The sequence below is a fragment of the Haemaphysalis longicornis genome, unplaced genomic scaffold (assembly GCF_048455015.1).
Source record: "Haemaphysalis longicornis isolate Haplotype H1 unplaced genomic scaffold, Haemaphysalis longicornis Haplotype H1 scaffold_6, whole genome shotgun sequence".
NCBI classification, from domain to species: Eukaryota; Metazoa; Arthropoda; class Arachnida; order Ixodida; family Ixodidae; genus Haemaphysalis; species Haemaphysalis longicornis.
This window is the reverse complement of record NW_027526407.1, coordinates 116,633,033-116,705,121: the sequence shown is the minus strand read 5'-3', so window position 1 is coordinate 116,705,121 and position 72,089 is coordinate 116,633,033. Positions and strand designations below refer to the sequence as shown.

Here is a 72,089-nt window from a genome sequence, read left to right as displayed (position 1 = left end):
CTTATTTCACGGAGCCCCTCATTTCCCATTTTCTGATTCGCTACATGCTTAGCGAGGGCCTCTGTACTGGCAGTCTTGGTGCCAAAGGGAGCTTAAAAGGGTTCAACGCTGGTCGACCACTCTCTACATGTCGTAGACACTCGAGTCACGGCCCGGGGGTTAAAAAGAAGGTCCCCTTCACCCCGAGTAGTCCGAGTGGCGCTGGCTACTACCCCCAAGTGCTGGAAACAAAAATCATCATCATCATCATCATCACCAGCCTATCTACGCCCACTGCAGGGCAAAGGCCTCTCCCATTATTCTCCAATTGCCTCGGTCCTGTGCCAACTGTGACCAATTTATCCCCGCAAACTTCTTTATCTCATCTGCCCATCTAACTTTCTGCCGCCCCCTGCAGCGCTTGCCTTCTCTAGGGATCCACTCTGTTACCCTTAATGACCAGCGGTTATCTTGCCTTCGCATTACATGTCCTGCCCACGTCCATTTCTTCTTCTTAATGTCTACTAATATGTCTTTAACACCAGTTTGCTCCCTGACCCACTCCACTCTCTTCCTGTCCCTTAATGTTACACCTATCATTTTCCGCTCCATTGCCCGCTGAGTCGTTCTCAATTTAAGTTGAACCCTCTTAGTGAGCCTCCAAGTTTCTGCCCCGTAGGTGAGTACCGGTAAGATGCAGCTGTCATACACTTTCTTCTTCAGCGACAATGGTAGGCTGCTATTCATTATCTGAGAATGTCTGCCATATGCACCCCACCCCATTCTGATCCTTCTAATTATCTCTGCCTCATGGTTTGGATCTGGGGTCACAACTTGGCCTAAGTAGATATATTCGCTTACCACTTCCACTGCCTCGCCACCTATGTCAAACCGCTGTGCTGTCCCGAGGTTATTGATCATTACTTTAGTTTTCTGCATATTCATTTTAAGTCCCACGGTTCTACTCTGTTCGCCCAGTGCGGAAAGCATGCTTTGCAATTCGTCCCCCGAGTTACTTAGCAAGGCAACGTCATCAGCAAATCTGAGGTTACTGAGGTATTCTCCATTAACCCTTACTCCCACCTGTTCCCAATCCAACGTTCTGAATACTTCTTGTAAGCGTGCTGTGAATAACATTGGAGAGATTGTGTCTCCTTGTCTGACACCCTTTCTTATAGGTATTTTACTGCTCTCCCTATGGAGGATGATCGTAGCTGTAGACCCATTGTAGATATCCTCTAGTATTCTTACATAATGCTCATCTACCCCCTGGTTCCGTAATGCCTGAATGACTGCTAGGGTTTCGACCGAGTCAAATGCTTTCTCATAATCTATGAAGGCTATATATAGGGGTTCAGTATACTCAGCGCACTTCTCTATCACCTGATTGATCGTGTGAATATGGTCCATTGTTGAATAACCTTTACGGAACCCTGCTTGTTCTTTAGGTTGACTGAAATCTAAGGTTGCAGAAATTCGGTTAGCGATTACCTTGGTAAATACCTTGTAGACGACTGACAGTAAGCTGATCGGCCTGTAATTTTTCAAGTCCTTCATGTCGCCTTTCTTATGAATTAGGATGATGTTCGTGTTCTTCCAAGATTCCGGTACCATTGCGGTCATAGGCATTGCGTATACAGGTTTGCCAGTTTTTCAAGGACAATTTCTCCGCCATCCTTGAAGAGGTCTGCTGTTATCTGATCCTCACCAGGTGCTTTGCCCCCTTTCATTTCTTTCAAAGCCTTCCTTACTTCTTCGGTCGTTACTGGTGGGATGTCTATCTCCTGTGAACTACTGTCTCGTTCGGCATTATCCTGTATGTCCTGGCTACTGTACAGATCCCTATAGAACTCCTCGGCCACTGTGACTATCTTATCCCTATTTGTGATGACATTGCCTTGCTTATCCTTAAGTGCATACATCTGATTTTTCCCCACGCCAAGACGTCTCTTCACTGCTTTCAGGCTACCTCCGTTCTTTACAGCGTATTCGATCCTCTCCATATTATACTTCCGGATGTCAGCTGTCTTACGCTTATTGATTAGCTTGGAGAGCTCCGCTAGTTCTATTCTGTCAGCTGCGGTGGAGATTCTCATGGTTTGCCGTTTCCTGATTAGATCTTTCGTCTCCTGTGAAAGTTTACCAGTATCCTGTCTAGCCATAGTGCCCCCGACTTCTACTGCACACTCCGTAATAATGCGTGTAAGGTTGTCGCTGGCTTCCTGCGTCGTAAACTCGGCTTCCTCGTTAAGAGCGGAATATCGGTTCTGCAGCGCGATCCTGAATTCTTCTACTTTACGTCTTACTGTTAGCTCATTTATCGGCTTCTTTTGTACTAGCTTGTTGAGGTCCCTCCTCAAATCTAGCCTAATTCGGGATCTTACCATACGGTGGTCACTACACCTTACCCTTCCGAGCACTTCCACATCCTGCAGGATGCCAGGGTTATCGCATAATATGAAGTCTATTTCATTTTTGTGCTCCCCATTCGGGCTTCTCCAGGTCCACTTCCGACTCTCCCGTTTACAGAAGAAGGTATTCATTATGCGTAGGTTATTCCGTTCTGCAAACTCAACTATTAGGTCCCCCTGCTATTTCTACAGCCCAGACCATAGTTCCCAACTGCCTTGTCTCCAGCCTGATTCTTGCCTACTTTAGCATTGAAGTCCCCCATAACTACGGTATACTGTGTTTTTACTTTAGCCATTGCCGATTCCACATCTTCATAGAGGCGTTCCACTGCTTGGTCGTCGTGGCTGGATGTGGGCGCGTAGCCCTGCACCACCCTGAGCTTGTACCTCTTAGTTAGCCTAATTACAAGACCTGCTGCCCTTTCGTTAATGCTATAGTATTCGTCTATGTTGGTATTCGTCTATGGAAACAAAAATACGTTAACATAAATACCCGAGAAAGTGCTGGGGAAACAGCCCCGCCGGTAGCGTAGTGGTTATCAGACCAGACCGGTATTCTGGAGGTCGTGGATTCGGATCCCACCCGGCAGGCATTTTTTCACCACTTTCTTTTCGACTCAAAAAATTCTTCATCTCTTTCTATGACCCACCACAACCTCCCGTTTGCTTTCCGAGGTTTTCTCTACTGCCAACCCTTATTTTCTGTCCTATATATATTTATATATATATATATATATATATATATATATATATATATTGTAAGAGCGAATCTTCAACGTCCCGTCATCAGGCCATAGCTCAGTATTATGACTGGCCAATACCGCCTTCGTGTTTCGTTGTCGTCGCTGCATTGGGTGCGTCCATCATCAACTCATCGCTCGTCGTCTTTCTCGGACGCGCGATCATCGCCATCGTGGTTGATCCTGTTCTGGCCAGGGTACCGCTCGTCGAATAAACGTCGTCCTCCAAGTCTCCCAGCATTGCCTCTCAAGTGGTGGAGCGTGCGGTTTGATCCCTTGCCCTCCATCTCTGAGTGCACCCCTGGAGCTCCGTTCGGGTCGTCGCTTACCGCAAGACACCATGCCTATGACAGCGGAACCTTCCAGCGGAACCGGCAGCCGAACCGGCGGTGCGGGTTCAGCCGCCTTCCCACCTTACTTCGTAACCAGCCACCAGCGGGATCCGCTAATGTTCAATGGCCTTCCAGGTGAGGACGTCGAGGAGTGGCTTGATACCTTCGCACGCGTCAGCGCTTTTAACAGGTGGGACGACCACGCGAAGCTTCAAAACGTCTCGTGGTCCCTGGACAAAGCAGCCAAGACATGGTTTTTGAACAATGAGCGCCGTATCAGTGACTGGCCGGACTTCACGACGCAACTACGCCAGATTTTCGGCTCTTCCGCTGCTCGCTCTGAAGCCGCAAAGAAGCTGGAAAGCCGTGTCCAGCAGGCTCACGAGACTTACACCTCGTACATTCAGGATGTTCTTGCGTTGTGCCGCCGCGTTAACAGCGACATGTGGGAGGGAGACCGCGTTCGTCACATCATGAAGGGCATCAATCAATTTGCGTTCACGGCTCTCGCTCTTCAAAACCCGCCGACTGTCGCTGATGTAACCACGACCTGCCAAAGGCTGGACGAACTGCAGTCTATCCGTCTGCAGCAGGAGGTCATCACGCCGCAGTACCCCAGAGATGACAACCTGCGGGCGCTGATACGGGCTATCATCCGTGCAGAGCTCCGTGATTACCATTCTCCTTGTGCTCCTGGTGCCTATGTTCAGCCTTCTGCAACCGGCCTACGGGAAATTGTTAAAGAGGAACTTGCCGCTATTCCAGGCCTCACTCCTCCCGACCCTCCGACTCCTCTGGCGGTTCCATCTTACTCAGAGGTTGCTCGGCGACCATCCATGCCGCTGACCCCGATCCTGGCTCAACCTGCGACCAACTATGTGGCGGTCATTCCTACGGCTCTGGGTCCCCGTTCTCCCTACCAAGCATGGCGACCACCCCGACAAGACATAGCTGTGGGCCGACCGGTGTGTTATTACTGCGGTATACGTGGCCACATCTCCCGGTTTTGCCGCCGGCGTCAACAGGACGAGCGACGTGGCTACGACACCTACGAGCGCGATAACATGCGTTTTAGCTACGGCTTCCGCCAACAGCGGTATACGTCGCCGCCACGTCGTTCTCCCTCTCCACCTGGCCCCGCTGACTTTCCTCGCAACTCCCGAAACGAACGACGCCGGTCACCATCACCACACCGTCGGGCTGTGTCGCTTCTGCGACCAGTCTTGCGTTATACCAGCCACGCGCCGGAAAACTAGGTCCTGCAGTTTTGGGGGGCGAAACTGCAACACAAAGGGAAAATGTAAGACCCCCGGACCGGCCATGGAACACTTTGACTGTCATTGTTGAGGGAATTCCTGTTGACGCATTGGTAGACACGGGTGCCAGCATATCTATCTTTCATGAACGTTTGTGCTCTCGACTAAAAAAGGTGAGGACTCCTTATTCGGACCCAGCTCTGCGTAGTGCAAACGGGGATATGATTCGGCCTTCAGGATATTGTACTGCGCGCATACTCATCAATGACAGTCGTCACCACGTTCAGTTTGCAGTCCTCTCTTCGTGCGTCTATCAAGTAATTCTGGGTTGGGACTTTTTACGTTCGGCATCTGCTATCATCTCCTGTGGTCAGGCAATGATTGATATCGCAAGAACAGAGCTCGCAAGTGTCGATAGCGCGTCAGATCTACGTTTGGTGACGACCTCTGACTGTACACTTGTTCCTGGCCAAGAAGCTGTTCTTTCTGTGTCATCAGACCAAATTGGTGACGGCGACGTGTTGATTACACCAACGGGAAAATTCTTTGTTAAAGGACTGTTAATACCGCCGTGCCTTGTCTGTTTTTCTCGTGGATCTGCCTATCTCGCCGATATCAATTTGACGTCGGAGACCCTCTTGGTACCCCAACACGCCGCTATTGCTTCTGTACCCCCCGATGATGCCATAGACGTTTGTGCTCTTGAGTCTTTTGCAACAGTGGATAATTCTGCTGATCTTAAACCACCCGCTGTCCCTATTGGGGCGAATATCAATCCCGACCTTTCAACTGAGCAAACGAACTCCCTATTGACCCTACTGGAAAAGCACAAAGCTTTATTTGACACGAACTCTTCTGTTCTGGGCAGACTTCTCTGGCCACTCATCGCATCGAAACGGATGGTTCCTGTGTCGTCCGTCGGCGCCCGTACCGCGTTTCACCTAAAGAACGTAAAATTATTCAAGAAAACGTGGACGACATGTTGAAGAGAAATATTATTCGTCCCTCGGCTAGCTCCTGGTCATCACCTGTGGTGCTAGTTCAGAAGAAAGACGATTCCGTGAGGTTTTGTGTGGATTACAGGGCCCTCAACAAGATCCCTCGCAAGGATGTTTATCCGATGCCGCGCATCGACGACGCCCTCGACACCTTGCAAGGGGCAGAATTCTTTTCTAGTCTCGATCTCCAATCGGGATACTGGCAGATCCCCATGCACGAAGCTGACAAAGAGAAGACAGCTTTCGCAACACCCGATGGCCTCTACGAATTTAATGTAATGCGATTCGGGCTTTGCAATGCTCCCGCTACATTTAAAAGAATGATAGACAATGTCCTTCGTGGCTTTAAATGGAAAACGTGTCTCTGTTACCTGGACGACATTGTTATCTTTTCGTCCTCATTTGCCGAGCACCTTCAACGCCTGGACCAAGTATTAACTTGCCTGAGCGAGGCCGGTCTCCAACTCAATGCAAAAAAATGCCACTTTGCAACCACATCGATCAAAGTATTGGGGCACGTTGTGAGCAAAGATGGCATTCGCCCCGATCCGGATAAAACGAGAGCCGTAATAAATTTTCCGCGACCCCTTCGTCAGAAAGAACTTCGAAGTTTTCTTGAATTGGCTTCATACTTCCGTCGATTCATTCGGAACTTTTCTGCAATAGCTTCACCCTTAAACAAGCTCTTAGCTACTGGCACACCGTTTACCTGGTCTAACGAATGTGAATCAGCGTTCCTAGAGCTCAAAAAGGCTCTTACTTCTGCACCCGTACTTAGCCATTTTAATGACAACGCTCCGATGATACTCCACACCGACGCCAGTGGACATGGTATTGGTGCTGTGCTCCTGCAACGCAATGCAACATCTTTGGAGCAGGTGGTTGCCTACGCCAGCCGGACGTTGACGCCAGCCGAGCGGAACTACGCAATAACCGAGCAGGAGTGCCTGGCTGTAGTTTGGTTCCTTCAAAAGTTTCGACCATACTTGTATGGTCGTCACTTCACCGTTGTAACGGATCACCATGCACTCTGCTGGCTATCCTCTCTCAAGAATGTAACCGGACGCCTTGGCCGCTGGATACTTAAGCTGCAAGAGTACGATTTTGACGTGGTGTACAAATCCGGCAAAAAGCACTCGGATGCCGATGCACTTTCACGCTGTCCGCTGTTGTCAACAGAGGAAAGTTGTCAAGCGCCACCTCCGTCAGAGCCAGCTATTACTATTGCCTCCACCGAGCCCGTCAGCCCGGCGTTACCTTCTAATCTTCTCTCCTTACAACGAGCTGACACGTACTGCCGCAAATTTATCGACCTTCTAGACGGTTCAACCCAACCTCTCAACAGCCGTTCACGTCGACAACTGAACAAATTTAAACTCATGAATGGCGGCTGCCTTTACCACGTCAACTATCATCCTACTGGCGACAAATGGGTCCCTGTGGTTCCGCGTTCTCTTCGGCAAGAGATATTACGAACTTTTCACGACGATGCTACCGCTGGTCATCTTGCCTACATAAAGACATACGATCGCATAAAAAGCCGCTTCTTTTGGCCTGGACTTTCAACAAGTGTTGCCAAATACGTTTCATCCTGTGAACCGTGTCAACGCCGTAAACAACCCACCTCGAGTCCAGCTGGGACGCTACAACCCCTTCCCTGTCCTTCGACTCCATTCGAAGTTGTAGGGATCGATCTGTACGGACCCCTTCCAGCCACCCCAGCCGGTAATCGGTGGGTTGTCACCGCGGTTGACCACCTGACCCGCTATGCCGAAACAGCGGCTATTCGCACGGGTTGCGCTTCAGAGGTTGCGGAATTCTTCTTGCAAGCAATCTTCCTGCGCCATGGTCCACCTCGCGTTCTGCTTAGTGACCGCGGAAGAACGTTACTTTCTACTCTTCTTTCCGAAGTTCTTCGTGCCGCTGAAACCGTTCACAAGACTACGTCCAGTTACCACCCGCAGACAAATGGCATCACTGAGCGCTTCCACCGTACGCTTTCCGACATGATTTCCTTATACATTCGACCGGACCACACCAACTGGGACACCATCTTACCTTTTGTCACCTACGCCTACAACACCGCTGTACAACAAACCACAGGATTCTCTCCTTTCTTCCTTGTCTACGGCCGTTCCCCTTCTTCGGTACTTGACACATCGTTCCTTTCTGCACCCGGATCTTCTACTGCAAGCCTGCCCGACCAGTTTGTTTCCCGACTTGCGCACTGCCGCAGCCTTGCCCGTATGAACACAGCAGCCTGCCAAAACAGCCGCAAGTCCCGCTACGATGAGTGCCATCGTTCTGTCTCCTACCAACCTGGGGAAGAAGTCCTACTGTGCACCCCTCTTCGTGCCCCTGGGTTATGCGAGAAGTTCCTTCCCCGCTTCATTGGCCCCTACACAATCCTCGCGCAGACCTCACCAGTTAACTACCGCGTAACCCCTACTTCCGGTGTCAGTGACCGCCGGTGCCGTGGAACTGAGATCGTTCATGTTTCCCGAATCAAGCCTTTTATTCGACGGGCTTCCTCTACCTGACTGTGACGGCCAGGATGGCCGCTTCCGCGGAGGGGGGATAATATTGTAAGCGCGAATCTTAAACGTCCCGTCATCAGGCCATAGCTCAGTATTATGACTGGCCAATACCGCCTTCGTGTTTCGTCGTCATCGCTGCATTGGGTGCGTCCATCATCATCTCATCGCTCGTCGTCTTTCTCGGACGCGCGATCATCGCCATCGTGGTTGATCCTGTTCTGGCCAGGGTAGCGCTCGTCGAATAAACGTCGTCCTCCAAGTCTCCTAGCATTGCCTCTCATATATATATATATATATATATATATATATATATATATATATATATATATATATATATATATATATATATATATATATATATATATATATATAAATGTTTACAGGCTTCCGATGAACTCTTCCGGCCCTGTTTCTGCAAGGAAAGTAAAGCGTTTTTGTCCCCAGCACTGCCACGAAATGATTTCCGCTGAGTGCGATGAAGTAGGAAAGTTGTGCACTTCGACGTCGAAGTCGCACAAGTGCCTTTGAACATTGGCCCGTGGAGTAGTATATCGCAGGCAGTTGCATAAGTGGTGCCTAAGGTCCTCAGTCATAGAGCACACTAGACACAATGACGCCCATACCCAGCCGGCTCAAGAAAGAAGCTCCTGGTGTAAGCAACCTTCCCTCGCAGCCGGTAAAGCACGCCTTCAGTGCGCTTGGGCAGACCCCGTGGGTGCCGCAAATCGCACTAGTGGGCTATCACATTGAGAGGCGCGTTCCTTCTCAGAGGACCCTTCCAAGCCTACAGCAGGAGTTTGCATCCTAGGTCAAATGCAGCTCGTTCTCGTTTAGGCACACGATTACTCTTAAGCGATTGGACACTGCGAACACGAGTTTTGAATTGACGGGCTCCCTCAAGTAATCCTGGTATTAGATTTTTGCTGAATGTCAAAAATGTAGGCCATTATTCTGTAATTACTTAAGCAGAAATAATTTGCCTAGATAACTATATTCCTCAGCAATTTAAACGTTCGGTTTCCTTCTTAATGGAGGGACAGACAGGAAGACCGAAATACAGGTACAATATTATCGGCACGTTTCAGTAGCTGAAGAAAGACTATAGCCTTAAATAAAGAATTTCCTTCTCAAAAAAAGCTTTGAGGTTTGCCTCGGACAGGTGACCGTGTTGAAAATCACTGACTTTTCTGTTAAGCTGTTTGTGGGTGTCTGGGAGAAGGTTCTCACCATGGGTGAAAACAGGAGGGCCTTCTGAGTCTCACAAAAATAACGCTGAAATTATAAAACGGCAGCTCGTTGTGCCCCACACGTACAGAATATGGCCCTGTTTGAAAAAGTGGCAAAGCAATTTCTCTTTGAATTTGTGTTTGGTGCCACGGTAAAGATGCCCTGTTTTTGCGTGGGTGTTGAAAGAAGGGGTATGTCACATTTAGCGTATGGGTGGCGCTTCGGAAAACACGTTCACAGTTTGTGAAGTGCCACGTGGCTGTTTTATACATGGTAACGAACATTGCCAACGTGTCTATATCAGTCAAACTTGACGTTGTTTCATAATATGCCTGCATGAGCATGAATAAACATTCAGCACGGAGAACCTTTCATACGTTATGAGCGCATCGTCCATCCTCAGAGTGGAAACGTCTCTTCAAGGACGTTCCATTTTATGTTCCCACCGAGACCAAAATACACGTAAAATTGAAGAGGCTATCCATACTGCGCATACGAGTGACAAGTGTAACTGCTCCCTCAGCGCATCTGTGTAAAACTGTGAAGTTTGTTACCTGGACGTCACATAAATAATGGCTTGGCGCGTGTGGTGCCTGAGTCAAGCCGTACCGTATAGTTTTCTTAGTTCTCTTTTTACTTCAAGTACATTGCGCCTATGTTCGTTTAAATAAAACTTATTTTCCCTTCCAAAATACAGTAGATTGAAGGGCGAAAGTGATAAGTGCACCCAACATTCGCTGATGGTGAACCCAATCGATCGTCAAACCGTAAAATACAGTATTCGCAAAGAACCCATGCAACGATTATTCTTGCACTAACAAACGCATCTACGAACGACGTAAATTGATACCGATACGTTGTTTATGAGCTGAAGGTATACTAATGTACTCCTTCAAAAACTGACGCGTGAATTTTATTTTTCGCAATTGTAAAGTAAGAGTTTCCACTCTATGAAATCCCTGTTTCACGCGCGCTACATTTGTCTAGAGACGTTATCATAATTTTGCAGCCGACGAACTGGTCCATGGGAAAATGCATTAGGTTTTTACAGCACCCCATTGTCCCAGTAAGAAAGCTTTCGCCTATACACTTCAGTCCTACATATCTACTCATATTTGTTTTAAGTCTTTCATTCGCGCTTTTATGGATAATGGAACCCGCGGAAGCGGTGGAAAAACGAACACCGCACGGATTACGGGCGATACGTCTAGCACCTGCACAGGTCGGAATTACGACTCTAGAATCATTTCAAAAATTTTCCTTTTCATTGTTTCGCACTGCGCACTTGTACTTCACATTCACTTGGTTTCGGCTACGTGAAGGCCGAATGATGTAGCAATAAACGTCTGTTTTTGGCCGAAACGTAACATCACGTATCGTTTTCTGTTCTCTTAAATAATATTGTTGTCCAGCGAAACAAATAATTTGGCACCTTAGCTCTTAGACCTAAACTTTTATCACTCTTTACATGCGTTGGACGTACTGTATCACCCAGGGCTATTTATGGAACGGAGGTTTTAACGCAAGAACGTTTCTTGGTATTTAACTGTGCCCGACATATTGGCTTTGTGAATGAGCACCTGCCTTTCCAAAGCAAAGTGAAAATGAGTCGAAGTAATTTATATTATCACTCGGCGCAGTCGCTCCCTCCACGTATCTTCCACCACGAACCGACCTCAATTAAAACAAAAAACATCCTTCTACAGAACCATAAAACCTGCGAACCACAACCGGATGAACAGGTGTCTTTAAACGGATGTGTATAAACCGCCAGTGTGACTCTAGAATTGATAAAACACAGGACAAGATCGGGCGAAACAACTGCACACGCTGGCCGGACAGTGTACTATCAGCCGATCCACTTTGTGCGCAAGTTTGCTTCCAGCTCTGCAGCGGCTCAAAGAAAACCCGTTTGACCAACAGCTACTTAGGCTTTCACTCTGTTCTCATGACTTAAGGTGAGTATGTCGATGAAAAGTTTATTAGCGATCCATAAGGAAGGCATAACACACTGTCTCGAATACGTTTTCTACTACCAATAAAATATGGCGCTGCAAAAATTTGAATATTTTCTCTAATATTTGGAAACATGATAGTTCAGCTACCAATATATTTTATTTAGTACAGTTGCTTCTGAACTGAAAAGCATACGTTTGATTGAGGCCCAATGCTATACTTTTTGAGATGATAAGGGGGTGTGTTTATTATTGTCTCTGAATAGTTGATTAACAAAAAGGAGAACTTAGGACAAATACATCCAATTTATAAAAGATCATTGAAACTAACTGGAATGAGTAGCCTTCAAAACGTTCACATAATAGCAACTAGGTTGGAGCATAAGCGGTTGAATTTAAGCGTTGAATGCGAATTATGCGTTAGTCGGTGATATCAATTTTTTTTCTGTTGTACGCCCTGACAGGACCTTTGTCAGTAAATGCCTTGCTGCTACTGTATTTAAAACACAACAGGTCTACAAAGTACACTTGCTGGTATTACAAAAAAGAGAGACATGACGTACAACACCAACTAAATGGCTGGCGGTCCCGCGGGATCTGAGAGGAACGTGTCGTATTTGCTCAGGTTTCCTGGCCAAAGCTTCTCAGTGTAAGGTTTTGCACTCGGCTCCGCGTGTGGCAGATTTTTAGAACGCGCTTGGGGCGTCAGTTTAGTGTCGGCAGAGACACGTTTATATTGAAAGGTAAGGGTACTCACCTTGCCTACAGAGTATGCTTTGCGCGGCTCTTTTTTCTTGGGTCGCTTGCCCTTTTAAAAGAACACGTTTCATGTTTGTGTTATCCCGCGGTCATAGACAGGACACGACCACTTTCCGGCGGAAAAACAACTTGCCTTGTCATTTCATTTAACTAACAGACGGTTTTTCTTTTAAAGACAATAGTTTATTTTAAAGACAATAGAGAAGTGTCTACAAGCAGAAGCTCTCCAGGCCACAAAATTTGAAGCAACACTTCACACCTGTAAACAATATATGGCGGAAAAAAGACGTTAGTCATACTTGAGCCAAAACAGCAATACATCTGTGGTACTTGCAGCAATACTTTCATTAGAAATACAAGGCTGCTTTATTTTGCGACAGCAAAACAATGCTTTGAGCCCAAAATACCACATCTCGCACCCGTGCCTAGACCTTGGGCGGCATTCAGAGAAATCAAACGGTAACGAAAGGTTCCAATAGATTGCGGGCGAGGAGAGGGATGCGAGCAAATTGAATTTAGTTGAGCAAACCCCGCCGTCGGTATCGGTACGGGGAATGAGACGGGAAGGGAGCAGAACTAGAGATGGGCAGAAAAAGAACACCGGCAGTATATTGCAGGCAGGGAAATGAGAGGACGCCCGGGTAAAGTTTGCAGAGAAGTCAGCATGCGTGTGGACATTTTTTTTAATAGTGCAAAAAAAGGATATCGTTCTATGCATAAAAATCAATAAGGTTAACGTGACCAGGTGCTTTTTTAGGATGTTATCTCATTTATCTGATATTTCATTCTTGGATACCGTTCAGTTATGCCTTCATCCTTTGGTTAGCGGCAACTTCTCTCCGTTGGATGCGCATTTAACCTTATAACAGTAACACCCATTACGAAATATTTCTGCCTTGGCAGACGCTGTGCACGGTATAATTAGCGCCACGAATTTGGCTGCTCTGCCGCTAAGTCAGGTATAGCTTGAAAATAGTGAGGGTTTAATCAAGGTGACGGGAATTATAACTAAATATAAAAAAATTACACCCACCTCAGTGGAGCTACAGACAACATGCCGACAGTTTTGTGGTGCCATAAATTTTGACATCCGTATGCGTACCCTTAGTGGTATACGCCATGTAATGTGTACGACTGCTGACTTTCCTGGAACGATGAAAACTGAAGTGTCCCGGACTATCTGCTCCTAACAATGTGACAGATATTATTGTAGTAGAAATTGTGAGATCATCACCAGATTGCGCAAATGATTGCATTTGTATTGCAACTGCAATATCTTTCATTCCATTGTAGGGCTTCGAGAGATTGAGATATATATATATATATACATATATAATGGTAGCAAAATTGTGCTTTTGTTTCTTGGAGTTCATGGCGAAAAAGGCACGCGGCATACCATTTGAACTATACAGGACCTGTTTACGGTAGGTAAAAAGAAAGAACTGTATTTCATACCTGAGTACTACACAGAAAGCGGCTAAATAATTAAAAAAAATGTTTTTATTTCGACTGACCCATATATACTTTACCGATAGCTTACTCCCTATTCTTGTAGTTTTTTCCCGCTGCGTACCATTCGGTGACCTCGACAACTCGACCGCCTTTTCTGGTTACTTGAGACCAATATATAGTAAGTTATTGCGGGCACGTGAATAACTTTGCTGGAAATCTATGAGTTATTCCTGACTTTTGTTTGTTTTTGCCATTCAACCAAGAAAACAATTAAAGAAAAGTCCCAGGTTTACCCCACATACCAAGCCAGCGGCCCAGAAATATTTGTGGCTCCCTGCAATTCTCAAAGTTTTGATTCAAGAAAAAATAATAGCACACGTGAAATAAGTATTTATGCTGGTCTTCTGGCAAACACCTTTCTCTATTTAATGTACGGCCCTAAATGGTCGCACAATTGTTTGTTACACTAATAGTAACTGAAGTCACTCACGTGCACAAAGATTTAGCTTTCTAATGGACGGTATCAGGATGTTGAGATGGTCGCTAGATAATCGAAAGCCATCAGGACAAATGCGAGATAAGCAGATTAAAATTGTGCGGCACGCGTGCGGCATCTGCTCGTGATTTTTCCCTTAGCTCTCGTGGCTGGTTCTCCCCTTGCGCATACGGAATAAAGGTGGCCATCCCACAGCTAAGTCTGTCTCCATTCACCGCATTAGGCTTAAAAAGCACACATCAATACCTCCTAGTAGAGGTATTAAAGATATCACAGCTACCTCACAGCAGCAAAGATAGAATAAGACTCAAAGTATCGTCAGTGCCGTGCTGCACTCATGCTGAATTTTGTTGTTTAAAAAATAGAAAAAATACCAATAGGTCCACCAATATCCACGGAAAATCCAAAAGATACGGTGGCCTATGGGAACATCCTAATAGAGAGATGAGGAGTGGTCGCATCTACTGGACTTGAACAAGCACTAGGACGGCGATGCGGGTATTTAAGTGGTTTCTTGAATTTGGAAGAACGCGTTAGAGCATGCCATGCCGGCGAATTAAAGGCAAAAAACAGAACCGCGGAACAAACCACGAGGACATATGCAGGTAGCTTCTTGAATAAAAAGTTCGTATAAGCTTGAATTCTTTTGTCACCCGAGACTTGGTTTCCCCCGCAATAACCGGACCTGCTATGCAGATTCAATTTCTAAAGCCCCAATAGCGCTTCGGAATATCTGCGTAATATTTTAGTACTTGCGGTGTTGGAGTGATTGTATGATTTTGGCGGGAATAATATTTATTTCAGCGAGAGCATCAAAACAATTTTTTTTATTTCAAACCAAGAAGGCATCTGAGAACTATCTTCTGGGAGCTACAATTAATGAAAAAAACTTACAATCCTTAAAAGACATCGTCACTTCTCAAGAATATATAAGCTTTCATGAGATTTACTTCCTATTTTCAACAGGAAGTTGTCCTTTTCAGGGTGTCAACACACCTATCTGTGCTCTGGTTTAGTCAATTTTCCTAACAAATAGTGTCAACTGTTGGCCTCTACCCATTTAAATTCATTTTGATAGGTTCTGTAGTCAGCGTTCAAGTAATCAAACCTCAGAATATTTTTATTTCATATCTTTGAGCAAGAGGCTGAGGCAGATTGTGTCGTTTGATGGTAAAAGCCTCTTGCCATACCTCAACACTGTGTTGATCAGTGTAATTTCCACCCATATATTTACGTGCCTCCTAGTTATTTGAACACGTATATGAAACAGTTCACGGCATTTAAAAAGTTCGCTAGGCACGTTTTGTACCTTCCAAACGGAAACAGCGCAGCGCTAGGCTACGGATTTAGTTGGGTCGGTTCCGACATGGGCCAACGAAACACAGATTCTTTCTTTCACAGGGTTTTATTCACTTCAGGCCACCGTACGCATTGTCCTTGCATTGTCTGCTCCCCATCGTGGATCTATTTTGCCCTTACCAGCTTCTCTCAGCATTCCTTGCAGCATGCCTGTGAACAAGGCTATTCGTATTGGTTCCCCGTTTACCTATAATAATAGTAATAATAATAATAATAATAATAATAATAATAATTTATTCACTTTACATATGCAAATACATGATCCAGCCCGCGTAAGCGTGTGGGGGTCGCTTGTGTGCGTGGCTGGGCAGCCCAGCGAATCACAGTTTGTGATTGAACATAATAAATATACATATAGCCATTTACAACCAAGTACTAGATTTCCAACATAAGAAAACAAGCTCGATAAATGAGAACACGAGTGGGAACATACAAGACATGCGAACACACTGCAATTAAGGAAGCTTCGCAAGAAAGAAAATAATACAATCGTTACATAAAGGAATGCCAGCTTGGTGTTCAAACACAGTAAGAATTACAAACGGAAGAATGGGAAACTTTATGCGTCTGTGCTCAACCACTGTCGAAGCAAGCGTTTCACTGTGGTGAAGTTAGGGATATTGGGGTCAAAGTGAAGCTTATTAAAATAAAATGGAATATAGAAGCGGCGACTCCTTTTACCGAAATTGGTGTACACACGAGGTAGGACGAATCGTTCAGTGTAACGTAGCGGCTTTACTTTAATGTTTACTACTTTGAATGAATCATCAAAATAATTTTTCATTATTACATCAAAAATACACTGCTGGTGCACAGACAACATGCCAAAGAAATACATAATTGATTGAAGATCGTAATCATGGTATCGCGTACCATATGCAAGGTTAACAGCAATTTTATTCAATATTCGGGTTATAACGTTTAATTTGCAAGGGGAAGCAAAACCATAAACAGTCAAACCATATTTGATAATAGACTCACCTAGACATTTGTACACCATTTTTCTAACGGAAACGTCACAGCACGACCTCAAAGAATACAAATATATACAAATCAAACGCAACCGTTTAGCCACCTCCTCAATTTGCAGACTCCAAGATAATGTGTCGTCAAAGATCAAACCAAGGTATTTAACGTTGTGTACAAGATCAAGTTCAGAGCACGAACAACCGAAACATTGAGTACCATGGAGAAAAACAGAGTAAGTCGGCGCTGGGGCTTTATGCGGGCTATGAAAACATAATAACTTTGTTTTTGATGTGTTAACAAATATATTCTTTATGTTGAACCAGTCGACCAAAACACAAATGTCCTCTTGAATAATTCGAGCTCCATCATCGTATGTGTCGCAGGCCAATGCAAGAACTCTATCATCCGCGTAAAGAAAAATGCTTGATTTCAAAGGAAGATCGCCCAGTTGTTTAACATATATATTAAATAATAAAGGCCCCAGCACAGACCCCTGTGGTACTCCATGGTCTATGGGAAGCGTATTACTACTGCAATTTGAAATACGGACGCATTGAGCACGATCGGAAAAGTAATTATTAAAAAACTGCTTATACGGTCCTCTGAAACCAAAGGTATCTAATTTCCTTAGCAATGACTGGTGGTTAATTGTGTCAAATGCCTTTCTCAAATCGACGAAAAGGCAAATTACCATTTTGTTATTATCAAAGTTGCTGCAAATGTAATCGTTAAAGTCTTCCAATAAATGTGTAGTGCTCAGTCCTCTGCGAAAGCCGAATTGAACAGGGTTTATTAAATCGTATTTAGTGCAAAATGAAATCATGGACTTATACACAATTTTCTCTAAAATACACGATAAGGAGCATAAAATAGCTATCGGTCGGTAGTTATCATACAGTTTTTTAGAACCTTTCTTATGAAGGGGTCTAATCACACTGACTTTCATTTTATTCGAAATTTCACGAGTAGCCAAGATTTTATTTATTATATAGAGCAATATAGTTTTCAGTTTCTCAAAGTTACAAAACAGGTCTCGAATTCTAATTCCATCAAATCCAGCTGATTTAGTTAGCGGTATCGATTTAACAACATCCTATAACTCAGACTCATTGACTGTGGGAAAATAGGCTGATTTTATATTTGATGGCGAAGTATATTCATCAAAGCGATTCGCGTTTGCGAGGTTAGTAAGTTGGTTAATTGATCGGACAAAGTGATTGTTAAGCTCATTCGCAAGTGTCACGGGAGCTATATCCGGAAATGTTTCTTGGAGCATCATATCAATGTTCTTTTTTTGCGGTCTTCCTACAATACTATTAACGACACCCCATTTTTTTTCGTATGTCACGGCCGCATGCTGTAAAATGTTTAAGATGATATAATTTTTTAGCTAACCTTATTTTTGCTGTTATTTTGTTTCTAAGTTGCCGAAACTCTTCCTTTAAAAGGGTATTTTCAGGATTTGTTTGCCACTTTTTTTGCAGAATGCTTTTATATTTACAAAGCGAAATTATTTCTACATTGATCCATGGGCTAGATTTATTTCTCCGTGTAACCGGTATTTTAACCTTTGAGTCATCGTAAATATTTTCGAATGTTTCAACAAACAATCTATAAGCTTCTAAGTGGTCGTAGTGTAGCAGGGAATCCCAGTTAAATGATGCGATTTTTCTGTCTACCTTTCCAGAATTTACAATAACTTTGGTATCACCTTCAACATTATCGTGTACATTATTATGTCCTAACACAGACATAGCAATAATATAATGATCAGAGACCTTTTCTTTAATTATACTGCCTAGGGTAGTTTTTTGGGGCACCCTAATATTTATATGATCAATACACGTCCTTGTCAATCGTTTGTTTAGTATTTCTTCACGTGTATATCCTTGAATCAGATTTTCGAAACCATGACTTGCCAATAATGTTAAGTAGTCAGTAACTCCTGGCTTAGATGAATTAGATGTGTCAATGTTAAAGTCGCCAACTAAAATTACCTGTTTATTGCAACTGTGTTTGATTAAGAAATCATGCAGTTCGTGAAGGAAGACAGATATATCCCTATTCGGGGGTCGGTAAACGCAACAAATCAGGAAATCTTCGCAATCTTTAGTGATAGAAACAGCAATTACCTCTGCCTGACTGAACTGGACTTCTAAACGTTCAATCAGCCAAGTGCTCCGCACAAACATTCCAATACCACCTCCTTTCCTACCTTCTCTACATAGACTAATTAACTGAAAATTGTTAAGAAATATTTGAGAGCATTCAGATTTGCTGACATTAATTTCTGTATGAACAAGGACATCCAATGAAAGCAGCCTGCAATCAAGGTAAACCTGGAGCATACCCCAATGTTTCTGCAAACTTCTAACATTTACGTGAACTAAATTGAATACTACATTGCTACAATGCTCAGAAGCCCATTCGCGTTTTCTGTTTTCCCATTCAATGACAGATTCTAAAGTTTCAGTCATCAATTCCAACTATTTTACACAAGTCGGCTTCACACTTAATGCGGATCGGTGACATCCTTTCATCTTTCTTAGCATATATTTTCCCATTTCGGACCCAAACGAAGCGGTACTGGTTCGCGGTAGCCTTGTTCTTTGTTAGCCAATAAAGATGTTTTGTGCGAGCCGTCAGGTTTTCGTTCACGAATATCTTTTCGTCCCTCAAAAAAGTCCTTTTCTCAAGCCATTTGTCCCTTGTGTCAAGCCTAGTGAAGCGAACTAAAATAGGCGCAACAGCATTAGATCGGGCCTTGACCCTGTGAACAGCCTCTACCTCTTCAGGACGGGGAACCGGTAGTTTCAGCTTATTAGCTAATGAACCCAGGACACCTCGGAGGTCTTCCCCGTTGGTTTCTTTAATGCCATGAATCTCAACTTTATACTTGCGGGAGTACTGTTCTAGTCTATCCACTTCATTTTCAAGAAAAGAAATTCGGGCGCTTTTGTCAGCCACTTTCGTTCCAAAGTCATGTGTTTTCTTTGTTATGTCTTTTATTTCCGCTTTCTGTCCTTCCAGCGAACGAACAATATCATCATATTTTGAAGAAAGCGTTTCTAAACTCGTTTCCATGTTCTGGATTGTCTCTGCCTGCTTAGCGATACTATCGTTTGTGGCTTGGTGCTTTTATAGTTGCTCTTCCTGGTTTCTTTCAAGAGCGTTCAAACGCTGAAGAACCATATCTAGCTTTGCCATTACGTCATTCAAAGAAGGTTCGTCATCACTACCGGTCGAGCTAGCGGCAGCGCTGGAGCCAACTCGTCCAGGCACGTGTGATTTAAGCTCAGGGGAATTACAATTTGGGCATAACCACGTGTCGAGCCCTTCCGCTGACATTGCTTTGAAACCCTTCTTTGTGACACCAGAGCATTTACCGACATGGTAGTGATTCCCGCAAGGCTTACAGGTGAGACACTGACCGTCAGGATCGACAGGCTTCATGCAAGAAAGGCAAACAACATCGTTCGGCATGATGAACAAATGGTGCAGTCCGGCAGAGCCACTACCGTAAGACAAATAAGTCACAATGCCTTACCTAGGCGAGAAAACAAACGCAGTTTAGCACGGTTATCGTGCTCCGCCCGACTGCAGAAGCCGATCAGCAGGCGATGGTTTTTAAGCCTTGAAATGCCGGGTGGCTTGCGCTGACTGGCTGACATCCGGTTGACGTAAGCCCAGATAGCGTGGTGCACCCGGGCGCTTGACTTGGCGATTCCGTAAATGTGCTTCGAAGCGGCGACAGCAACCAAACGGGAGACCTAGGCGAGAAAACAAACGCAGTTTAGCACGGTTATCGTGCTCCGCCGGACTGCAGAAGCCGATCAGCAGGGGATGGTTTTTAAGCCTTGAAATGCCGGGTGGCTTGCGCTGACTGGCTGACATCCGGTTGACGTAAGCCCAGATAGCGTGGTGCACCCGGGCGCTTGACTTGGCGATTCCGTGACTGTGCTTCGAAGTGGCGACAGCAACCAAACGGGAGACCTAGGCGAGAAAACAAACGCAGTTTAGCACGGTTATCGTGCTCCGCCGGACTATCGTTAGAAACTTATCGGTACAAGACATGAACGGGGCTTGCACAAGTATTCACGAATAAATTTTTCTCCGACGCTTTCTATGTCTCCCTGATTGCGTCCCTGCGCGCCCCTAAACAAACTGTACAAAAGGCAACCTTCTTCAACGATGAATGTAACCGTGGCTGAAGTGAGAGAAAACTACTCCCGTGGTCAAAATCAAACCGAGCTCCCTTACGTTATAAACGCGGCGTCTAATACTCAATGCATGCTACGAATTGCTGTGAGTTGCGCGGTGATCTCGCAGAGCGGGGATCGAAGCGGAAGGATATCGAACTATACCCTGGTTTCCGTACGGGAGGACGCAGGGAAAGCGCACATTTTTTGGTGCCCTCCGCCCGCACTCAGTTCCCGTTGCCCTCCTACGTGCTTCACTGTTCGGAACCAATGGGCACTTTGCCGACGATAGATTCCCTCCGAAGCCACAGGAGGTGTTGTCATGTGTTGGCGGCTTTATGTTCTCCGAGCTTGAACGCCAGATTTACTGAAGGAGGAGTTTTACTGGATTTGTACATATGGTAAACCTTGGCCTCGTATCTGCTGGTTTCGCTGCAAATGTTGTTGAATTCGATAGCCTTCTGCTATCCCTGCAATATCAATGTCTCTCCTCTTTTAAAGTGAAAGCTTTTGTAGTGGAACAATTGGCGTTGTTTGAAAACAAAAACAAACATACACACAAAACACAAGTTAGCCTGAATGGGAGTTTCTTGGCTGGAATACGTCTTTTAAACTCCTCACGACAGGCGGCCTGCTCCCACGTGTGGTAGTATGATGGTAAAAAAACTGCCAGTTTACACCGGGGGCCACAAGCCGTCGTAAATAAGCGCATTTACCACGGTTGTACCTCTTCACAAAACGCAGTATTTGGCTGTGATTACTGCGTTTGTCCTAATGGGAGTATTAAAAACTCTCACACCTCCTCCTTTACCCCTTCCTCCCCTGCGCGTCCTTACAAAATGGCTGCCAGTTGGTGTCGTGTGTCGTGTGAGCTCCAGCGAACATTTTGGAACCAGCCTGGACTGACGTGCGACGGACTGCAACGTCGCCTCCGTGTCACCGACCTTCGAGCCAACGGAATACGCCAGCTTGCCGACGCGAGGCCTAAATGCAGTGATCGCTGAGAGTGGCTCGTTAAAAACAACGCAGTTGTGCCTCTGCGAGGTGGTTGAAGGTAAGATTTTCACGTTTTTTATTGTACGCAACATTTTGGGAGACTTGTGCCCCTTCTAGCGTCAAATAAACTCAACGTGTTTCCCGCGCCACTGCATGGGCGATTCTCCGCCACTGGAGGTGAGCGTTGTGCGTGAAAGACGGCACCTGCCCGGAACGTCATTGGGGAGGCCGAACGGTGTGAAAGCAATGCGTATTTGCGCGGGTCTCGAGCAGAACACTCACTCATTCACACTCGCAAGCAGAATGAAAAGTGTCCGAACTCTGGACGGCTGTTAGGTGTTTTTGTTAGGCTGTGTCTGTGGCTTACTCGCAGGCGAGGGTGAAGTTGGCCGGTCAAACGTCGCAGGGAGGCCGCTTTTCTTGAGAAGTAGGTGTGGTGCCAGCCGCGCCTGCTACGAGGAAGGTGACTGCCGCGTGCCGCCGGCGATTAGTTGCTTTCACTGGAAAGGGAGAAAGTCGGGGCCCCGTGGGAGCTCTCCGTACGCTAGGCGCGTGTAACTATAACCAGCAAACGCCATTCGAGTGAGCATTCTGTAGAGTCGACAGACGACTGCTTATTTTATTTTTTTGAAGGGGGGCAGGCGCAGGCGTCACACCGACCGAAATTTTTCCTTAACTTTCGGTGAGGGGAGAGAGGGGCAGTGCGGGGGGTAAAACCTGAAGCTCGTTCCCAGAACACTACACGCAAGGAAAAGAGGGAAAGGAAGCATTTTGAGAAGTTTGTCGCCACAAGGGTCGCGCACCTTTTTGAACAGCAGAACACTTCGTTTTGACGAACTAGTGAGCGCAGGTGTCTCGGACAGAAGTGCAATTTTGCGTAGCTTTAAACAAACATTCAGACATTACGGAAAGTTGGACACAAGAGTGACAAGTTCAGCGTCTTTACAGTGCCGTTTCTTTTTTTTTTTCAGGTCAGATGCCCAAAATGCTTATGTATTTGTTACCGCAGATTTAAAGCGTTTTGCTATCCCTCTAATGAATGTGCTGCTGTGGCTTCCAGGGGAACGTGCCAGGAGCTGCGGCAATGTCAGCGTTTGGGAGCCAGGTGCAAGCAAACAGCGCACCGACGACATGCTGACCTCAAATGGCTTAAATTTTTTTCGTTGAGGAGTGTTGTAGTAGATAAAGTTCTTACCAAGATACCTTGTGTTCTTGATGTAGGTGTTTTGTTGATTCAGTGTTTTATTGTCTTATTAACGTGTTCACACGTATATCGTATTCATGTAATTTTTATGCAATAAATTGACTGTGCAGAAAACAAACTTTTCACGTTTTGCCATTCAACATTTGAAGCGGAAAAAGACTACAAATTACGTGATCCCCAACGAAAAATAAAAATGCGGCCTGTGCCCTTATTAAGAACTCCCAAATGCAGTAATAAATTCCACTGCAGCGCATATATATGAAGCGCACAAAAACACACAAAAAACCTCGAATGCAGGTCAACACTGCTCCCAATGCGCCCCCTGAAAACTCCCAGTTGGAGGAAACAATACACTCCCAATGGTACCCCTCGAAACTCCCATTGTAGTGGCAGTAAAATGAAACTCCCATATGCTACTGAAAAAACTGCCTAAATAATGGGAGTAAGGCGAAACTCCCATTGGAAGGAGTTTTGAAAACTCCGAATTGGTACTGAGTTATGACACAAGCCATTTACTCCCATTCCGGCTTATTTGTGTTCTGTGTGTATGGATTGCCCCTTGGATCGGTTGGAAGGCTGAAGAGCTCTGATAAGACCTCTGGCCGACGGCGCGTGCGTGAAACGGGGCTTGCATTGTGTCAAAACAGTAGTAGAAAATCGCGAAAAAATAACAGTTCTAGATACGACTATGCACGCATGAAATATCAAGAAAGAATACAATAGTGCACTTAAATCTCACAAACCACGTATCGGTGTACACTTCAATCGTTTGTTGGCGCATTTAGGTAGTTCGCGAAAACACGTCGCATGCATTTGTTCTTCATTTTCGATTTGCGTCTTGGTAGGTTTGAAGGTAATTGTAAGCTATTTTAGCGAAGGTTGCACGAACTTTAGTCGAAGGTTCTGACGCAATTTTGTGGCAGTTTGATGTCAAAAAGCTTCACGCTTCTTTAATTTTTGTTTAGGAAGGGATATGGTAAATTTTGTTCGGCCAACCTCTCATTTACTTTCTCCCTTTCTCAATGCTACCACAATAAACATAGTGGACGTTTGCTCAGGTCTATTCAATCACATTGGAACCGTTTGTTACTGTAGGATTGCTCGAAATGCCGCCCGCGGGTGCTTTCAAAATTGTTCGATGAAAACTGTTTTGAATACAATTTTTAAATCACCAAACAAATAAACAACGCAGCCAAACATTAAAAATGATAACAAAATTGCAAGTATTACTTAGATATTGATGTTTTGCATACGTATGCCGCAAGTTTTGTTTGTTAAAGAACGTTGAAAATTGCACCTATCACCTCCAGACTTATAAGTTTCCAAAGGTGTTTTCTTTTTAAATTTCCATTAAATGGGTTTGTTCACCTTTTGCTCTCGCGGCTGAATCGAAACACACAGACGAACAGACGACTAAACCTTTCGGCTTGAAGTAGCCCAAAAAAGACTATCGTCTTTAAAAAGATTTCGTTCTAGAAAATTAGTCACTATCTGCCTAATCAGCGGACACAAGCAATACGGTCAGCGAGCTCCGGTTGGCGTGCCTAAAGTTCATTGGGCTCTCAGCACTGGGGAAGATAAAACCTCTGTGTTTGAGACAATGCCTTGCTGTCGAAGGATGAGGTATACATCTTGAGGTTGAAGGATGTACAAGACTGATGCCAAAATATTTATAAAGGCAGACGCACGTCCAGCACTAAATCTTACCTTCACACTAAGAATCTACGCGACGAAGAGAGTTAAGAAATTAGCAAGAAGAAAGAAGTGGGGCGAAGTAAATAAGGATACGATGCTCAGCGCAAAGGGGGTACGGGTGTCATTACTGCAGCAACAAAGATGCTTCATTTACGTGTTGACGATAGGTGACATGGCCATTCCTAGTACATGGGCATTCCTAGTGCAGCACTACAAAACGCTCGGTCGAGAACAATACCAGAGGGCATTCTATCTGCGCTGTACTGATGGGCGGTCACTGCAGTGGTGCGGGTCACTTTCGAGAGATCGAGAGCATGTTTACGAGACATTCGGTCTCTCAATAACTGTAAAAAGGCGACAAACAAAGCAGCATGGGAGATTTTTTTCAACCATAATACTTGCCTCAACTTTCTCTGCCTACGAGCGCACGTCATTTCCGCTGTCCCAGATTCTGAGCCTGCAGCTTTCGTGCTCCAGCGTAAGGAGCTCGAAGAGGAAGCAAATGATTTTTATTATGACCACGAAAAAATTATAGTGAAAGCGGGTGCTGAGTCTCGTGCACCGCTTGCTCTTTAATTACAAAAAACAATGAGGATACCCCATTACGATATCACCTGTGGGCAATGGTCACACTCCATCGTATTGGTACACAAGCATGACAGCTCCCATGATGGCCCTACCAACAACATCTGCAAACTTTGCGGATTACCTGACAGCCAACAAGTCGCTGGCCTCAACCTCTTGCACAACCTGCGAATCTAGTTTCATGCTCAAATGGTTGTACCGGTCAGGCCAAAATCGCTGAGGGAGTGGACATATCGGAAGAGTCTAGAGAGCACCGGAAGAAGGAACCAGACGCTTTTTACTGTATTTGAAAAGACGGCCTATCACACCACATATAATGCAACCAGACCTCCTCCGTCCTTTCTCCAATTTCTGCCTCACGTGAGGACCAAATTCAGTGCACTAAGTGTAAATAGGTTAATAAATACTTGTGATAACAACATCATGCAAAAGTTTTCAGAGCACATCACTTGAGCTCTGTCGTGCTGGACGGTAGATTCAATACAGGGATGACCTAGGGTAATTACACGCCGCTTGAAGCCCTCTGTTTACATAGATGCTCTCCGAGAACATCTATTGGTTACAGAACTTGTGTCGTTAGATTGGTTTAAGGGTTTATATTTGAACTAAAATAACATGTGTGTATTTTAATATCAATAACGGTCTTTTTGTATTTGCCTGCAGAGTCACATAACTGAAGAGATCAGAAGATGTCGACCATTGCATTTCCTGGAGTGAAATTTGGCCTCCTCATTATGGCCTTCTTTTGGTGTGCACTGGCAGGGTCAACTGAAGATTTTCTTAAGGTATGGAAAAACACTTTTTAAGGCACGTGGACGAAATACATTTGGTTCCTTAAACAAGCACTACGCCTTTGATAAAATACAAGTTCAGAAGGCAGGTTGAAACCCGCGGGAATAGGATTCGTGAAGCGGTGTTCTGTCGAGGCCTCCGGTCACAACTACTAAGGGCGAATGGCCTCCTCGTTGCTGCCGGTGAGAAGAACGGGCCTGTGTCCCCAGTGTCCCTGACAGACGCATCACGGTGTGCAATAAGTGAGCGTTTGTCAAGGCACCACGGAATAACTCCCGCATTTGTAACAACCTGCTATTCCACCGCCTCTGGTTTCGCTTATTTTATTAGCCACACACCAACCAGTGGCGGGTTGCATGAATTTGAGCCAATGTGCTTACGCGTAAATGTTTTCATGGTCTTCTCATTCTCTTTTTTTGGTAGACGTCATTCGATTGCTTCTTCCTTCTGAAAGCTGTTCAATAATGATGAATAGCATCGAAGCACCACGTCACGCAAAAACCGCCAGTCTTTACCTACCACGGTATGTCGACCTAGTCAGGCGCGTGCAGCAGCGAAACGCATGGAATTAGCAGCAGGGGTGCAAAAAAGCGTGTCACGGACAGGAAGCCAATCCAGGAGCGCAGTGGGACGTGCCATCAAGCCTTAGTGTGTAAAACATGCTAGCGGAGCAAAGTAAACGAAAAACGTAGGGGAAAGGATGATGTACGTAACTATCGCGCCGGAAGGCACTGCAGACGCGTGGCGGGTCACGACCTCAAGCGTCGCGGCAGCTGCGATCAACGGTGACGTGCTACTTGGACAAAAACTAAACGTACACACCACCTGTCCATGAGGCCCGGATCATTAAATCGGCGTAGAAGAGCTTCCACTCGGCCTACTCCGCAGTAGGCATCCGCTGTTAACTCATGGGCATGTACGACACGTTAGACTTCTGCTAAGAGTGGGGGTAATGTTTCCGTATAGATTGCGCGTAGAAAATAACACCGAGGGCATGCGCACTTGTAACCAGCGCTGCGCGTGCATCGTTGCAAGGGCGTTTACGGTCGAACTAAAGAGTTTGCGATGAAACGTGCAGCATTGGGAGGCAAGATAAGCCAATATAATATGACGAATGTTTCAAGCCTCCCCTTTATTAAATCATTTTTAAATGCGAATGCATTTCTTAGTCGAGCCATGTCAGGCGCCGTGCGGCGTCCACGCGCCCGCAGGTGTTATCTCTCCGCTCTCACCCCCTCTCCCATAGCAACAGCTGCGAGCGCGCGCGCTCCTCCTCTCCCCTAGCAACCGGAGCAGGTGGTGCGGGCGGATCAGCGGCGAGTGAGTGGAGAGGAGGAGCGTGCTCGGGCGTGTGAGGGCGCTCGCATCGCGGGAGCTCGCCGGAGCTCCCGCGTGTGTGGGAGAGTGTAGGCGAGGGTAGGCGCGGTGCTTCGGTGCTTCTCCTCTCGACGCTCGCCCCCCTCTCCCGTTCGCTCGGTCGCAAGTATATATAAATGGAATGTCTGCCGGCAACGGTACCTCGAGCAAGAAGTGTAATACAATCCAGTTCGAGCATTACACCTCTCCCTGGAGGTGACGTCACTGTAGTGGCTTCAACGTCATCTTCAACCGGAGGAGAAGAAGAAGCGGAAGACAAGGCTGCGAAGCGAAGAGCGCGTGATGCCGAACGCAAGCGCTTGAAGCGAGCTGCCGACGCCGAACTCCGTGCTCGGGAAGCCGCTGCGAAACGCCAACGCCGAGCCGAAGACCCCGAAATACGTGTTCGACATGTGCATTCGCATTTCCTCACGATTCCCTTCGGGGAGGTGGGGTGAATTTTTTTTAGTGTTTGTACTGGCTACAATGGAAAACCAGACAAAAGCGCGAAATCGAACGACACAGGCAAGCGCCCTCTCTGTCTTTTGCCAGGCCGTGAAAATTGGGGAAATGGAGCGAAATGTTTGCTCACGGATTAATATGGCGTTAACTATGTTAATCTTACTTTCAGTTTTTGCACAATATGCGAATTGTCATGACTTCGTGCTGCAGCATTTTCTAGGGCTGATACAAATGGAATCTCCCTTATATATTTCAAAAAATTTCCGCCTTCCTTTTGTTAAAATAAAAGTGTTGTAGGAGCCAAAGATAGCATTCTACGAAAACCTCAACACATTTTCGAGCCTGCGAACATTCATTATTCTACGAGCTGTTATTGAAATTGTCAAGTTCTCACTGAGAGCAATATTTATTTAAATCTATAATTTCTGATTGAAAGAAGCAATATAAATATTTAAAAAAATATTTTCTAACAATGCCGGAAGCGTATTCCCACGATGAACAAGGCATGCACACATCTAGAGACCCGCAAAAGAAAAGGCAACTTTTTACTTAATCTGTTCCTATTTCACAAAACCAATTACCGAACTGAAACACACAAGCAGGGCCAGTGACAAATGAAGTTTTTTTTAGCTGTACGTTTGGTTTTCCGTATCAGGTTTTTGCTGTTGGTGAAAACCATAAGAGTCATCCCTCGGAGCGCCGCAGTGTTTTCAACCACCGAGATCACACGCGTTATAGATATAGCCTGCTTTTGTAGGATTAGTGATAAACTAAATAATTTTGAAATTTTGTAGTTCCAATCACCTGTTGATTTTGAGTCACAAATTGAATGCCTCCCCCCCCCCCACCCCGTTTTTTCAGAATACGCGAAAATACGACATTGCTATCACCAACCCCGGCTTCAATACATCCTTTTCATGCGTCATTCATGAAAGACGCTGCATGCATTTGCGTAGGTTGCCATTCCGCAGTTGCCCGAACCTCGCGATACTACGCCACACTTTCACACCCCTCTTATTTGTAACTGGTTTGACTTTTGAGGGTACGCTAGGTCATTCTTCAAAATATGCAGAACCGACGAGAAGGTTTTTTGTAATGAAAAGCCCCAGTTCTGTGTTGAATGTTCTGATTTGAAGATATGACGTTTATTGTCAGAATATCCTGTTTTAACTAAATCCTGAACTAGAGGCGAAATAGAAAAAAAAACATTTATTTGGTTTGTCGGGCAACCGTTTCCGAATCTGCTTATTGAACTGAGTGCCTTTACCCCCTGGGCAAGTGATCATACAGCTCGCACACGCTGAAAAAAAAAACGGTTGCGGCTTATCACAGCTAGCCCTGGACATCGACAGCGAAAGCTTCGTTTAGCCTTGTTAGGTCTGGGTTTCCCATGGTGAACCTTTAATTCAGCTGTAAATATTATACTTAGATACGCACTCAACGGTAAGCCAGGTCAGAGGGCTCTGCGTAGGTTGGTGGCTAGGCAAGACTGTTAATAGACTTGGTAGAGACATTTCCGCATTCTCCGTCGCAAGCTTCCAGCGCTAGGTATTCCAGACCCTCCACAGTGAAGCAGATCGTCGGTCGATATCTGCGGAATGGCTTGCCGACCACAGCTCAAAGCCTCGCGCTCCCGCGAAAAGCTCAAAGAAGCGTCCCGCCGTCATTCTCATCCATGGTCAAGCTCGCACTCACTGGGTGAGCGCAACGCTCCTTTGATCCTGCCGGGGGACGAGTCACGTGGTGAAATGGTGACCCAGTTGCGAACAGTGTATGCGAAAAGCCGACGCCGTAGGCGGCGAAGGAGCTTGACGCGGCGTGTCACGGGATGCGTTGCCAAGGCTACGGCACAGCTGCGGTCAAATGAAGGCTGAATTGCTGGCTATGGCGAAACTCGACTCGAGTAGGTGACGAAAGCTTTCTTTAACTAATGCCGTCGTTTTCTTTGCGACTTGCACAGCTGGGACACAAATTAGTCACTCCATATTACAAAGACAACGATACTATCCCAGTCTCGCTCCAGTTCCGCACTGTGCCTTCGGAATTGTTAAAGGGTGTTGGTCTACTTTATGGCTCAACAGTGACTCCCTTCCGCAGAGGCTCGGGCATGAAGCATGGAAATCTCAGTTCTGGGGCCGAATATTCTCATGGAATTACGAAAATTAAAGTATAAGTAAGACCGTTTCAAGGAAGGCCAATGGCCGTGTTGCCAAATTTTGCTGCTACGGTGGCAACATTTCCTTTAATGGTATGAACAATTTTAACGGTGTTGCAGTGGAGCCATGAGTAATAAATAAAGTAGGAACATACGAGGGGACTAGAGCTGATTTCCAACTCCAGTCAATGCTTAAATACCAACAGCATCCAACTGTTACCACAAAACTGCCACTAGAAGAAAGCGAAAGGGAAAAGCACGTTTTTATACAAAGAAGCAGTGCATATCCCCCCAAATTATCTGAAAATTGCACATAAGGACGGGCTTTTCTGCAGAAGTAAGATACGGCAGATAATCCATTCGGCTCATGCAGGAAAATGTCAGCGGCTTAACTCAGCTAACCGTGGATATGAAAAGCGAGAACATGGTTTAGCGTAATTAATTCTTCGTTTTACTTCAATAACTTATCATCTTGCTTTAGCTATATACTTAGATATACACTAATCGTTGACCATGACATGACCGTGATTACGCTTGGGTAGACACGCAACGTTAGCCACACGTGAAACCTGCGGTTGTGCTCCCGTCACAACTTTACGCGTTCCGAACGGCCCGCTCTTCCACGGTCTCCGATGCTGGCTTCGTGCAACTGCATTCTGGACCCTCTCCAGTGAAGCAGTTTAGTGGGCGATTTCGGCGGGGTGGTCAAACACCGCTTGTGGACGACGGCTGAAAGCCTCCTGCTCCTTCGCAACGCTCTGGAAAGGCGACCCGGCCTCGCTCTGATCCATGGCCAAGCTGCTATGACTAGACGAGCTCAGCGCTCCTCTTTGCCAGGCCAATGAACAATGAAGGGGAAAAAACATTAGGAAGAAGCGCCACCTGAAGATTTTGAAGCCTAGTCTTAAATAAATTAAAGGCGTTCCACTCAATGTGACAGCTGTCGGAAGTGCAGAGCAGTAATCCGTCATAATGGGTTGCAGCAGCGTTATCCGCTCATTGCTACCAACTAATTCAATTAAAATTTCCCGCTTTCGCAGCGCTCGTGCGCCACATGCCTAAAATGGCGCCAGCAGGACTGCTGTGTTTTTTGTGCTTGCTTTTCTTCCCGCACGTGGCGGCGTTGCACTGCCACTTTTTTTCGCTTACTGTCGCACAAACCAACCCAACAAGCTTTCCTAAGTAACTGAACGCCGGCGCTGGTCGTTATTTGCGTATATTTTGCTTCAAATGTACCTACGAAATTCTTTGCGCTAAACAACAGGGAGATGTATCACAAGCGCCAGCGGCTCACGAGTTTTAAGCGATTATGACTATATAAACCGCTTGGCTTTCAAAGCCTTTGGGTTACACCGCAACGACTACCGCTACGACAGAACGCCGTGCGGCTCTACTTGGGTCCAGCGAGCGAGCTACGGCGTCAAGGCGAGTCCCTAAAGTGCTCTGCAGTTGAAATAAGAAGGAAAATACCACGATCAGTGCACCCCGCCACGTAACCGGCAAGCGGTAGTTCATTGCGTTTCATGTGTCCACCTGCCCGCGCTACGTTTGTCTGTTTGGTGCCAAGACGTCCGGGCGTCGCGAGCAGCGCTGCCTCCATCACAACCCGAGACGTGCCCTGGGCTGATTGTGCGGACCAAGTCGTCGAAGTTTATCGCGCCGCACCCGTCCTGATACTACGAAAGTATCGTGTACCGCCATGTCAATGGAAGCTGACAGAGTACGACATCCACGCCTTTACTTTTATTTCACAAAACACACTGCAGTTGTCTTTGTTGCGATCATTTTACCTGTTCGAATTGTCACTCAGGGCCTCTTCTAGCTAATCAACCGCTCATTGTCAAGGCTAAAGTCAGTCTCCAAATTACCATAATCCCTCCCAGCCGTAATCTCGCATTCGTGTTTTTCCCTTATATACCTATCGCACGGATCGAGCACACCCTTGGACAACCAGCCCGCGTACTACCTGCGGACACACATTGTTCTGCAACTTTTGTGTTTCAATGCACTGAAGTTGACAAAAACTTGCCCCGAAAATGTGCACGCCAATGCGGCACATGCATGTTGCCACGAAGCCGCAGGAATGGTAAAGCTAAAGTGTATGGACGCGGGCGAAACCAAACTTTTTTTCGCCATCTCGCAGCTGAGAAGTCGCTCGGTGCACAAATATCATGTAAAGAAAAGGTGGCGTGCAACTTCCAGCTGAAGGCCAAACGCGATCGTCGGTGCAAATCTGCCGGACATCACCCAGCCGTCAGCCGCTCGGTGCTTGCGAATGTTTACAGCCGCGCGTTCGACGAGCAAACCGGTCGTGATCCGAACGATTCAACATCACAAGTTGAATTGGGCTCGCATTTCGTGAGGGTGCTTTTTGCGCATGCGACCAACCACTCGGCTCGCTTTGTTCAGCTGCATGATGTGAGCCTGGGAGCGCAACGCTGGCGAGAATTCTCGTACGGCGCCTTCTGCGACGCCACTCGACAGACCCACCTCCACCGGTAGCCATCGCGAGCCATTAAATGCTACCGCGAGCCTGGAGCAGACGTAGAAACTCCCAGGATGCAGTGTGCCGGAGGTGCCCAAAAGGAGGAGGATGCGATGTCAGAGATGGTTGACTTGTGAAAGCTTGGCCCCCTGACGTCATACTCCCTCCTAAAATTTTTCTTCTTGCGACGAGTCAGGTACTCAGGCAGGGAGCTGCGGAGAACGTATGCGCCAAGCAGGCAGCGGTGGCGTCAAGCGCACACGGCGGACGCGGATTTCGGGGTGGCGGGTAACGTGATGTGTTGCCAAGGCTACCGTACAGCTGCGTTAAAATGCTGCTGCGTTAAAAAGAAATTGCTGGTGACGGCGAAACTTGGGTGTACTAGATAGAAAAGCTTTGCTTTAAATGTTGATAAACGCAGCATAGTGCCGGATGGTGCTAACTCAGTTAAACATTCTTGGATCATGACTTCAACTGCGCACAAAATACTGGACCCGGGAAGAGAACCCACACAACCCAGTTATGGAGCTCTCGGAGTTTCACGTGACGGCATTAGTGAGGCTGGTACTCGTTGGACCACTCTGACCGTACCAAGCGCAGCTTTTTCGCAGGATGGCATGGTTTGACATATCCCCATATAAATGCTAAGAGATAGCTTAGGACAAAAAAAGCTCGTTTGCAGTCTTTCTACTTTCTAACGCACGTAAATATATTAGGCGACTATGTCCTTAAAGATACAGGGTGCAAACAAATGCGTCAGCAGCCACCCAAACGGATGAGAATAGGCATCAGCCTTTTTATGTTTTTTTATAGGAAGGCCACGAAAGGCCCATCCTTCTTTACGAGTGCTACCGCACGGGTGTAGCCCTTCCTCCTGCCGACAAGGTTAACTTCACGTTCCTGTGGGATGGGACCCAAGCAACGAATAACAAGGGCACAGTAAAGACATGGATTGCTCGCAACAACACACCAGACAGCTACACCACGTAAGAACTATTCAAAAACCCTATACTTACCTTATTGCGCCGTTCAGAAACCAGCCCGCGTGTAAAATGTTTAGTTTGTTTTTCTTTTGGTTATGTCATTCTTGTTTTTCGTATTGGTTTTATTGTTTTTTTATGTTGGTGTGTGGCATTAGAAAAACTAATCTAATACACTTTCAATATTCAGTGAAAACTCGTAGTCAGTCCCCACATGCAAATTCGTTCTATCCACTATTTAGTGGGACGAATGATGAAAAAAACATTGTAGACGTTGATAAGTGTTGCATATAGGAGCAAAAGTTAGGTTCTTGTTTGGACGCGCGTAGGAGACAATTGAAGATTTCGGGAATGAATATTGAACCCTTTTACAGCAAAATTATAAACCTGTACCATTTCATGGCCCACAAGTATTTAACAGTTTTTGGAAAAAATACACAACAATATCCTTGGTCGCTAAGGAAGCCGTCTCTCTCTTTTTGTGATGCACTCGTCGTTCTTCGAAGTGCACGCACGTTTCCAGAGTCAATTAGTGTTATACCAATATAACATAAACAATATATTATAACAATATAACATAAAAATACAATATACCATAATACAATATAACATAAAAATACAATACAACATATATAACATAAAAATAGCTGTTTTAGCTTCACATGGTTTTATATGAGTGTACATTGGTAGTATTACAACTTGAGCTATTGGCACTGAGCACGGCCACTGGCGGCGCTGCGAAGCGCGCCTCAGTGAAGTCAGCTTAGGGGCTCTCGCATTTGTCGTCTGCTTCACTCGGGCTCGCTCTACCAGCTGTCTCTTTGCGCTCGGTTGACGTCTGATGCTTGTTCGCACCAGATTTGGCGTGTGCGTAACTTTTTATTGTAATAAAACACATACACAAGCTGCAGACGCTATTCAAAGTATAGTGTTTGATACCGCTCCGGAAAAAACATTGCCGGCGCCGCCCCAGTTTTTGCGAAGCCGGTCCTGTGCGGAGCGCGAAGAGTCGGAGTATCCGCTTTAGTGTCCAGAAATCCTTAGAACAAACGGAGCCGCCAGCTGCTAATAACCGACAACAGTGAAAATGCGAGACCAAAACAAATACCAGGCCTTCGGGACTGTCGGATTTGGGAGAAGGCATTACGATTCCCGGTAGTCACATGAAAAAAAAAGTTTTTGCAACCTCGCTGAATGATCGAAAGTATTATATCTCATCCCTTTATTTTGTAATATCAGGAAAGTATGCCGACATCCACTATGGGCAGCAAACCCTGCAGGTTGAGTTACAGATAACCCACTGTGTGTTGGTTTTATACCAGGCTTCCAACCAGTATTGAGGTTTATTGAGCACAAAGAGTAACGTCTACGGCGAAGATACAGTAACACTATGTTTGTTCAGACCTGGAGGGAAATTCGGTATGTTTCTGAAAGCCTAAACTCCCCAATATTCAGATATGGTTCATAGGAAAACTGCGCTCAAGAGATGGAGAAGGAGGCGTAAGCCTAATTTAACAGTAAAATCGTACTGATTAGTGGGCTTGTTTTCAGTCCAGGACAAATGAGTAAGAGTAATTTTCTTCGATTCATAGAGCGCCATCCCTAATAGACTAGCATTTGTTTCTTACGCCTGGAAGGGGTGGCAGCAATAAAGATATTTTTGGAAATATTCAGCGGTTTCGATTGTTGTAATATATGCACGTATACTATTTATTGCGTCTGTTAGCTAGTATATCACAGCTTTAACACCGTCATCATGTCATAATTGTTTGGGTTGAGAGTAAGCTCGTTATTATAACGATGGTTACGGTAGAAATTTGGAGCACAAAAGCCGCCTTCAAGTACTCTGGGCAACATACGTTGTCTGGAGCGCAATCGCGGTGGCGTAGCACAAACCTTCTCCTTCTATTTGCATGTGAATATACAACGCACGCAGAGAATATGCATCTTCTTGCACGCAGCCTTAACGAAAGCGAATTTGTGGAGAAGGGAATGTATGCCATAACGCTTTAAGAAAATATCCACACGATCTTTGTGATCCTCCCCAACATCCCAAAACCTACTAATAAAGGTTTGTGACGATGCGGAAAATATAAGACGGGGGTCTAAGTTAAAAAAAAACACGATAAAATCAACCTGATACAAGTCAACAACGAAAGAAATAGACAGCCGCTCTATTTTCTGTAATGCGATGCGCGTGTAGGGGCCCTCTGCTTGGCATGTAACATTAGACTGTTCAGTCTTCATAAGAGCATCCCAAAATACTGTATGGAAGCCTACGCATTTTGAATACTTATCAAGGAGCTCTGAGCGCTGAACCTCGCGTATAAGCTAGAAAGGACAAGTTACACGCGATTTTCCGACCGTTGCTCTGAAGAAAGTTATTCTCTCTCTCCTCGTGTGTTACAAACTTGTGGGGGATACAGCTTGGAATTACTCATGTGTCAGACGCTGGTAAAAATATTTGAATTACTAGAAATACACTTTTTGATGCACTAAAGCATCAAAGCGGGCCATTTGTAGCACAGGTGCTGCTGCCCCTCACAAGGGGAGTGTAGCAGACGACAGCGGGGCGAGTCCCTAACCCGACTTCAGAACCAGGGGGCGCCACTCAAACATCTCACCGCCAATAGCGCTATGGATTAGCTATTGAAGTCACGTCATTGCCATGATAACCTAATTTTAAGAATTACGCGTGCGTATTGCAGGCTTCTTCTGGCAAAATTGCGATATCAGTTTTTGGGACATTTGTTTTAGTGACCGGTGCAAGGGAAAAAAAAATGTATGTAAAACGGGCTCAGCGCACGGTAGGGAAACCGCAAGAACTAGGAACCTACCCAACATTCACATTCGCCCAGTTAAGAGTTGGGTGAGGAAAGAACACCTAAATCAGGTTTTAGAGATTCGTTTGTGTTGTCTGCGGCAGCAAGAGCCCCTGCTATATCTGAACCAGTCTGTGAGGTAGTGAGAAATTTCGGAAAAAAAACCACTTAGCACTTCTCACTGTTTTGTGAATGTAACTTTTAAAGCGAAGGCAAAACGCACTGGAGGAGAGTCATCTGTCCACAAGTTTCACAAAACGGTTTGATAAGCGAAGGCACATCAAACGACTCCCGATCCCCTAAAAAAAGCGGTTCCGGTGGTGGGTATAAAACCTGGGTAGCTCCTGATATGAAGGAGATGTCTATCTGATTGCGCAATTCTGACACGGTTGAAGCAGATTGAATTTTGCGCTTTTACTCGGGTGGTACGCGAGAAAACCGCGTATTACCCATCTTTCTCTTAAATAAGGGGATGAAACTTTTTCGTGCGTAGCTTAGTGAGACGGTAAATCACGATAAAGAACATTGTAACAAACTTTCAATTGTCGAGGTTCAGCTGTTTTCCTAGGTTTTTGTTTCGTTTAAGGTGTAGTTACAAAAAAGCCCCGCTCGTCTTTTCTACGACTATTTTGAGCAAAAGTCTGAAATTTGTGAGCAAATTTTTATAGGAACCATTGGCTAGAAAATCTCACTTAATACGCAACTGGGCCCACCACGTACAAACGCCCACTTTACTACAGAAATGGTTCCCCCTTTAACGTTCAGCTAGGGAAAAACACCACAACTACTTATTTCCAGTACCTCTTAGTCGACACATAACTTAGATATTTCAACCCACCAGTGATGTATGTACAAAAAGAATATAAACAACACATTTTTTTTGTGTGCGTATTGTAACTGCCAACAATCTTGCAGTAATGAGCCCCTACACCATTAGAGAGACACAAAATATCAATGCTTCTTCCGCAGTTTCACCTTTGGTTTGATAAATCAGTGTCTGACTGACTAAGTGAGTGAGTGAGTGAGTGATTATGTGAGTGGGTGAGTGAGTCAGTGAGTCAGTGAGTGAGTCAGTGAGTCAGCGAAATTGGAATATGATTATTTAAACTAGCGCTTGATACGTACGGGATAGTAAACGATTGTACTGATTCGTGCAATTTTCCTGCTTACTTCTTTCGTGTTTGCAAGTGGTTTGTCTTTTTGTATTTTTGGTCATGAATGAATACCATTTGAGGTCCAGTGCTTGACCCGTGCGTTCTGTGTTGTACTTTCATTTTTCTTGCGTTATTTGGTACGTTCCACAGCTCCAGTAAACAACTCACGATAGGATCGCGTTGATGGTCTGCACGTTCATTTGTTTTCTCCTTCTTCGATATTTGTGCATCCTCTTAGTTGACTATGTACTGCGTGATGGGACCAAATATTTAAAAAACATCGCCTCGTCATTGGCTATGCTACAATGAGGCAGCTATGAGTGAAGTTACTGAAAATAAAGTTGTTTATATGAGCGGGGATGCCTTTTCTCTGGTCTTTTAACGTATTCGATGATTTAGTAGCGTCTGGTGGCCTCAGTTTATGTGGAAAACTCATAGCATCTGAAGCAAGTGGTTGCATTTTTCGCATAGCGTATTTCGCGGAGGAAAAGCACGTAAAAAAGGCATCTGACATTTCACCAGCTCATTTACGCGGCATGCTACCAACGAAACCACACTGTTTCAACTTCCGTGGTTGTGCTACTTTTGCCTACCCAGGTTTTTTTGTTAATGCAAACAGAATGCCTGGGAATGCCTTGTGGTAGTTCTTGAATATGTACGTACGAATTTCACTAAACATAACCTAAATAATTAGGTGAATAAACAGCGTAGCTATTATTCTGTCCAAAAAACTCCTTCATATAGCTGAGAACCCGGTGAGCCACAAAGTCCTCCGCACAGAACCCGCCGTTTAGTAAATGAGGAAGGTTTTCAACAAGGCGTTTAAACAAGCCACCACGAAAATAAAGTTCAACAGTGTATAAGCATCGCTGTCTCATCAATTCCCGCACACCGTTTTGCGCTTTTTTCTAGAGGGAACCTTAAGTTTAAATACAACAAACCATCGAAATCCCTAAGAATACAACAAAAAAGTGAGTACAATACTGTTATTAATGATCTGAAATACAGTTGTTATTGGGCGAGTTGTAAAATGCTAATTATAATAAAGGAAAACAAAAAGACAGGTCAAGAAGACTAGGAACGGCGAAAGCGGTGTTTAAATTTTGCTGTCAGAAGTTTTTGTGTACATGACATGCGTTTTTCTAACAAACGTTTCGTTTTTGGACGGAGCTTTTGTAGTTTCTGCTTGGCTTGTCTGGTATTTTCCTTTCGGTTAACCATCACGTTCATAAACCTGCCCTGCTTGGTCGATGAAATTCTATATCAGATAACTGGACCACAACTGGACCATCCATTATTGCGAAACATACAACTGGTGCTTCCTAGCGCTTAATCTGTTCCCATGATGAAGTACGAACCAGGTCACATCGACACTTTAATTCCGTTCACAACTGGTGATAATATTTTTATTTAATGTGTAGCGTTCGATTTCTTTCATGGTTCAAACATTTTTACTAATTTAGTTTTTGTCGTTATTTTTTATGGTCTGCTAAGTCTGGGCAGATATAATTTAACAACGTGTGGGCACGACCTAGTTGGTATACCAACATAAGACTTTCATGGGCCGAAATATTTAGACGAAGTACCTAAAGGAGACGGACAATTGTATATAGTGCGGAAAGGCGCATGACCATCTTGTTTACATGTTTCGTCTATATATTCTGCAGCTTGACAGTCTTATAAAGGAATAACTTGATGGGTGCAAAATCAGTAGTTGTCCATGAATGTGCTGCACTTACAATTATTTCCGAGGCCATAAGCAATCAGTAATTGATACTTTGGAAGGTTTGCTTTATAGTGAAGTGTACCTCTTTTTCTTTGAGCAGATTTCTCAACTGTCTTTGTACATTCATTTTAAGTATATAATGTGTAACACGGACGTTATTTCTCTTTATCCAGGCTTGAAAGAACATGATTACCAGCTTATAAAGCCTTTCAATGGGTTGGCCTACTACTTCGAGATAGGTGAGATTTTCCTCATTTCTTAATCTTTCCTGCAAGCCAGAGCTGCCTTGTGTAGCACTGGGGAACCCGAAAGTTTTTTATGCATGATTTTTGCAATTAAACTCAAGACGCATATATTATTGCGGTCAAGACAAATCCTTGTTTAGTTAAAATCTCGACATTCTTCATGACGACAACGACTCTGTGCCAGCAGAGGGGCTGGCACTGCGGGTATACATTAGGCTGCTTCCCAAGTTTTAAAGTCGAAGCCTTATGTATTTGATCAATAGCAAAAAGTGATTGTCGCAGTCCTAGCCGAACAAAGAACCAAGAAATAAAAACATTCAGTTTTGCTCTGGATTTGAACAAAACTGGCAGAGAAGCCACAGAGCGCCGCATTACGGGGCTAACCTCTAACCTTGCAGAGAAAACAAAAATTAAGAGGGTGCAACCGGCACCACAGAAGTCTCTTATTCTGGGGAGCGGTGTCGGGAAATGTGGCTAGTTTTCCTGTCGTTGATATTTATGCAGAAACAGGAAAACATTAACGCGAGGGGAGGGACCCAAACATGATAATGCTATAAAGAACTCCCACAACCGCTAGGTTTTCCCCTTCAAAACACGTTGGCCGACTTCAGTAATCCTAAAAAAATCCCTCGTTTCTCCACACCTTTCGAGAGTAAATGAAAGTATACGTCATGGTAGTCACAGTGGATGAATGCTATTATGAGCACGCGGTACAGAGGAAAGGAACATCAAGACGTTCTCTTTTCACCCGCGACGCCGTTTTGCCTGTGAGCTCATGAATGAAAACGTCTAGGATCGTGAGACGCTGCCACAACTGATGGTGGGCGAGCAGGGCGGAAAAGATAACAATACTCAAAAAGTTTGTATGCTACCCCAAAAGGACTCGATAAAGCTGTCGCTTTCTCTTCCTAAAAGTAAAGGTTTCGCATCTTCCAAATTCTGCTTTTGTTTGGTGAGGTAAATGTCATTTGCCCAAGCAACTAACAAAAAGACACGTTTTTTGTCTATTAGGATGTAGAAATGAGGGGCCAAAGAAAGAGAAACGACCGTCGAAGCTAACGAGCGCTAATCCGCATTGCTAGTTTACGCCAAAAAAAACTGAAGAAAAATAGCCCTAACTTACGGTATATTGGGTATTATTTTGTAGGATGTGCGTTACTTGTACTAAAAACGGTGCATGGGAGTTTGCACCGAAAAGATTTGTAATCGGTTTCACATTGTCCCTTTCTGTATATGCAGCTGAAACTTCCAACAACCCTTTTAAGCCCTTTTTAGTTAATCCTTATTCCGGGCATCAGCATATATTTTGGAGGGATAATATAGCATAGGTAAATTGTAAAAAGTTTACGAATAAAAATATCTCTATCCGAGTTCGGGGACTGTTATGTACGCGTATCCTAAAGTTCGCGATTTCTCCCAGCTTAACGTAAGTTTTCCAAATTCATCTAAGTTTTGTGCTTTATTTTTATTGTGCCTGGGTGCATAAATTCAAGCATCTGTGTCATTGAAACATACTTCTCTTCTATCCGCTGGTGACCTTTTCTGTATCGCTAATCTATGTTATAAATTTTGAGTTTGTCTAAACGCTCAGACAGCCCAGCCAAGCAAGGGGGAAAAAGATGCAGGTATGTTTTATATGTCTCGCCAAATATATTATAAGTTAGAGAGAAGAACGAATATAAATATGACGGTAAAACTACAAATACGACTCAAACGGTCTGTATTATGACAACACTTGCTTGTTTTGTGAATGCTGTTTAGTCATAGGTCGTTTTCTACCAGTTTCTGCTCTTGTGTAGGCCATTTAGCCCTATATTCGGCTTTATACCACCTGCCGACACACAACGCGTTGTAATCAAAAGAAGAAAGAATATCGGGAAGCTGCGCGAATAAAATGATCCCGCGGAGTCGTGCAAAGATTGAGTGACCTTATCTCTTATACATGCTCTGCATCCACCAAAAACGAATTTTTAACTTGCTTGACAGTGGCCTGCTCTGTCTGGAAGCAAGATACCCAATGCGAATCCTGGCAGTCTACCGTAAAAAGTGTTATAGCAACGAGACACATCAGCCAGTGGTCTCCAACGAACTTTTGCGTCTACATCAAATGAGACGTTGCTTTTTCTGTAACATGACGTTCATCACAGAAGGTTTCACACAACATATATGGCTTAAATTGTAAAAATCTATATTTCGAGCTATTGCTTTTGTATACTTTATACGAGTGTCGAAATGTTTACATGTTTTTTTTTTCTTTTATCACGCTTCCATCTTTACGCACACAGTTGTGATCAGTGACAATGACCTGACGCTCTACAAGATCTACGACACGGACTCGTCGTGTGGGAATGCTGCAGTGGTGCGCTCCCGAATGGACCCTCAAAATCAGAAGGGCTTTGTCTTCTCCAGAGACGTCCGAGAACCGACTGTCAACTGTTCTGCTACCTCGATGTGCCCATCGGAATCTTAGTTCTAGAATACTTTTGTACCAGCATATTCAAAAAGTAAACGTAAATTAGTTTTGCATGGTTTGTTGTTAAATTATACTTTTTTTTTCAGATGTATTCATCCTAGCAGAAGTAGCAAAATCCATGCCAAACGGAGTCTAACAATCCTGGTTTCAGGTCGCACATTCCGTTGAGCCTCTCCAGCCCCTTTATTTCAAGGCAATAATATATTCCCTAGTAGTGAACTGCTAGGTAACTTAAAGGAGCCATGAAATCAAAATACAAGTTTGTACTCTTCGAAAGATTTTGTGTTTTATAGTGCCCCCCGCGCTTGTCCGAATGCAAACGATGCTTTATTCACTGAGAAATTAATCAATTTACGTTAAAATTCTGATTTTCCAGCTAAATCGTGTCTTTGCGTGGTCCGCAATGACATCACAGGAATTTACCGCTATGCAGCCCAGGGTCCCTTGATTCACGCGTCCGTCGTACAGGGTGGAGACACGCATACGCTGGCGCCGCCATTTTGGGTCCCTCGCTCGCCGCCAAAACAAGTCATTCTATCCAAAACGCGCTGAAAGTATCGCCGCAACGCGGTTAACTGGCAACGTTTGAATCATCTTATCGGTTTCGCGTTGCTGGGTCTCGTGGGAAACGAAAAGAACAACGCGTTGAGCACGCTGATCCAATTGCAGCGGCAGGGGGCCATTCAAAAGGTGTCTGCAACCGGCTGGCATTGAAATATTCGGCGTTTGTTGATGTTACTGAACCTAGATGGCGCCACCATACCGTAGCAAGCCGTTTTCGGCCTTTGGTTTGTTTTTGACCCTATTTAAACCTGACTTGTTTTTGTTCTGGCCGAAAATCGTTTCGTTAAACACAGGGCTCACTCGACAAATATGGTTACCTAAGACACCGTTGAGTGAATCAATCGTCCAGTGTCATCTCAGGCAACCCCAAAGCCCCGCAGTACTGTGCAGCTAAACAAGCATAGTGCTCGCAGTACCAACAGCAGTACGCATCGGTACTTATATGTTTACATGAGCTTCCGTAACTTACACTGTTTGTCCCACCATTCTTACGGCTTTAAAAAGAATGTGCCCTACGTTTAAGCGCAAATAGCTCGTTCGGCAAGCTTATAAGCTGTGCCTAATTTGTGTTATCTTTTGCTCCCCTATGCCAATCGCAGAGCTGCCTGGTATGACATCATACGTTCTGTTACTGGAAATAAGGTAGTGTGTCGCATGGCCATTCCCTTTTTTCCTAATTATGTAGCTTATTTGAGCGAAGTTTACGTTAAAAGTGGTGTCAGTATGATTCTAGCGAGGCAATATTTTGAATGAACCAAACTTGTGTTTACTCTTCATGGCTCCTTTATTAAAGTAACTGCACACGCTTTTTAGACGGTGCCAAACCTTTAACTATATGCGTGTTATTGCATGTTTTCAGAGAATTGCTGAATAAAATTTGTAATGTCTAGCATCAGTCACTATGGAAGCATTTACACAATGTTTTGCCGAGATCTCCCAGAAAGGCAAAGACCCACAATGACGCCATCTTCATTACAAATTATCCTTACATAATTTTTGTCAGGCACTTGATTTAGTGTTAGCGTGTTGCTCGCTGATCAAGAGCTGTTATTTGTTGCCCTCTGGAGCATAAAATGAAGAATCTTGTTTGCTTTGCCTTCGTTTGATTACATGCAAAACCGGTGTGGTCAGTTTAATTCCGGGCTAACTGTCCTACCCTCTTTATAAACACTCCAACTGACAAGGTCCGTCTATTCTTGTTCAGTAAATGGCGGCTGAACAGGCGGACAAGCTTTGATCCTGTTTTCTTTACCTCAAAAATTCTAGTGAATGGTGAAAAAAGCCCAGCACGATCTTATTACACGTCTAACACTGCAAACAAAGGTATCCATAAAAACTTAAAAGAAAAAATTCAGTCGCACAACAATATATTGCATTTTTTTGCAAGACACGTCGTGAGAGACACCGCCTAAACATTGAGCTGCATTCAAGGGCGGTTTTTTTATCCATGTCATCATACTTTATACCTTTAAGTAAGGTATTGTTTTCGTTCAGAGCCATATAAGTGCGGAACACCAAGCTGGCAAAATATGCACAATATTTTACCTCTGCTGCATAATCACATTACGATTTCTGCAGTTAGCAACAAGAAAATTTTTAAACCTTTTTGAATTTGTGTTTATTCCAAAGCCTCTTTAAAAATATGAACCATAGTACGCACCTGGAACGCTGCCTGTAGGGGCGCCTGTGAAGTCCCCTTAGCGGCCCATTGCTAAACCAGCCGCCGGAGGCTCTGGCCCGCTCCCCACGGTCGCCGCTCCAGGACTGCGGCATGTTCACGACTGAGGTCTCCCATTCGTATGCATTCGGAATACATCATTATGTAGAGCAGTCCCTTTGTTCTCAAATGTGCTGTATTTACGAGATTGTAAATGCTTCTGACGCGATATTAGTGTCGCACATTCATTCTGTATGAGCGCCAGGTCTGTGTCACAGACCAGCGTCGGGACACTGGTATTTACATGTAGCTGATTGTTATTCCGCTGCTCACGGCATCTCCGTCAGCAGGCCTTCCCGAAATAGACATGGTACGGTATACGCTACGATGTAAATTAGTTTTATGTGCTTACATTTTATAGCAGACAACTGGTAACTGAGAGCACGCCAGTTATGCCTGCCAATATCGAAATTAATATATTGATCACTGCCCTGGACAAGCCAATGTGATATGAAGTTTACGAATATGCTATGAAAGAAGTACAATGAATAATGCAAAATTATACTCGGGAATCACCACACGCAAACAATTTAATGCTGGATCGTCTTGTGGCGAGGTGAGCGCTCGCAAACATTATAAAATCATCTTCGAACAACGCGGGGACGGCCTATAGAGTAATCCGCGTACGCTACTAAACCTTCCTTCAAAACATAGTCATAGGACACAGGGAGCCTGCAGAACCTAGCACAAACAAAAATCAGAAGGCCTTATGAGATACCATGTTCTTCCAACGACGCCTTTTATCTGCCGTGAAATGCAAGTTCGCGCTGGTTTCATCCAAGAATGCCTTTCGAACTAGCCCAGCTTGCTACCTTCTTCCGTATTTCACCTTGAGTTATTTTCCTTGTTTTCTTGTATTTTCTTTTTCCAACGTGTTAATTCACCTTAGAAAGAAATATTCAGAATAAAAATTCATTTCTACCGTTTGTATGCCTCGTCATTAGTGTTCTCAAATGTAACAGGCTATTTATCAAAAAAAATGGTTTATCACGTTTTCATATGAATCGGGGCAACACGAAAGTGAAATGTGCCTTTTCAGGAGCAGTTGAATCTTTACTGTGCATCGATGTTAACTTGCACATCGCTAATTATATTTCATCACATGGCACCGTTAGACGCATTAACATTGAACACTGCATTACACGCGCCGGAGCATTGCGCAGGTCCGATTGAAATCACAGCCCCTTGAATACCGTGCGAACTAAACCGAACCGAAATCGAAAACGGAACCAGTAGGTCGCGGCGTCCCGCGTACATGAAGACGCTGGCATCGAGGCGCGAACTGTCGGCGCTCATTAGCGTCACGAGGAACTACTTGGCTTCGCCTCTCCTAGAGAGCAGCACTATATAAATGAATCAGGTAGTAGGAAAGATATAAGGCATCGTTCCTAGGCCTACCTGCTTGAATTCATAGCGCTGTGGTATTCAAGGTGTGTATTTCAAGCTGTGTAGCGCTGTGTATTTCCCTACAGCTCCGCTGTGTATTTCCCTACTATGGCTCACGATTATCTGGCTCGCCTTCCCCACCTAAGGGACACTCGCTAGGACTAAGCCTCACCTGAAATACAAGTTTTTCTCTCTCTTTCTCTCGTTGCGGCGGGAGAGTTTGTGGCTCAACTCCGCGCAGAGCCACGTCAATGGAACGTTTTCTAGCGATTTCATTTCCGTGACGAATATGACGCCGTTGAAAACTTGGTGTACCCGGGCATAAAACACTTTCGTGTTAAAAATACATTTCTTGCCCTCTATCAACAACATCGGCCAAATAAGCGAACAGATCGTACACATATAAAAAGTACTAGCTTCAAAATATTTCTGGTTTTGTTTTAAAATTCCAGCGAAGCAACCTTCACTGGTTCCGTCAGTGGGGCAATTCACTGAGATGACGTGTCTTGCCCTTTGTGGTCTGAGTGCAAACGAAAAGAGCTGGCAAAGTTTTAGGGGACCAATGCAGACAGTATACAACTTTGTTCACTTTGAAAGAACATGTCTTTGCTTACTGACTCAGATTCATTCGAACTGTGAAAGACGTTCTTCAGCCAAAAACGCAAACAGAATATTGAGAACCTTTCAAGTTCGAAACCCTAGGGGCGTAATAATCTCAGGGGTGACGTACTAGGGCCGCCAAAAAACCTACGTATGAGTGCGTATCATTCATGTTATCGATCAAGTCTAAAAAGTTCAGAGCAACTAGATTCCCCACGCTAATCACCCAGTCGTCATGATGGCGGTGGCTTAAAAGGACGCTGCAACACTTTCGATGATCGCTTTCACTCTTCCCTGCGCGTCTGGAAGCACTGCGAAAGCTACAGTTATTGCCAGCACGTAGCGGGACTGCGGGATTTGCTCGACGCACCAGATATCCCTTCCGTTTCTGCTTTTTTTCGTGGCTATGTTTTTAAAAGTTGCTATCGAAAAGCGTTCATTGCTGCAACTGACGAAAAACCGGCCAATAGCCGCTACATGGCCTCAGGGAGGTAATTCGGGGCGTCGAAGAACGTCGAGAATGCGAAAGATGAAAATCTTTTGAACGAGTTTCCAATTTATCTCATGGGTATAGAGCAGTAATTTTCGGTTTATGTACTTTGCGACCTCTTAAACTGGGTGTGTTGTGTGACTACGTCTGCAAGCAATTAAAATTTAAAAAAAGTAAAATAAAGTATTGCAGGGTCCTGTTACGTCGGCGGCCGCACATTGGACATATTTCTGTGGGGTCATACAGATATCGGTAGTGATGGTCTGGGAAGTCCCCACATCTCTTTTTTACATTGAAGTTTGCGTTAAATTAGCATTCTTGTTGTCGAGACAAAGCAGTCCTTTTTTTTACCCAAACTTTTTTATCGTGTTTTTTTGCCCTGCAATGTGTTATCCACACAAGTCATACCGTCCTAGTGCTAATAATCCTCTGCATTGCCGTAGCAGCCAGCAAGTTGTAATTTTAACACAAAGAAACGGCAGCATCTCCATTCCGTGGATGACGGCGAGGGGGCGGAGTAGGGGAACGCGAATCGACATCCAAGTTGCACCTCGAGTGACATCCGATTTGCGCCCTAACCATCATTCTATTTGAGCCGTGAGTTGCTCCTTGATTATTCCCTAAACGAAACTGCAACAAACGGCTCAAATCGAATTTCGCTTGATTTTCACTTGATGTAGGAGTGCGCACGAATGGACGCGAACGGACATTGGGAGGTCCTAAGGTACTTCGCACCGTTACAGGTGAGGGAGTAACCTTTTTGACTCTGGGGTACAAAAACACGGTCGTAGTCAATAAGTAAGAGGACTGACACTCTTTCTGTCGGTCTACCAGACATAGGCTCTAATCATGCCGGTGCTTGTGGGATTTTTTACGATTGAAAATGGTGTGCGCATGCTCCCGCAATGACCTTGTGTGGTCCTAAGGTACTCCGCACCTAAAATATTACCGCACCCTTCGACAGCCACGCAAAATCGTCGCCACGGTTTCCAAGCTCAGGAAGAGGTGGCCCGCGTTCATCGCTTCCGCCGTGCCAAGAAGTTCTCTGAGCTGCGACGAGTAGGTCTGCAGAAAACTCCGAAAACTGCTACCCTTGTCGTGCTCATGGCATGCACGACAAAGTCATGCAGATGCGCGAGCACTTCCGCCTTGGGAAACATCTCGATAAGGTTGATGACGTAATCCCGGTTATGATTATTTTCTTCGCCTCTCTCAAGTTCGATGGCGGCTCTGCGGTACGATGGGGAAGACTCGAACGCCGCGCATCCGGAGGAAAGCGCCTGTGTTACCGTCGCCCTCCGCAAGGCTGCCGTTGAAGCAACCAGAGACTTAACGTCCGTCTGGATGAGACACGAGTCCGGGATCAGGGTACACCCTTTTGGAAGCTTGACATCCTGCGGCCACGCCTCCGTCAACTTCAGAATGATGTGGTCTTCAGCGAGGAACATAATATGGGGGTCTCGGAACTCCTTCACGTGTTCCATGATGCTGCTTGATGATGTCTCCTGCATGGCAGACATTAAAATAACCTCTTACGTCGTGTTTGGCATGTTCAAATTGGGGAGAGGTGCCTTTTTAATGCATTTTGGCTTGTTTCTCTAAATATAGCGCTTTGTTTAGGAGTAAAAAGTTGGACTAAAACCATAAATGCCGTATTAACCAGCGTAATGAACGCACTTTTTGTTCGCGTAAAACAGAAGCGATGTTCGGGGTGCGTTTATCATGCCGGATAACTTTCATGAAACGTTTTCGAACTGACGAAAGAAGGCCACAACGAAAAGGAAATAATGCGTTAGATAACCTAGCTTTCGCAGTAAATATACGCGTACATAATTGGTAAACAAACAGCGTTTTTTATTGAATTACACTAATCTTCGTTTGTCAAGGCTTGGTTCCCATACTCAACTGCGTACCCTAGAGCCTTTAACCTAAAACTGCCCGCGTAACGTCTATTTCGGCGCATTTCCGAATGAAAGGTGCAAGAGGAGTAGAAAAGCAAGTAAGTAACAACACTATCACAAAAAAGTCGGTCTAGACGCTCAGCGCACTAAGCCGACTGAGCGTCGTTGTGACTGGCTGTTCCATGACGCCGGGCCGAAGTGTTCGTTCGCTTTTACTCCGAGATATGGCTCTAGGTTACATGCGCGATCATCATCAGCGCGAGCAAGTGAAGTGGGAAAGCTGCAGTACCGCCATTCATAGGACAGCAGGGTGGGAAATATGGGGTGCGTTTATTACGCGGAGAAAAAAAGAACCCTAATTGTGATGACTGCAGTAGGGGGCGCGTTATTATGCGAGTGCGTTCATTGCAGAAGTAAACACGGTAGACCTTAGCTGGCGATGCTTCACTGCTCGCACAATGTCTGAAAAGCAATTTAAAAAGACCAATCAACGCTAATTCGATGATGGTTCGCTTTACTTTCCATGACAAATGCCTTTCATTGAACACATTTTTTTTCAAGGGTCTTCTTTATTCACAATTAGTAGGGCTCAAGATATTTTATTCTTATGAGTGTTTCCGTAATCTAAACACACGCTGCTGAGTTAATTCTTGCGCCTGCGCGAAGCCCTGCGGTACTAGCCATATGTGGCTTGTCTTTACTATTTTGAATACTGATTCTGATGTCTTAGAAAATACCTTGCCAACAACCGATGCGTGCGTTCAATCTAGCCGAGTTTAAAGTTCTTGGCTTAGGGATAGTTGACTGTGAGGCTGACTGTCCTATTTGTCACCCGCTGAGAAGTCTGCCTAGAAGGAAACGTCAGTTCTTGAGCGTTTAACATCATCACACATTCCATAACACTACAATCATCGACATAGTCCGGCGGTGTAAGTGGCGACAAGTGGCAGTCGCTCATTCTAACATTGTAGGTAAATGCGTCGGTGCCCAAGTAGTTTTAATTTGGGGTTTAAAGAGGCTATGCAGGCAAATTGCAAGTTTGCTTCAAGGTTATCATACCTGGCTAATTGTCGTTCACTTTGGCTGGCCCCCGCCAATCGCAGAGCTGGGCATTATGATATAACAGGTTCTGTGGCGGGAAATGATCTCGTCGACCGCACGGCCATTTCCTTTTGTGCTAATTATATACCTTATCTGAGCGAAGTTTACGTTAACGGTGGTGTCCGTGTTATTCTGACGAGGCAATTTTTCAAATTAACCAAATTTGTGTTTTGTCTGCATGGCCATCCTGCCGCTTCCACGCCCACGCATAGATTCACAGTCCAGAAGAGCATGGCATCGCCGTTTGTAACAGCACTCATCGTTGCTGTGACATTCCGCTTTCCGGGTGAACGGAAACCTCATCCTGCTACATAGAGTCGGGGGAAGATCCAGCCGCTAAGCTTCTGTCGGGCACCCCATTTATTCGAGGGTGGTCTGGACCAGTCGGAAATTAGCAGCCACAGGCCCTGTAGTGGCTTCCCACGAGATCGTCGGCCCACGCTCTTCTCTAAATCCCTGTGTTCTGCTGAACGCAGCGACGAGCCCGTTCAGGACCTACAGCCAGTTTTCTTCACCCATAGAATGCCCATAGGTGGCACCGACGAGCAACGTTGCTCCTCGAAGAGAAGTGACAGCTCACTGACAGTAAAAAACTTTGCGCTCCACCCCTATGCTCACCGAGTACCGAAAAATGCGGAAACCTGAAGAAAAAAACTATTTTAACCCTTATGGGCATTGTTGTACAATTAACGGAACCTTTACTGTAAAATAGTGGACATAGTGCGACCTTAGTTTACGTCTTGTGCAGAGTGTAGCAATGGTAAGGTCACTGTTTCCTGAGGAATTCGGCGGTACATTGATCATAGTGCACAGTGTTTAGTCTGAAGTTTAAAATTTAGGTTTGTGGTTTCTCGAAGGTTGCATGTATGAACGAGATGCAAAAATAAGCCTAATGCATGAGGTGGTCCCAGAGTATGAGCTGTCAGGGGACCTCCTAGTGCATAACGAATTGAATAATGCGTATTATGCAGCAGATAACTGTTAATAACGAGATATTTTACAGAATGTTTAGGTGCAAAACATCAAAGTGCGTGAAGGGAAAGAAATTACCTAATAGTATAATTTTCATATATAGGAAGAGAAGAAACACGTTAGCAGAGAATAAAACAGTAGAACTAGGCTATGTTAAACAAAGTTTCTGTTTGAGAAAGCGTAAATCTCTACTACACATCAGGAGAAGGATAATATAATTACCAACTTATGACATAGGACTCATCAAAGCAGCTTAAAATAGGCTGAAAATAAAAAGAGGGAGAAATTTCAACTTTCCTCTAAAGGTACTTAATGCTCGAGCTACTTATTTAATGAAGTGTTCGTTCATTGTTCGGAACATGAACCAGTAATAAAAACTGAATTCAAGATGAAGTCAGCGCCTCGCAGAGAAAGCAGCGAATTTTGCTGTCAATTTTCTATATTTCCTCCGAACTCTGGGCAAAACCTAATTCTCACGCGCCGATAACCGAAATTTTTCAGTAGTAAAAAGTACCGCGGTGAAGGTTTCTATGCACAGATTGGGATGGACCTGGCGTGAACAAAATAATGGTGAATTCAAAGCGAATAATTTTTTGCACAGCGCGTATTGTGCGTGCAGGACCTGTTTTACCTCTACTATGCATATGCCACAGGAGCAAAATCACCTCAAATCAACAGCATTTGAGGGAAATCTTACAAAGGGTACTTTAATTTCCGTAAAGCTCTTCCACTGACCCAGTAGATTCGCTAGAACTTAAAATACGGCAAAAAATATACGCGTGCCCTTATAGGCGAACAAACAGTTATATAACCATTGCAGCGGGCAGAGAACCATTTAAGGAAATAAAACAGTTCTTTCAAAAATTCAACAAAAAATCTCTAACCCATTAACACCTACTAGATGCTCTCAAGTAAGACGTCGCCAAAGGAACATGCGGCCCATGTGCACGAACATCGACGTATGCGAGGAAATAAGTAGTTTTCTTAGATTTACCGGAACCACAAAAGAAGCACACATGCAGACACACTAAACAGCAGAACCGACGATGTGTACGAAATTGCATATATACGTAACTTGGATACCTCCAGTCGATTCACCAACGATACGAACTCAAAGGCTCACAGTGGCAAAAAAGGAGGCCATTACCCTACTTCCGCACGCAGGGCGACCCCCGCCATCGTAATGGTGAATTCAGAAACGGGTACTCAAAAGTTTACCACAGGCATGATGCCGCCTCAAAAGCTCAAAATTCTCCATTCCCTGAAAACTTCCCTCCATTTCCTTACCGATTCTCTAAAAAACCGGGCGGCGATCAGTGCCCTAAGACGCAATTCAGCTGATATCTGACGATCCAACGGAGCGTCACCGGGAGAGCAGACAAAGGTATTGGCCAGCTGATGCCACCTAACCCACTGTATCTGAAATGCCAATTTATTTGAGTTGATGGTTGAGTTCTTTCTCTGCTCTTCCATAACGTTTTGCTCTTGCCTAATGTGCTTCTGTAGGAGGTCAGCAGGAGGGATTGCTTTCTTGAAACTAAACATAGCACTCCCTTATGCAGCAGCACTCACAGAGGAAGCTCTGGTCATCTCCAACTTTCGGATTAATAGGGATTTGTATCTTCAATCCCGCAGAGTAGCGAAAATTCTCGGTCCCAGGAAGAACCGCACCACCCCTAGGAAAATCGCTATTCCTCATTTTAATAAACTTTTTCTGTCTGTTTGCCCCTCTCTCGCCGTCTTCACAAGCAGCGCTGCCTACAGCACGGCCCTTAACTTGCATTTTTATTAATGCAATTGAAGCCCCGTGGAATGGAAGATTTGGAAGTGGCGGGCGAGTTGTTCCTCGATTACATACCCCAGCTCCAGATATCGGCTCTTTCGCTTAGTGGGCACATTGACCACTTTTGCCAGAAAAGTCCACAGTTTCCCATGCAAGCGCGCCAGGCATGGGGTGTAGCTCAAACTATGTAGGTTCGCAAATTTATCATCGGCGCAAAGATGCAACCTTTACCAATTAGGGGCCAACCATTTTGCGTTCTTTATTCAAATCGAAGTGGAAGCACGTGAATTTTTAAGTGCAAATGCACTTCTTAAGCGACCCTGAACCTGCGCCCACCGGCGATGTCCGCATAGCATACCCACGTGGGGGATTGGCCAGGAATCTCCTCGTCTTCCTTGGCAACGGGGGGAGATGGGCGCGCGCTGCCTGGCCGCTGACATGGCACATACCCACGTGGGGGATTGGCCAGGAATCGGGCGTGAGAAGGGCTAATGCACCCGCTTAAAGGAATACTGACACGAAATTTCAAAGCTGAGATCTGCTCTAGCAATCACGTACAACGACAAGACAAATAGGTGTCTGTGAATAAATGCATCTTTCTTTCTTTGTAGGTGTGTGTGTGTGTGTGATCTCTCTTTCGCGAACATTACCGAACCGCGCAAATTCAACTCGTGCATTCGCACTTACACATTCTTCCCCTCGGGGAAATGCGGGGAATTTTTGCTACACGTTCGCGTCATTTCAAATACCATCCACACGACATTAGCTAAGGGATGACCAGATAACAGAATAAAAACCGGCATTTGAGAGACAAAATGCCAATCCTGGCAAGTGTTACCATTCAGCTAAAGGCGTAGGCATCTGTTTTCTCTTGTACGGTGGGTTAACCCCAGGATGCATTCTGGTTAGGTTAGACCTGACAGTGCCCTTTTCGTGAATGTAGCCAATGCTACTTAGGCAACGTTACTGGAGAAATATTTGTTATACCTGATGTGCCCCAACGCAAGTAGACACGTCCACTAACGCAAATTGCCTGGAGACATCTCTTGCAACTAGACTACTTTGGCAGGTGGTAGGCGTGGGACACAACTGAAACGTCTCATCTCTATGTTCATAAATCCAACGGAAAGGGATGTAAGGAGCAGCCAAGTCTTCTCAACCGGCGGCATGCATCAGGTGCACTGGCAAGGTATCGTAGTTTCCGTTTGTCACATACTTCAATACGGTCATTGATTGCCTTATCACACTTTCAGATTAAACCTTTCAAGTATCTTGGACTTTTACTCTTCACTAGAAACAAACAGCTGAAAGTGAGACAAACCAAATGAAAATTTATAACAGAATGTTAGTGTGCTGACTAGGCTGGTGTTTTCGCGCTGGAGAGTAGAGAGGGAGAGTAACCTGCCTCTGCGAGACAATGCGCCACTCATCGGCGGGTCAGGGAACCGCCGGTGAGGTGGTTCCCAAGCGAACCAATAGAGACGTCTGCTGGTCTGGGAGCGTGCTCCTAACACTTTTTGACGAACTACCTACAGCAGACGGACAGGAAGGGCCCAACTACAACAGCACCACTATTAAAACAACGGTTTCCCTTTGTCGACACCATTTCCTGACTTTATTGGTAAGACACTATGTTTGAAATTGAGATTACCAGTTACAGTTGCCATTTTCAAATTTGCAAAGGTGGATGGCTTTGTATGGAAATGAAAAAAGGCGTCCAAAATTTCCTCGATGAAGCATTTTTTCTGAATTTTCTGAAGAGAAATGAGCGGTTAACTTTTCTATTTTCCAAAACAAAAATTGAGGAGTCCAACTTACCAACACAGATTTGCTTTAACGTGAAGATGGTTTATTAAATACATTTTTAAAATTGACGGCCAATGAAGCCCCCATTCAAAAAGCAGGTGGTTACGAGAACCAAACCAATCAAGAATTAATCAGCACATCGGTTCACTGACACTGAGAATACCAACGAAATGTCGTAATTAAGAAACCCAAAGCCCCTCCGTCTAACAGAGGTGCTTAAAACGCTAAGCATTATTCCGCAGCAAAACCGAACCGAATCAAGGTTCAATCTTGTGAGGGGTTGTTCCAATGTCGTCAAGAGTTTGGACGTTGATGATGATGATGCCTTTTAAGTGTTTCGTACGTATCCCTACGAGGAATGGGGCAGAAATAGAGCGTTCACTTCGCACATCCGCTTGGTGGGCCTTTGTATAAACCCGTTGTGTAAGTTGGCTTTCCTTCAAGGCGTTTTTGGCGTAACAATTTGGGATTTAGTCTTTCAATAGATGGGCTTTCGGCCAGATAGTGCGCCACGTTTCACCACCTTTTACCTTCTCCATAATCATCATCATCGTCAGAGAATGTTGGCTTTTCTGCACCGTGTACTGTCGCAGTGACCGCACGTTTTGTGTGCGGTCGCCATCAGTTAGGCAACAAAAACTCGGATACGCAGGAGAATTGCACAGGCAGAGCCATCGCTACCTCCCTTTGTTGCTTGGGCGCTGCGTCAGAGGCACGAACCCGGGCAGCCCTCCCCGCATCCATCACCGTACTTTCCTCCGGTCACATTGTTTCCGATGGGGCTGTTAGCCGCAGAGGACCCCCGCCCGCGAATTAATGATGCGGAGTAGGCACGCGAAAGCTGTACAAGGCCATCGAGGCTGCAGAACGCACGAATAAAGAAAGGTGGCAAAAGTATAATTCACTACAAGGTATACTAGCCGAGCCATGCTATGGTGCTTTGCCTAGCTTTTGGTGACTGAGTTTGTCCGTCCGAGCTCAACAAAACCGGGCTCCGCGATTTGTATTTAGCACTGGTTTCTACCCTGTGGTCTGTTCAACAGTGTGGTTTGATTTCGACATCTTTCCATAGCTGGAAAGGTCTAAAAAACCGCAACACCATACTGTGCTTCAATTCGTCACCCTACTTTTTCGCGAACGATATCAAAACATGTAGAAGAAGTGTGTGTAATCCAACATTTTGTTTGATGCTTATATGTAATTTCAATTTTTTTCCGTCGCAGCTATGGGGTTGATAAGCATTCGCAGTATAGCTGGGTTAGGATTTTATTAGCGCTATGTACGCTGCTCTTTGCATTTTCTTGAATGAGAAGTGCTTTTTAAATATCATTTGCATAATTGATATAACAAATATACCGCTGTTTTACTGTGTCCTTGTAGCAAAAACGCCCGTGTGTTCGAGATTTCGGCGCACGATAAAGATCCCCAGGTGGTCAAAATTAATCCGGAGCCCTCCACTACGGCGCGCCTCATCGCCTCCGTTGCGTTGGCGCGTTAAACCCTACAATCAATCAATACTGTGTCCTTGTTCAATATCTTTAACTCTTTTCGATAGTATGTGAGTTTTTAAGTAAACACTATTTTTATTTCTTCCTCCCTAACCATGGCTGCGTTCTTTTGGCCTCTGATTATCGGTTTTACGTGAACCATAGTGCAGTCATTTTCTGGCGGCTGAGAAATGTGTGACGTTATTCGTGCAGTTATTTAAACCTATTTCTCTTGTTCTTTTTCTATAATTTTCCCGATTTTCATGCCTCAAACCACGTCACTTTCTTGCTGCTCGTGAGGTCTTTGTGCTTCCTCCGTCTTTTGGCCAAGTGACAATATCTTAAATTCTCCCCTTTGTTGACTGAGTTGTCCCGTTTGGCAACCTTTTTAACAAATTCTGCTGGCGAGGCAGGCGGCTGAATCGCGCTTTTGGTTCTCCCGTCCTTTTTTACTTTCGTTCTTATACGTACAGTGATTAATACTTCCATTTGTGGCCCTCACTTCTACTCACAATCATTTCATGTAGTTTGATAGACTATTTTGGCATACCTGCCACACAGGGTTCTTAATTTAAATGGTGTTTGCCATCCATCGAACGCTTTCTGCGAACTGTCCACGCCTTTTCACTTCCTACGCGGAGGCGACAAGCCCAAGCCATACTTTTGCCGGCGCCCTATGTGACCAACCTGTCGTAAAAATGAACAAATTGTAGCTTCGCTGAAAAAATTAGCTGTGGCTTAGCTCGGCTATTCCAGGCTATACGTAGCGTAAGCTGGTTATTCCTAGGTTTACTGGTTGTGTAGGATTAGCTTGGTTGTCATGCTTACTGCTGCTTCAATGACGCAGACACTGTATAGGCATTATGTTACACATGCATATTATTAAAGCAGCTCTGGGGCAGCATCGCCAATCACCCCCGAGCTAAGCTGGTTCCACAGGCGCACGCCAGTGTTGCTGCGGCGCACGAGCCATTGGTTCCACACCCGGCCACCTCTCGCATGATAATCAAGTGGACCAGGCCGCCACGTGCGGAACAGAGGTCGGCAAAGACGCTGGTCGTGTGTGGTGTGTGAGAGACACCGGGCAGCGAGCAACGTTCTGTGGGCTGCATGACGTCACTGCTCCGCGCGCATGCCCAGCACGGCTCTCCAGGAGCCACGCGAAACTGCTTAAACTCGGCCAGTGTAGTTGATGCTGCAAAAATCGACTCCCTATTCTGGATCTGCGAACGTGGACGTTAAGTAAGGCCAGTACGAAACCGCTACTTCTGCTGCTGAATCCAAGGACGCGGGTTCTGTTCAGGTGACGGCCGCTTTTTTTTAATGGAGCGAAAAGAAAAAAACTGTGGTGTGTTATGATTTCGGCGGAAGTTAAGGAGCCTCAGGTGGTCAAAATTAATCCGGAGCTTCCACTACGCCGCGCCTCAACACTTGTCTAGCGTCGGCGTTTGAGCCTTATATTCTGACATAAATACACTAGACCTGCGAACGTGGTATACAGTGTTTTATTGCATAGCCAGAATCTTGTGTACCCTGCCCCTCCGCTTTCTCAAGGTGCTCTTGCGCGCGTCAGAGTTTTATATATATGAAAATACTATAGCACCGTGAAAATACCACGCCAAAACCAGCGGCGTTGCCTTGACGACATCTCGTATGCACTTGCCGCAACAGGTGCTGCAGCCCCGTCCGCAAGTCCAGTGGGTGTGCCGTCATAACCGTAGAAACTTGGGGCCCGTGCACAGGCGCAGTATCTGTAAAGCAAGGTCTCCACTGCATCGCTAACGACACGTTCCATACCCTTTGTCATTGTGGCGGCGTGTACCCGGTAGGAGCGTATGCCACCAAGGATCCTCCAAAAGAGTTCCATGGAGTTAAGCAAGGAAGCTACATATACTTACTATGTGGCTCGAAGTAGTGCAACGCGCCAGATAAACGTTGACAAGATGGCATTAGGAGGAGATCGTTTGCGCCTACTGAAATCTTGACACGCGGGCGTTTTTTCGCTTCGCCGTTATCTAATAAAGCTCATCGCGGTTGGTATTCAACCCATGTCCTCTGACTCAGTAGCGTATCCGTGGAGTCACTTAGCCACCCCGGAGTGTCGGATATCCCTGGAAAGCATGCCCAAGTACATACCGGATAAGCTATAGATAAACAGCTTCGGTGCAGAAAAAGGTAATTGAAGAAATCATGTATTCTAACTTCGGATAATGAAAGCAGGATTTAAATAAAAAAAATGCTCACAGTTCGAAAATACACACTGAAACTGCATGAGCGAGAACAACTACCAGGAGACATTAGAACATAATCAGGTTTAACTGTAATTACACTCAAGCGGAATGGAGGTTCGTATCTATGCTTGAATATAGTTATACAGTGACAGAAGTTTGGGGCGTAAAAATAAAATTTTTTAATGTTGTCTTTATGACGTCTCAGCATTGTACCGTAAACACCGTTATTTCTATGGATTGAGCTTAGAGGATCAGTTGTTAGGGGCCTATACCAGTTGTCTTTCCTACTTTTTAACTGACCGGCGAACTAAGGAATTTGAGACAAAGCATGGTTGACGATTGAAGAGGCATACAACAAATGTACCGACATGGCAAAACCCTCCGCGACACCCTCCGACACGATCAATCACGACAATATAAAACATGGGATATGATACGGGGATGGAGGAGAAACGCCGTGTTGGTGAGTCTTCCTCCGCCCAAATCTCCAGTCATTCCCTTCTTACGCCATAACAACACAAGGAAACCAAGCAGAACACCAACAACACATAATCACAAACCATCAGGCGTCACAGATATATATACCCTGTCAAGTCAGGTCACGAACAAATCATGAAGAACAAGATCAACATACCAAGATCAAAGAATGAAGAATCAAGTAAAATTCAAGAACAAGAACAAACAAGACAAGACGTCTACCAAGAATCCAAGTGGGCAGTGAAGATCAATTTTTAGAACGAAGTGTTCTGAAGGTTTAGTGGTTGTTATTTTTTTAATACTTGTAGGGTTTTCTGATTTTTCGTTTCAAATAACGAAATTTTCCTTTCATGTTAAAAAAAGCCCGCTGATAGTTTTCCCGTTCCCGGGCGGTGGTCGCTGATCTATCCTCTCTGCCCCATTACCCCTTCCTTTTTCTGCCCCAACCACCTTTGTACCACTACCTCAACCCATATTTCTACCCCTTCTTTTTCCTTTCTCTCCCTGCGATACATATGTGGTGCAGGCTGGGAACCTCTTTCCCTCTCAGAGTCACCTCACCTCACCCTCCAGGGCAGATAAAGTGTTCCATAAGTAAGCGTAACGCCGCAGGTGCCCGGCCATGCCTACCCTGCAACAGAGCAAAGGGAATGGTCGACATCTTGACCAAATGCTGGCATGCGGCTGAGACTTCCTCCAGCTAGATGGCTTCTCCCAAATACATGTCAACGCGCTGTCGCTGAGTGTGAGTTCTCCATTATTTTGCTTTCGCCCCACAAAGGTCCATTATACTGTATAGTTCCAGTGGTAGAGCTACTTCCGTGGACAGATGGTGGTCTCTATGTTAAATACCGGCATCTGAAGTTTTTTTAAACAACCGATATATCTCTAAGAAAGCCGTACTGGTTTATTTTTTAGATGTATGACTGCATTCAGAAAACAGAATTCAAATTTAGGGTTTTATTGCGCTTACTGTAAAGCAAAGCCCTGAGGTACACAGTAGTTGATGGTTCCGGATTAATTTGTGCTACTTAGGTATCTTTAACATGGCCAGCAATCTCCACACACAGGCGTTGTTGTTTTATGCAGCTATCGGAAGAGCGGCCGTGATCGCGGGTAATACAAGTCGCGTCCTTCGGCTCTGCAGAACAAGGACTTAGCTACTGCGCCACCGCAGCGGCCATGGCTTTATCTGTCCATCCCGAGGAGGCGGATTATATGCCGGCCGTGGCGTCTGCCTTTCAAGTACAGGAGAAAAGTGAAAACGTCTGTCTGTGGAAATTGTCCCGCACGTCGAAGATCCACAGGTGGTCGACATTATTCAGGAGCGCTGCTCCACTACGGCAAATCTCAGCCCAGGAAGAGCGTGAGCGCGTTGAACTCCAATCTTCCTATGAGGTGGACATCGATTTTTTCAACTAAGACTTCTTCTACTTGAAGGCCAAAGTAAAGAAGCGTTGCGACAAGATCAATTGATGCAAGCACGTTTCATTAGAAACGCCAAAGCAAGGCGCGCAAGCAAGGAATCACTATATTAGTTGCGCGAATCTTTAATAGATATCGCTAAGAGAAGTAAAGAGTTGCCACTCCAGCCACGTGAGCAGGCTTAGGCGCCCGGAGGAATTTCCAGCTTGAAATTCTATCGGGATGAACACGATTGATGATGTGAAACAAGGATGAGGCGTTTGGCAACCGCTGTTGTTCTATTTGTTTTGTCGCTTACGTCATAAAAAGGAAACAATGCCGTTTACTGCGATATGACGATACGTCACAGCGTCGCCAAGCTTCTCGTAGAAGGCGTCAACGACCTCAACGTTACCAGCTGGAAGATGGATGCCATAAAGAACGTGTTTACAAGCTGGTTCACTGCGCCTAGAAACTGAGGGCTTGGATACCGACACGCGGGCACCATACATCGAGAACAAAATTCCTAATAGTGGAGCTGTCACACCACAATACATGCATGCTTGGCAATGGGGATCGTTTTGGAAACGTGGCAACAATGTGTTGCTACCCTTGGAATCGGCAAACACTTATTACCAAGCCACGGAAATATGCACAAAAAGAGCCTAGTGGGAGCTGAGGGGCCAACTTCAAATTTAAATCTCAGTTGAGGGCCATAACGTAGTGTGACGCTCCCCGGAGGGGAGATGGCGTCACTCTACCAACTAGGTGGGTCCACGCAGAGTTGAGGGGAAAAGAGACAACGCAGGCTCAAAGATACAATTTAATTAACAATAGTTAGCGCTGGTGCCGGTGCGCTCACCCGTTGAGAGGCTGGGACCCTGTAGGGCGGCTGACGCTGGGTCGTGGAGCCGAGAAGTCGTACAGGTGCGGCGCTGCAGTGTGCACGTGCTCGAGCAGGGCCGTTCGGGGGGGGGGGTGCCGGAATTCTCGTGCCGGTCGGCGTAGGTGGTCCGTGCTCCTGGCAGATCGTGGACGCGGACCCGAGATGTGACCGCTGGCTGCTGGTCCCGGGTTGAAAGGGGGGAGCACGCGATCGGATTACTCCTACGGGCGGCTTCCTCGTTCGGCCCGGCCAGATGATGTCCAGTCGGGAAAAGAGCCCCCGGGCCTCGTTCGCTCGCCTTCTTATACCCTCCTTGGGTTACGCACAGGGGGCGTAAGGACAAGCTCGTTGGAGAACCGGCCGGTCATCGCTCTTCGCGTGGGCGCGTCACCTCGCAGCCCTCGGGGATTGACATTCTTCTGCAGATTAACATTCTTCCGCGCGTGCTTCCGCACATTCCGCGCGGGTTTGGCCTTTCTTCGTGCCACGCGAAGTGTCTGCCGTCCGCTTCTACATGGGAACACGTTTCTGCGTGCGCATGGGTTGTACGCGGCAGTCAGTGGCGATGTCCGACCGTCACAGTAGCCAATTTAGAGAAATTTGCTATGTTCTCTGAATACCGAATGACCGCAATCACTGCCAACCCTAATCGTTGCCCTAATCGCAATTAACCAAGCTGGAAGTCCCGGGAGTCAATGAAGGTTTATTCCAAAGGCTTTTGTATGCGCAGCTACAGGAATGCTCAGCGTGTGCTTTACCTTTCAAACCACGCTGCCTGGCTAGTTGCATTGAGCCTCTACAATTGCACGTTCGGGTGGCATTGCCGCTTTTAAGTAGCGATTCATTGTAAAATTTTGTTTCAAAACAGTCAGTTATTGACTATCATTTGGAGCTGCCTGGCGCATGCTTTGGTCATGATAACAGATTTTACTATTTACTTTTTTACTATATGGAAATAGTATTTTTGGCAGAACAATGATAGTAGCAGAGGACCGCCGTGCGGAATGCTGAGCGTTCTAAACATTAATTGACTTAGGGGCAATGAGACGTGGTGACTATGCGAAATAGGGGAGGAATGGGTCCGCAAAGGGATTAACATTAGTAGAGATAAGTGCTCAAGAAATGAAGAAAAATATATTTACTTGAACGACAATGTTTCACGTGTTAACCACTTGGCATGTGGACCTTCCAACGGTAGTGTTTTTGCTGAATTGTTGTCGCGAATGCAAGAAAAGAACCCTACTGCAGTGCACGTTGTGCCCTTGATACAGCGCACCTCTGCAGAAAACTTTGCATGGCGCTACTGCGTCGTTTTAAAACAACACGTCATTTTTTGTGAGAATTCGCCCCTTGATTGCGTTCTTTATTTAACCTACGCTGAAGCGCTAAGCAGATGCCCAGTTTTTGCCTTATATATATTTTACTTTCCCGTGCACCTTATGTTTGCGCAGGCATGGTATAGGACAGCAGTTCATTTGAAGTAAAGTAGACGGCCGGGCGGGAAATAGCTGAAAGAAGGGCTGCCTAGTGTGAGGTTCGGACAATAATAAATAATATAGCTAACTCTGAAAACGAGACGTTTTGTTTATGTTGCCCAAACCCAAACAAATACACACAACAAGAAGATACTAACTAAATAACAGTGGAGCACAATAAAGAGCTAGAAAACAGGGAACAGTACAAAAAGAGAATGCGGTAGAGAAAACCGTAACCAGTACAACCAAACGAGAAAAAGTCAAAGGCCGGTAATGAAGGTAGACGACACAGTACGTGGTTGTTACCGGCACCGGTCGGAAGTAGCGTCGATGTCCAGGTGAAGTGTGGCCGCGGTAGTAGTGCTGCGTGCTCCGAGATCCCGTCCCCGTCCTGGCGAACGCAGCTCTCTGGAAGCGCCGCTGTCTTTCACTGATGCGCCGCCACCCGACTTCCTTGCTGAGGAGGGGTCCTGGAGGCTGTGGTTCGTCCCATGTGGTTCGTCCGGTCGTCCCATCACCATGCATCCAGGTCACGCTCCACACTCCGACTCTAATCTCTCTCGGTGTTCTTCTCCGGGCTCACCTCTCCCCGCCAGTAATTCTGCTCCTCAAGCACCCACTGTTCAAGCTCGTCGCCGCTTAACCCCAAACGCTTTCCCAGCTCAAGTAGCTCTGCCGCGTCCATGTTGGTTTTTAAGGGTATACACAAGCAACTACGTCCTGCAGTATATGCCAATTATTTTCAGGTTCCTGGAAGATATTAAATAGGAGAAGAAAGTGGAAGCGAGACTAGTTTATGTAATATCCAAAACCCAAATAAGTACACACACCACGGGCAGAGATACACTGAAGAATAAGAGGGAACAATAGAAAACTAGCGAACAATGTAGAAACTAACGAGCATACGGCAGAGCAAATGGTAAAGAGTTCAAAGAAACGGGAAGCAGAAGTCCGGGAATGAATTAATATGACCCAGTAAGTGGTCGAGCGCTCGGCGCCGTAGCCGGTGTCGATGACCTTCGCGCCGCGTGCCTTGCGTCTTCGTTGTAAGCGTCTTCTTTCGATGTGTCTTGTAGTCCTAACCTTTTGTGTGATACCATTTCTTCGCATGACACGTCCCCCCACTTAAAGGCCAACGGCACTGAAAATTTCAACCGCTTGAAAACCTTATTTTTGTATAGTCTGTTTAAAAAGAAAGCAACATGCAAAATACAACAGCTGAAATACGCGCGTCAACGCCGCAAGCAGCCAGCAAAAATCAGCGATTTTGAAACCAAGACTGAGGAGAGCGCGGCCATTGTAGTACGTTGCAGCCATCCAGCGGGCGGCCGGACGGTCGCCAGCTCGGGAGAAAGTCTGCGCGCAAGCTCAACGCTTGCACGGGGCAGCAAATGGGGGAAGTGTGCGCAGCAGATCTCGACCAGAACTCCGGCTGCGTGGCTGGCCAGAGGAAGATGCCACCGTCCGCTGGAACGTAACAGGCGCGTCATGGCTGTTTACGTGATCCGATTGCAGGTGCAGCGTGGTCTGAGGCGGAGCTTTTTTAAACGCTTCTGACTGATTTACGAGGCTTTTCAAGGGGCCCCCACTTGTGTCCCAGCTGATTTGTGCGTACTTACTACGCATCAAAAATAAATTTGTTAGAAGTAAAATTTGAGAGCAGTTGGCTTTTAGAATTCTTTAGTTGAAAAATGTCTTTTCATGGTCCACAACACAAACTTCTTGAGATGTTCACTTTCACAATCGTCTCTTCGCACCGACCGCTGTCGCTGGCAGGTTCTCATTTGCCAGCGCCAGGCGTAAGCTTAGTGATGATGATAGTGCTCTTGGTGTGTTTGAAACGTACCCCAAAGCGCGGGTCTGTGTATGGTAGTCGTCTTCTTTTATGGCGTTCCGTGTAGTCATGATTCTTTCGCATCACACCCAGAACAAAACTTTCGCGTTTAAGAGGACTACAAAGGCTACTGCCTTTTAAAAGTAGCCGTCAAGTACCTTCAAATGAAGGCAACGTGTTACTTCCTAATGTTACCTCCTAATTCATACATAATGGTAGTGTTGCAAAAAAGCAGCGCGTGTTATTATTGTGAAACCATCGTACTAACACTGTTCCAATTTGCTGACAGCATGGTAGGCAGCTTATGAACTAGTTTAATAAGCTTTTAAAGCTACAGGAAATGGGACGGCGCAGTGTCCACCACCCAAAAAAAACATCTTAGCAGACATGTTAACAAACTCAAACCGCAGTTTCGTAAAAAATAAGAAGCATTATTATGAACATTACGCAATTTACTAAGTAAACAAAAATATCTTCACAACTGGTAAATTATACGCAACATTTATATTAGGGTACACGTTACTTTATTGCAACACTGTTTGAACCAATGGTGGCCCTGGCGTCGCTTCTCTAGACAGAGAGGTAGCCGTCATAACTCTTGACTTCAATGGTGTTTCGGCGAAGCACTTGTCGTTGCCGTCTGCGTTCCAATTGGAACTGGAATTAATATGGCTGACTACCACGCAGACTGCAACCAGAGTCCCTTAGTACCGAAAGCATTGAAGGACTCTGCTTCAACTAAGCCGTATAAATGCGAAATAAAAACGTACCCTCCGTTGGCCAAAAGTATACGACGTCAAGGACACACAAAATAGCCCACTGATGAAAGGGTTCAAAGCGGGATAATAAACATTTGAAATGGTACTACATTTCTCTGCGACGCTGCCACAAAATAAATTGAGTTCAGAAGAAGATTGTTTGTATAATCTAGTGGGAGGGATCATACCTAAGTCTCGCCTGAATGCGGTGCCAGAGCGGACCTCCTGGGCCACCACTGCTCGACGACGACGATCCGTATGACTAGATATTAATCTAACAAAGAGATTGTGGCCTTACAATTTCAAGTATGTGTCAGATACTTGAAGTTTGTACAACACAAGAAAATCCTGAACGGGGTAATTACATAGGTACAATTTAGGTGAGTAGCTAAAGACGCCCAGCTTAAAAAATACGTCGGTATATCAAGAGCAATTTGGCAAGCTTTAGGTCATGGTAGCCAAAGAGGAACAACCATCGGTTAAGCAAAAGGGTGATGATGATAATTAAAGGGCAAATTCTTACTCTGGGCAACGTCATCACAATGCATAGAATGATGCCACTGCCTTTTCTGTGACTTTTGTTATGGAAGTAACATGGATGCGATCGATGCAGTGATGAGCTCTGCACCGTCAACAGAGATTGATTGATTGTAGCGTTTAACGCGCCGACGCAACGCAGGCGATGAGGCGCGCCGTAGTGGAGGGCTCCGGATTAATTTTGACTACCTGGGGATCTTTAACGTGCGCCCAAATCTCGTACACACGGGCGTTTTTGCTTTTCGCCTTCATCAGAAAAGCAGCCGCTGCGGCCGGGAATCGAACCCGCGACCTCGTGCTCAGCAGCGCAACGCCTTAGCCACTGAGCCACCGCGGTGGGTGCACCGTCAACATCAAACAAAGCTTTGAATTTCTGCCGCGCACACAATACCCTTATACTCTTAGCACAATGAAAAACTACTGCTTTCAAATTCTCTACATACCGAAGGGTGTTCAGTGTCCTATAAGTTTTAAAGTTACCGTTTTGATCTACAGTTTCCAATGTACAAGAAATGAAATAATAATATTATGATGATGATGGTTGGACTTTTTTGGCGCAAGACCAGCTGCGCCAAAGAGCGCCAAACAAAATTGTATAAGAGAAAACAGTGCTACTAAAATGTGTAAGCCAGAATAACAGTAAAATAAACTAAAAGAAATGGTTATGGCTGGTGTATAGGGCCAGTTTTGATTACGCATGATCGGATACCCAGGCAGCAGCCCAGGCGGCACAGAAAGTATGCCCGAAGACGGGCCCGTTTATGGCCGCTTTCTGGCATGTCCGGCCAGCATCCAGGTTCTGGAAGCCGCTGATCATACGACGAGCGGCCAACATTCGGCAACCAGCGCTTCGGTATTTCTCCGGCCGCGCGTGTTCGGATGCAGAATGGCAGCTGCCGGGCTGCCAGATATTCAGTTGCCTTTCGGCTGCCGATGTTGAAAAAGAATTCGCTAGGAGTACCACTTTAGGGCATCCGTTTTTTCTTCGGGAAGCGGTGTTCAGCTGAAGCACGGCAAGCGACCGGCCACAGGATATCCGTATTCTTGTGGCAGTTGGTGTTCGAAAGGAGACCGCCGTAGCGCGACTGCCGCGCATCCGCTCTTTCAACGGTGAACCGCGCGTCCGGCGGCAGAATATTCGTTTTCTTCGGGCAGCCGGTGTTACAAAGGACACCGGCCGACTTACGGCCTCAGAATGTAGGTTTATCACTGGGTTTGCGGTCCTAGGCTGAATTACGGCAAGCGAACGGCCGCAGAACTTTCGGCAACCGGTGTTCAAGAGGAGACCGGCCTGCGTAAGGCATCAGGTTATACGTCATTATACGAACAACGGCGCGCTTCTGGGCGCCGAGAAATCATGCACAGACGTGCTTGGAAGAAGACCCGCCGATGTAGGACCGGTTTTTCCCTGGGTGAAGAAAGAGCCGTTAGGGAGTCGAATGGCGCAGACGGGTTCTTTATCTGCTCGGTGTTTGTATCTGGTCGATTAACACCTGCTCGGTGTTTCTACAATTCTAAATGAACGAACTACTTTTGTCAAACAGTAATGAGTGTTCTAGGTCAATGGGTAAGGTGCAAGGACTCACTGAACATTACCAGGGAAACGTTTAGGCCATCGAAATGCCATTTGTTTCCACACGAAGAATGTGCCACATCGATGGTTGAGCTAAGCCTCGCCAGTCATAGCAGCTACAACGCCTCGCCTGTCGGCTTCGCCGACGCATCTGCTCGAGGCTATTCGCCCCCTCAAGAAATGGAGACCATTGGAGACATCGACCCGGCAGCGATGTCCGACCCGAGATGGCAGTGGTTCACCAAAATAAGTGGCTTTAAAGGGTGTCGAGCAAGCAGCCCCACGCAGGAACTCAACCGGCGCCATGTCAAGGACTCTCCACCAAAGAAAGGCAAGGGCGCGCAAAAGCGCAAGTTTCCGGCTATTCTTGCGACAATAATACTGCGAAAAACAATGTGCACTATATTGTGTGTGATAAACGTAGAAGAGGCTAAGCTCGTGCATTGGCAGGCTCAACTTCGTGCCCTGCACTATTTTACTTCATGGGATTTTATGGCTGCCTATTTAGAAACAAGTGTTATGTTGAATTGGCCATACCAACAGAACCTTGTAAATGACCAAGCCTGAATGTTAATTTAGTTGTGGTGTTTGAAATTGAGATTAGCTACACTTGGGATATGACTCATTTGGTTAGACAGACTCGCCAGCATCCTAGCAAACACGGATTTCGTCGGGCTTTTCTTGCTCAACGCAGCTTGTTGAGTTCACGCACGATTTGGCTCTAGCAATAGATAAGCTTAAAGTGGCTGACTATTTTCTTGTGTGGCAAAAAAGCATTTGACGGTGTTTCCTATCACCTTCTTGTTAGTACATTGCGAGTAATAAACTGAATGAATCGGTTATTGCATGGATAGCAGAGTATATCTTTCTAAGACAGCAGCTGGTCGCTCTCAATGGTTGTTCGTCTGGATATGTTCCCGCGACCTCAAGAATTCCCCAAGGCTCAGTTTCGGGCGCTCTTTTCTTTGTGTGGCCTGAAATCTTTTATAAAAATTTTCGTGAATGACTGTGTAATTTACAGGACTACAGAGAATGAACTTGATTAAAACTACTGGTAGCATGATTTAAATGAGCACATCCTGGTATGCTGATTCAGAAAAGTCGTTGAATCTTAAAACGTGTATTAACATCAACTTTACAAGAAAATCTCCATTCCAATTGAATGCGTATACAGTAAATTACACTGCTCTAAGAACAGCCGGGGAACATAAATTACGAGGAGTTTATTTTACGAGCTGTTAGAGAAATAGGCACGTTCACGACATAAAAGTTACGGCTGCACGTGTTTTTGGCTTTCCGAGATAAAATTTCAGCGAACATCCACCTAACTTAAAAGAACAACCGTATTTCACTCATGTGCGCTCAATGTAGGAGTACGCATGTGTTTTCTGGGATGTCTACAGCAAAGAGCTGGTTGATACGCTCGAAAACCTACAGAATAGGGCACTGCGATTCGTATTACTATTGGCACTGTCAACTTAGGATGAGGGAAAGTAAAAGTAAACTTAAATGGTAAGACGGGAAAGATCATAGAGGAAGCCTGAAGTTGAAATTTTTTCGTAATATCTATCATTTCAAAACTGGAATAGAAGGGGAGAAGTATATCCAAGAGGCATTCTAAATATCCCAAAGTGGGATCGCTAGCTTGAAGCAAATTATTAACTTTCCTTTAATGTGACGCCTTGCGCCATTCATTTTATTTTAGATCAAGACGAGAGTGTAATTATCTTCCACGTATGATTTATCCACTGTTTATATGACGATTTTCACCGCGCTTTATAGAGTTATTTTGTTATTTGGTCTCATATTTGATGCTTATTGTTATGTATCTCCCTGCTGTAATGCATGCAAGGGCACGCAGGTATCAAAAATAAATAAATAAATAAATAACTGAAACAAATAAATAAATAAATAAATAAATAAATAAACTTGCGGGGCTGCAAGTTCGCCTCCGACGGGCTGAGAACCCTACGTAATCAAACTTGACTAATGAAATATTTATTGCTTTATTCGTTGCAGTATGCAAGGTCTGCTGTATGAATACTATAATTGCTAATTTATTTGTTTGAAAGAAAATATGAAATGCTTGTTATACGCCTTTCCTTGCGTGAACATAGAGGGATGCAACTGCAGCCATCTGAAGAAGGGCGTCATTCGCAACACGTCTAGAATTTTCTTAACGTAGTACGACTTTAGAGGAAAATTAAGTTCTTTTGGACTATTAAGGAGTGTGCACGTAACTGATGAAAACAATATAAAAATAAATTGAAACTGAAAGTACTTCTTTGATCTCGTCTAGGATCCGCTCTGTGAAAGATCATCAGAAAAGTTGCTCGGGTAGAAAATTTCTTTGGAAGAAAAATGGGCAAACACTGGACACTGGACAAACACTGGACCTATGTATCCACTCCTGCAAGGGCCCGGTTACGGCCTGCAGTATGTACAAATAAATAAAAATAAAATACTTTTTGTGTGAAGTAAATTATACTGAATGCTGCTGAGTGTTTTGTGGAGTACCGACCCGCTTCATAAAGGCTTTCCGCACCGGTTTTAAATACAAAAAACTGGTCAAGCAGCTGTTGTAAAAAGAGTTGATTTAGTCAGAGCATGAAAGTGTTGTGTTAAAAGAAACTGCCTAAAAGCGGCACTTTCATCTTTGTGAAATTCAACCCACTAAAGTATGCTGCGCCCTCTCCGCCCCCTCCCCCCCTCATTCCTTGTTTATTACAGGTAAGCCGCCCCACCGACGATATCAGGACCTGGACAATACAATTATTCAAGCTCTGCAAAGAAATGAATATTTGCTGTATTTGACAGTAAAAGAGGTACAGCAAATAAGGAATGACCATTTGTGAGCACTGTTGAATAAATTAATTTTGGTGTAAACTGACGCTGATAATTAAGCCAGGCGGCGCTGAAGGCTGGACGGCTGGTGATTGTGCACTGGCTCACTTTGATGTGGCTGCAGTTGACCCAAAATGGTGGCTTTGTGCTGCTGTACAGCGCGATTGAGTCATCTGCTTGCGCTGCATGCAGTGATCGTCCACCAGCCTCAGTACAGTTAACGTACTGTGGCTGAACTACAATGCCCGTAGCACGGCCGAATTTCCGGCAGCTTTAGTCCGGCTGGAGTCCGACGACCGCATCTCGGCTGTCCTCCGGTGGCCGTACTTCGGCCGCACACGAGTGGCTTTGAGATGGCCGGAGCCCCACGGCTGGAATCTCGCCGTATGAAAGTAAGCCGGTCGACTGTCCGACGGACACTGGCCGTTGGACAGCCATGGGAGTACGGCCGTATACGGCGAAAAGGCCCACATTTGGATACCGGCCGCACATGGTTGCTGGAGAAAGGCCGGGCAGAAAATTACCGGCCAAAGTACACCGGCTTGAGTAAGGCCGAACAGTCCTGTGCTGCCTGGGACAGCACTGTTCGGCCCAAGCCGGTGTACTTTGACCGGTGATTGTCTGTCCGGCCTTTCTCCGGCAGCCATGTTCCGCCCGTGTCCGAATGTGGGGCTTTTGGCCGTATACGGTCGTACTCCCATGGCTGTCCAAAGGCAAGTGTCCGTCGTCCAGTCGACCAGGTTACGTTCATACGGCCAGATTCCAGCCGTAAGGCTCCGGCCATTCTAAACCACCTGTGTACGGCCGAAGTACGGCCACCAGAGGACAGCCGAGATGCGGTCGTCGGCCTCCAGCGGGACTAAAGCTGCCGGAAATACGGCCGTGCTACGGGCATTGGAGTTCAGCCACAGTACGTTAACTGTACTGAGGCTAGTCACTGCAGGTCGCGCAAGCAGATGGCTCAGTCGCGCTGTGCAGCAGCACAAATCCAGCAATTTGGGTCCAATGCAGCCACATCAAAGTGAGCCCGCGCGCCACCACCAGCCGTCCAGCCATCAGCGCAGCCGTGTTTATATATCTGCGTCAGCTGACACCAAAATTTATTTATTAAATAGTGCTTACATATCGTCGTTCCTTTAATTGCTGTGCCTCTTTTACTGTTCAATACAGAAAATATTCAGTTCTTTGTAGAGCTGGAATAGATGTATTGGCCATGTCCTGATATATTCTGTGGGGCGGCTTACCTGCAATAAACGGGGAAGGAAGGGGGGGGGGGGGGAGGCCTTTGAATTTCACAAAGATTAAAGTGCCGCTTTTATCCAATTTTATTTAGTTCAATCTTCCTGAGCACTTTCATGCTCTGACTAAGTCAATTCTATTTTTACAACAGCTGCTTGACCATTTTCATTGTATATAAGACCGGCTCGAATGCTTTTCCACAGCGTTTTGGTACTCCACAAAAACTGAGGAGCATTCAATATAATTTCCTTCACACAAAAAGTATGTCCCGTATTTGCCCATTTTCCTTGCAAAGATATTTTCTACTCGATCATCTTTTCTGATGATCTTTCACAGGGCTGATCCTAGGATAGATCAAACAAGTGATTTAATTTTCAGTGTATTTTTTATGTTGTTTTCATGAGTTACGTGCACACCACTAACCCAGGCAGCACAGGACTGTTCGGCCTAGCTCAAGCCGGTGTACATTGGCCGGTGATTTTCTCTCCGGCCTCTTTCCGGCACCCATTTTCGGCCCGTATCCAAATGTGGGGCTTTTGGCCGTATACGGCCGTACTCCCATGGCTGTCCAACGGCCAGTGTCCGTCAGCCAGTTTACCGGCTTACGCACATAGGGCCAGATTCCAGCCGAAGGGCTCCGGCTATTCCAAAGCCATCGGTGTGCGGCCGAAGTAAGGACACCGGAGGACAGCCGAGATGCGTCCTTCGGACTCCAGCCGGACTAAAAAGCTGCCGGAAATACGCCCGAGCTATGGGCATTCGAGTTCAGCCACAGCACGTTAACTGTACTCAGGCCGGTCACTCCATGTCGCCCAAGCAGATGAATCAGTCATGATGCGCAGCACAAACTCAGCATTTTGGGTCCAATGCAGCGACATCAAAGTGAGCCCGTGCACACCCACCAGCCGTCGAGCCTTCAGCGCATCCTTGCTTAATTATCAGCGTCCGTTCACACGAAAATTTATTTATTTAACAGTGCTTACAAATCGTCGTTCCATTAATTGCTGTGCCTCTTTTACCGTCGAATCCAGAAAATTTTCAGTTCTTTGTAGAGCTGGAATAGATGTATTGTTCATGTCCTGATATATTTTGTAGGGCGGCTTACCTGCAATAACCGGGGAAGGAGGGGGGAGGCTGTTGAATATCGCAAAGACGAAAGTGCCGCTTTTAGCCAATTTCATTAGGGACAATCTTAATGAGCGCTTTCATGCTCTGACTAAATCAA

General features: G+C 45.5%; 1 long non-coding RNA gene across 1 annotated transcript; it reads left to right on the top strand.

Annotated features, from left to right (window-relative positions):
• The first annotated feature begins 33,265 nt into the window (after window positions 1-33,265).
• LOC144142159 (uncharacterized) lies at window positions 33,266-39,305 on the top strand. Its single transcript, XR_013316867.1, has 3 exons — window positions 33,266-33,385; window positions 38,268-38,326; window positions 39,255-39,305. It is a non-coding gene; the product is annotated as an uncharacterized LOC144142159 (long non-coding RNA).
• The last annotated feature ends 32,784 nt before the right edge of the window (window positions 39,306-72,089 follow it).